Raw genomic sequence first — 60,948 nt, forward strand, 5'->3', positions numbered from 1 at the left:
TGGACAGAGGTTTATATTTGTTGAAATTTTTGTTATAGAATTTTAGTTGAAGTAGAGTTTTCAAACTCTTGAAATATATATCTAATAGAGTTTTACTTAAACTAAACTATTGTAACACTTGATAAGATACTTACACGTCAAATATAAATAATAAATATATAAGATATAAAACCTAAAATAAAAAAGAATCTAAAATAAAATGAAAATAATGGTGACGTAGAAAATTGTGGAAGATTCAAAGATTTTGATTTTATATATATATATATATATATATATATATATATATATATATATTATTCTATACGGTCAACTATGAGTGATAGAGAAAAAATAATAGATTAATGTGATAGTGAAATTTAGGCTAATCACAATTTGCCCATAGTTATAGCAAAATATATGCGAAAATGTGTGGTATTAATATTTTTGTAGAGTGAATATTGGTGGTTGCTTTCGGCTTGCAAAACGTCTAATTTGGACTTAATGGTTGATGCTCTAATTGTTGGGTGCACTGCACCATGGGTCCAGCCCACTTGTAATAGACTTTAATGAGCTTGTCTTTCTTGTCTTTCAATAATCTTAGTTTTCCTTCATCATGAGTCAGAAAGTTTAAGTGAACTTGCTGGAGAAGCTTGCCAAAAAGAGGAGTTGAAGTCAACTTTGTTATGTGCAAAAGTCAAGGTAAGTAGGTTGCATTTATTGTGAATTGATATCAAGAGTGTGAAAGGAAGAAAAGAAGAAAAAGATGAAGAAATAAAAGGCCATTCGGCCATTTGGAGCAGAAGAGAAGAGTGAAGAGAAGTCCTGAGTGAGACTGAGGATAATGCAGCTGTGAAAAGAACTGCATCAGTGAGAGCAAGCAAAAGAGAAGAGGAAAAAGTGAGAGCAAGCAAAAGAGAAAGAGAAAAACGTAGAGAGCAAGAGAAAATTGTGAGAGATACACAGTGAGGAAGAGAGCAGTGTTGTAATCTCTATTTAATATAGTGAAATTATTCGGAGTTTGTTCCGTGATTTTTTCCTTCAAAGAAAAAGGGTTTTCATATAAATTTTTATGTGGTTGTGCTTCTCCTATGTTTGCTGAAATTTATTACTACTTATATAAAATTTTCCCAACACAGAGCATCCACATCAGTGGATGCAAAATTTTTATAAAATACAAATATTTCTTCATTTTACATATTTTGATAATTAAAAAAAAAACACCCACATCAGTGGGTGTAAAATTATGCATAAATGCACAATTGTTACAATTATGATGCATGTATGCATGGTTACTGTAGTACTTGTATTTAATATTTTAATAATTTTTTCTCTCTCCTTCTCTCAGTCTCTCTAGTTGCTCTCACTCTCACCTCACTCTTACTGCCACCGATCACATCAACAGAAAACACCACATCAAAAAATTTCTTCCAAAATCAAGTAAAAAAAGAAATTAGTATTACATAAGATTTGTTTGGTTGCTGAGAAAAACACAGAGAAAAAAAAGAATAAATAAATAAATAAATTTGCGATAAACCTCACTCAAATTTTAGTGGAGCCAATCGTCTTTCCTTCCATTTCTACTCTTTTCCACCACTTTCTCACCAACCAAACAAAAAATAAAGAAAATTAACAACAAAAAAGGCGCACCTTGAAGGACTTGGATCTTCAGTGCTAAGAGGAGCATAAGAAGACTGATCCAAGAAGCGAAGCCATTTCAATCACCAAACTGTCGGAATCGGATGCCGACGAAAACAACGGAGCTTGCACGCCGACGAAAACAACTGCTACTTTACTTTTTGTGTTGGGTTTGTGAGAGAGAAGGGCAATGAGAGAGAGTATAATAAAAAATTGTAAAAACAATGAATATTTTATTGAATAAATGTGTAAAATAGATAAACTGATGTGGGTGTTTTATAAAAATGAGTGTGTAAAATAGAAAAAGTAACTTTTTTATGTAAAATAGAAAAAGTAACTTTTTTATGTAAAATAGAAAAAGTAACTTTTTTATGCAAAATAGATGAAAATTTTGCATACACTAATGTGGATGCTCTAATGGGGTTTAGAGATGGGTGAAATTGGTTTTTGGGATGTGAGGGCAATATCCATGTGATAGGATTTGTAAACCAGAATATGACGCTATGGGCAGAAAAACCCGGTTGAGATAAAAGGGGGTGAGTCGTGAGTGATGCTTCATTCTTGTTGGTAGGTGTTTTTCAAAAAAAAATTTAGTACTAATTGGCGAATAAATTATGTGGGATTCATTAAAGAAAAAAAACTGTTTGGTTCATTGTTTTCGCAAAATCATCTTAAAATTTATTTTCCACAAATACTATCTAGATGAACTCTTGAGTATCTTTTTGGTGCTTTTGATATCAATTTTCTATTCTCTCAGTGAGATGGTGGAAACTTGTGATAAGAAAAACTCAAACATAGAATTACATTGCAAAAACTTTTTTTCAGAAAGAAAACATTAGAAAAAGTTTTGAGAATAAAAATTCTCAAAAGTCAAAACACAGTTTTCAATATTTTATAGAACATTTTTTTGTTGTTGAAATTTGGTACCAAACATATATTTATGATATTACCTAATAAGAAGGGAAGATTTTAGTTTTTAGAATGAAAATATGGTTTCATTATAGACAAAATTTTCCATCATTTTTTGGGGAAGTTTATAAGACAATTTTAGTGTATTAAATGACCTTATAAACTTTCCTTTAAATGTTGTTGTTTGTTATACATGATTCCATTTGGATGGTAAGAAGCATGGTTTTTAAGGGCATGCTTGGTAAACTGTAATAGGCATTGTAATGTAATAGTTTTTTTTTTTTCAACAAATAAAAAAGGGACTTACGTGTGTAGTCATTATCCCACGCCCCAAGGTACAGTTGTGTAAGCCCAAGGGTATCACCAGCCCGAAAGTGGAGCTCAGAGACTCCGACCCTACACAAGCCCCATTGGTTTTTAATCCACACATTGAAATTGTGTAACCCACACAACACAGGCATGGGGTGTCGAACCTAGGCACCTGATGGGGACATAGCAGCCATTTACCATTTTGGCACACGAACTGGTGGTGTAATGTAATAGTTATTCTTATGGTTTGGTTATTCTTTAGTTTGGTTATATTTTTATTACAAGGGATAGCCATTCCTTATGAATAGCTGTTTTTCAAAATAAGAAATAACTATTCCTCTTTAAAATGAGAAATTATTATTTATACCCGGAGGACTACTGATGTGGTCCTCCCTGACCAATGAAATGATGTTATCTATGCAAATGTATGTGTGAGCTTCCTAATCAGCATAAAGAATAAAAAATAAAAAATATTAGATGATGTCACATTTGCATAAATAATAGCATTTTATTGATTGGGAGGTCGGGGAGGAGGGAGGACCATGTCAGTAGTCCTCCTGGTGGACCTAATAATTTCTCCTTTAAAATGATTGTATTAGCTATTCCTTAAAGTGCAATAATTTCAAAACTTAATATATTTCCAAATAAACAAATTTTCCATATGCATTTAACAATTATAAAAATAAAAAATCATAAAAAATAACACATATCTCTCTTAAATTTAAAAATAACAATTTTTAAAGAAATATAATTGTATGAGCAAAATATTTCCTAAAATAATTTTAAGTTTTATTCTAATGTTATTACTCGCAACCAAACTTATGAATAGGTTTAGTTATTATATTACAATACATTTTATTCCTAGTAACAAAAATTATAATCTTTATTGTAGTCCTCAGTTAGTGTACCAAACGTACCCTTATAGTCCCTTTAGATTGAAGGGGAGGGAGGAGGAATAGAGTAGAGTAGAGTAGAGTAGAGTAGAGTAGAGTAGATTTGCCCCAAAATTAACTTATTTTTAACTAACTCTACTTTACTTCCCTCCACTCCCCTTCCTTCCTCCCTTTATCTAAACGGACCCTAAGTTTAAACAATAAGAGGTATTGTACCTATGCAAATAGCCAACTAGGTAAATAACACCTTTTCAATCAATTAAACTCTTGGGAGATTGTGGAACGGAAAGCAAAATTAGGGAACCTAGATACCATCAACTCCTCCATTTGATGAGGTGAACTTTGATGTAGCTATGAGGGAAGGAAAAGCGTGTATCACAACAGTGATCAAAGATCATAAAGCCAAGTGCCTAGTTGCTTGGACTATATTCACAGAGGTAATTGATCCTCTAACTGTAGTGCCAAAAGATGCATTATTGTTGCTAACAAAAGTCAAAGAATTGAGATACCAATTTGCCATATGCAAAGGGGATGCTCTCAATGTTATCCTTTCTCAGGCAAGCTCCACTAACTAGCTGCATTGAACAATTGAGCCTGTCCTTAGTGAATGATTCCCTTAGTCCATTTGGATTGAGGGGGAGGGAGGAGGAGTAAAATTGGCCTAAAATTAGCTTATATTCAGCTAACTCTACTCTGCTCCCCTCCACTCCCCCTCCCTTCCTCTCAATCCAAACGAGCCCTAAAGTCTTTCTTTAATGCGTATTCATAGACTACGGTTATAGAGATTTGAATTTTTTTGGTCGGCAATGTGGCTAGATAGGCACATTGTGTAATAAGGAGGAATGATTCCCATCTCTACTATTCCCGATGGTTGTTTTTGTTGTTGAGATAGAGATGAACATTAAATCACGTTATAACTAGATTAGTTAAACAAGTCACATAATTATGAAGTAAACCATGTTATATAAAAAATATATATATAATAATCTTTTAAGTTATCACATATTGGGTAAACAAGAAACTACTAATTACCCAAATTTTAAATGGTTTTTTTAATGTAGTTGGGTATGTAAATTGGTACTAGGTCATATTGTGAGGTTTTATTTATTTATTTTTAAATCCTATTCTACTATGGAACTATTACTATTTAGTACTTACTACTATGAGGATCATTAATTTCAAAAGTATATAGTGGCAAATAAGGTCTAGCCCATGCATAGGGGAAGTTCAATATTGATGAACCACATTAATCATAAGAAACTGACCCCTCGATTCCATTACATCAGTCCTAGCACACAACACAATAAGTTATTCAAACACATCACACTCGAACACATACCTATAGTGACATCTGTGAGGTCACTTCCCCAATTAATCGGTATTGTCCGCTTTGGGGAGCCAGTCCCTCAAGGTTTTGTTCTCAAGCAACATGGGTTGTAGTGGTACACTCATGGTCGCTCCAGAAGCTTATAAACCATGAGTGGGAGGGATTTCTTGCCGATGTGGGACTGCGGTGTAAAGCCCCCAAAGGGTGAAGATCCATACCTCCCATGTCGCTTGAGAACAAAACCGTGAGGGACTGGCTCCCCGAAGCAGACAATACCGATTAATTGGGGAAGTGACCTCACAACATCCTAAAGAAATTTTTTTAAAAAAAATTCTTAAGCAATTAATTTTTTTAATTATAAATTAATCACTAAATTTGACGTGTTTTCATTCTTGTCCCTTTAGTTTCAATTTTTTCAATCGAGTTCTTTAACTCCCATCCACTTCCAACGTAACCCATTTAACTCCCATCCACTTCCAACGTAACCCATTCGTCCACCTCCATCCAATTTACGATGTTAAATCCACCAAAACAACATTATTTTGGTATTTTCCTATAGCATTATATTTGCGTCCCACATAATTAACAAACTAATGGTTAAAGAACCTTTATGTAATACTTATACTAGTCAACCCAAAAAGAAGGGAAAGTTCATGGGCATAAAAAATAAATAAAAATAAAAACTACAATATTTTATTTTGATTTTGAGTTGTGAGGGGTCAAAGTGTAATATTTTAAAATTTCCAAAAACAAAAAAGAATAAGAACTGTAATACATTCTTTTTTTGAATTGGTGACTTTGGATAAGTTTCCACCTCAAATAAATATACTGTTCTCAGACCCACTAACAATTTTGAACATATGACTCAATCTTCATTATTTTTGTAAGGAATTAATAGATTTTGGGTTCAATTGACGAGAAATGCTTACCATTATTGAATTTCAATTTCACATTCCTGATTTAGCATGAAAAGAACTCTCTTCTCTCTAGACTTTTATTCCTTCTTTCTTTCACTATGAAAATTAATTAATGTAACATTACAAGTTAAACGTTTAAAAGGGCATAAAGCCCCAAGCTTCACTAATCAATATATGTTCTTTTCTTTTTTGTGAGAAATTATCAATATATGTTCCTTAGTCCATCTTATACTCTACCACATGAAATCCCTGTTTTCCTTTCCAACATAATCAAAAAATTAAGAAAAAAATATACACATAACAAATTGCATTAGATAGAGCATAATAAACTAGAATACTCTTAGTGGCATATGTGAATTTTGTTCATCATGTGATATCAAAAAATTAAGAAAAAATAGATACATAACAAATTGCATTGCATTTGATAGAGCATAAGCTAGAATTCTCTTATAAGTGGCATATGTGAATCTTGTTCATAATATAATATATCAAAGAGCTTATACTTTTATCTCAAAAAAAAAAAAAAAAAAAAAAAAAAAAAAGAGTTTATACTTTATACATTGAGATTATTGAAGATTAGAAATTCAATTGAGAGAAAATACGAAGGGAATGGCCAAATTTATTTTTACTAATCAAGAGCGGCTAGTTCATGGAAATTTATAGGCCCAACCGATGATGGTGGATCACTAAAAAGTGAAAAGCAACCCAGCTGCGAACTTAGAAGCAATTTGTGTGGGATGGAACTGGTCCCAGAACAAATATTTAGTTCGATTTGGACATAAGTTGGAATCTTGTCGACATTTATCCTCAGCATTGAGCTTTCCTTTTCCACAGCAGGCTTGTTGGAGCTCAAACTCTACAAATTTTGGATAAATAGAAAAACCTTAGATTTACATATTTATATACACTAATTCATAGTGTACATATATTTATTTTTACCAATAATTTTCCATGTAATCATTTTAGAAGTTCTTCGGCAAACAGAATAGATTGTTTTGTCCAACAATATCATTGAAACAAAGATCAATGTTTCACAAGTTAATAATTTATAAAAAGCTAGCTTCACATAAAATTATTTGAAACCAAATACCTTAAAAAAAATGATTTTGTTTCTCTATATCTTTAAGTACGAAAAAATTTCATGAAATATGTAAGGAAACCATTTACCTCACAATTAAAAATGCTTAGAGCACTTGCAGCAGTGGAGCTAAATAGCTATATAGCTATTTTAGTTTTACCAAAACACCAAAAAGAAGCATGCAGCAGTGGAGCTAAATCTATATTTTTTTAACTCATTGCTACAGTGCACATCTATAGATAGATGTGCATTGTTCATGAGAGCTAAAAAAAATTAATTTTTTATTTTGTGTTCACATTACCTTTTTATTGTGTTGTTTTTATTGTAGTAAGATGTATTATTTTATTGTGATGTTTATATTATTTTATTGTGTTGAAAGCTAAAATAGATCCACTGCTGCAGCATGTGTGTAGGTAAAATAGATAAAGTAACTTTTGGTGGAGCTAAATTGCTAAATTTTTAGCTCCACTGCTGTGGATGCTCTTAGGCCTGATTTTGTCCAAAAAAAAAAAAAAACATGTGAATTAAAAGTCACTGCAAGTATTGTAAGCTATCACCAATCATGTAATAAAATTTGTAGTAATTGTAAAATCGCTCATTATTATTGCTGTTGTTTTTTGATAGGAATTAAAGCTTACGAGATAGATGCAGAGAGCCGTTCAATAAAGATTTTGTCAAATCAAATGTGTTTCCCAGTGAGTAATTCATCCCTGGGAACTCTGAGCTTAAATCATTCAACCCCTCCATACACCCACCACCAACAGTGTCATTGAAAGTACGTAGAAGTGGGCAGCACCCAATTGGTGACAAACCAATAATGCCAATTTCTTTTGCTCCAAGGTTTGAAAGATTCTGTCGTTGGGGCAAAAAAAATGAGATAAAAATTAATTAAGAAGAAGAAGAAGAATATATAATGCTTCCAAAAGATGCCTTTCACTCAGGCTTTGAGTTCATCTTGGGTGTAAAATCTATTTTAACAACTTAAACTATAAAAACCATGCTATATCAAAAGTCTTATATCTATCATTTTTTCACTTTTAGCTACAGTTAACGCTTATAAATTCATTCTCAAAAAAAAAAAAAAAAAAAAAACGCTTATAAATTAATAATTTTTAATTCTCTCAGCCTCTCTCTATCATCGTACTCTTACTTTCACTCTCACTGTAGCAACTCTTATATTATTTTATTGTATTGTTTATATTATTTTAATGTGTTGAATGCTAATGTTTGGTGTTTTGTAAAGCGATGTGGTAAAATAGATAAAGTAAATTTTTGAGGTATTAAAAACTAAAATTTTTAGCTCATTTGATGTGAATGCTCATGTATATATCTACTGTCTTGTTAAAAAATAAGAAACAGAAAGGATTAATGCCCATAGTCTAATCCTTAGAATACAATAAATAAATAATAATAATAATATATAGTTAAAATATTTTTTTTTTTGAAAAAGAAACTTTTAGCAAGTCATGATTGATAAGTAATTATTCAGTATTATAGAGAAACAATTTGGTAAAATTCATAATTCATGTGAGAGGAGGACAAATTTGGATTATGAATTGCACACAAATAATGTTGGTCATAATATTCAAAATAATTTCTTTTTAGATTAAAGTATACTTTTGTCCCTTCAATTTTAGATTACGTTTGAAAATTTTCATCTCAATTCTTTTTTCTTTTTCTTATTTGTTGAGAAACTTCATACCAATTATTCATGTTCCATTCTATTTTCATATTAGCCTTGTTGTCCATCTCCATTAGTAATCATTTAATGCCACTTTAACAGTCAAATTACTAACGGAAAAGAACAACAAGATGAATATGAAGAGTGAAAACAAAATCAAACATTAAGTGTCAAAATGATTTTTTTTTTTTGAAATGTAAAAGGCTAAAATGAAAATAATTCAAAATTTAAGGGTAAAAATGTGATTTAATATATTTTTTTTTAATTGTATTTTTATGGAGAGTTTGAGAAGGTGAATTTTTAATTGATTGAAAAATTACGGTTTGGAAAGGAGAAAAAAAAAAACCCCCAATATTATAGAGGTGGAGAAAAAGAAGGTAGGCAAACATAGACCTTTAAATAAATTAGTCTGTAATCCATGCAATATAAAAGAAATTTCAACATATATAATAGACTCTTTTAAATAAAATTTAATAATTATGATAATTATTAATAATTATTTATTATGATTTTATTCATTCTATCATTAAAAGAAAATATTATTGGGAAATTAAAAAAAAAAAAAAAAAAAAAAAGAGAGAAAGTAAGCAGGAACAAACCTTTAGATGAATTTGGTAATTATACATTAGAAAGGTCATATAGTCTTCAAGCTCCTGCTGTGTGTGAGATACGTTAGGGGGAGAGAAAAAGTCAAAGATGTCATTGCTTCCCGCGCTGAAGATAAATAAGGACTTCTGAATCAAGGTCTCGGCAGCAGCATCCCCACCCAATATTTGTGAGATATTGCTGCGAACGGTTGCGAAATTGTTCGACCTGTTCTCTTATAGGAATCACCCTTGTCTGTGGTGGAACAATTTTCAAAGTTAATTTATTTCGTTAGGATTAGTGTGTGATCTGAGTTTGTGTAATATGATTGGGATCTAAAAGAACAAAGATAATGTATGAGGTAAATCTTATGCTCCCACACACTCAACGTTGGGAGTAGCTTTCATATATATAATCAAATTAGTTACATAGGATAAGAATACATTTGAAATACAAATTGCAGATGAGATAGACATTTAGATGAGATATTAAACTGTGCTGGCTTATCTTGAGCTGTTCTTATCTCTTGCAGTATTTGAATTTGAATTAATCTGATTTGCTGTAGTGTTTGAATCCTTATCAGATTGTTGTGCTTCAATATCCCCCCGCAAGCTCAACGGGGAAGGACACACGTGGAGCTTGGAAACAAGCCAGTGGAAACGGGACGAAACAAGCGGTTTGGCGAAAACATCTGCTAATTGATCCTTACCAGAAATGAACCGGACATCCAAGGCCTTAGTAGCAACCTTATCTCGAACAAAATGGAAATCAATTTCCACATGCTTGGTTCTTGCATGAAAGATTGGATTAGCAGCGAGATATGTTGCACCAATATTGTCACACCACAGCTGAGGAGGATGGGATTGATGGAGACCAAGATCACGCAATAGAAACTGCAGCCAGAGCAATTCAGCAGTGGTATTAGCAATAGCCTTATATTCAGCCTCTGTGCTAGAGCGAGCCACAGTAGGCTGCTTCTTAGAGCTCCAAGAAATCAAGTTGTCACCAAGATAAACACAAAAGCCACTAGTGGACCGCCTATCATCTAGACATCCAGCCCAATCGGCATCAGAAAAGGCACCAAGGCGAGTGGATGAAGAGCGTTTTAGTAAGAGACCATGAGAGATAGTATGCTTAAGATATCTCAAAATTCTCTTTACGGCTTGCCAGTGAGTGGTAGTCGGTCTGTGCATAAATTGACATACACGATTAACGGCAAATGACAAATCGGGTCGAGTGATTGAAAGATATTGTAGAGAGCCAATAGTGTTGCGAAACAGAGTAAGATTAGGAAAGATAGCACCATCAAACGTAGAAAGTGGCTTAGCATTTGACATCGGAGAGGAAATTGGCTTGGCATGCAACATATTTGTGCGGTTAAGAAGATTAATGATATAACGGCGTTGAGATAACAAAACACCATCGGGATGCTTAAGAACTTCAATGCCGAGAAAAAAATTTAACTCACCAAGATCTTTAACAGCAAAATCTCGCCGAAGTAGATTGAGAAGATCATCAACTGCCAAAGGATTTGAGCTGGTGATAATGATATCATCCACGTATATGAGCACGTACATAGTGAGGGTATTGGAGAGGAAAGTGAAGAGAGATGAGTCAGCTCTAGAGGCAGTAAAGCCAAGCTCCAACAATTTGCCACTCAAGCGCGAAAACCATGCACGAGGCGCTTGTTTGAAACCGTAGATGGCCTTGTTCAATTTGCATATGTGGTTAGGCAGGGATGGATGATGAAAACCCGGAGGTTGGAGCATGTATACATCTTCAGATAAGTTGCCATGAAGAAAGGCATTTTGTATGTCAATTTGGCGCATAGACCAACCAGCTGAGATAGCAAGTGAGAGAACAACCCGAATAGTTGTGGGTTTGACAACGGGACTAAAAGTTTCACTAAAATCAATTCCGACTTGTTGGTGAAATCCTTTGGCTACAAGGCGAGCTTTATAACGCTTAATTGTGCCATCAGCTTTCCTTTTGATTCGGAAAACCCATTTACAACCCACTATATTACGAGCTCTTGAAGGAGGAACAAGACTCCAAGTGTTATTTTTTAACAAGGCATTAAACTCAGCTTCCATAGCAGTGCGCCACTCAGGAAATTTTGCTCCTGTAGAGTAACAGGTTGGCTCAGATTGAGACATCAAAGACATCAGAGCTCGAGGAACCGGGTACTGGATACTCCCATCATGAAATTGTTTCGGTTTGGTGATCAAATTCTGTGACCGAGTTACCATTGGATAAGTACGAAGTGGAGCTGAAACTGAGGACTGAACTGATGGAGGTGCAGTGTGATTTGATGAGCTGTTGGTTGGAGAAGCATCACTGATTCGGGCATGATCAGAACATGACGGACTGGTATTGTTGGTTTGAGAGTTGAGATGTGAAGTAGAAGATGTAGTAGTAACCTGCAACGATGTTAGTGGGACAGTAATAGAAAGTGGAACAATATTAGAAGTGTTGGTCTGTAAAGAAGTAGGTGAAAGTGTTTTATAGGCAAAGGGAAAAGTAAATTCATCAAAGAGCACATCACGTGATATATAAATGTGACCAGTGGGTATATGTAGACATTTATAACCTTTATGATGTGAACTATAGCCAAGAAAAATGCATTGAAGAGAGTGAAATTGAAGCTTGTTATTGTTGTAGGGACGAAGATGAGGGTAACATGCACACCCAAAAACCTTTAAAAATTTGTAGTCAGGTTCTTGATGAAACAATTTGTGAAAAGGTGATTGATGGTTCAGATTAGGAGTGGGCATGCGATTAATGAGATAACAGGCTGTAAGACAAGCATCATCCCAAAAGGAGGTAGGAAGAGAACTATGTGCAAGTAAAGCAAGGGCAGTTTCAATAATATGACGATGTTTTCTTTTAACACAACCATTTTGTTGATGAGTATGTGGGCATGAAACATGGTGAGTGATGCCAATTTGTTTAAACAAAGTGTTTAAAGATCTAAATTCACCTCCCCAATCAGTTTGAACACTAAGAATTTTAGCATTAAAGCAACGTTCAACTTGACTTTGAAATTGCTTAAAAACAAGAAAGACATCAGATTTTGCTTGAATGGGATACAACCAAGTGAATCGACTATAGGCATCAACAAAAGAGACATAATATTTATTGCCTGAAAAGGAAACAGTTGGGGATGGACCCCATACATCTGAAAATAGCAATTCTAAAGGCCTAGATGCAACAAAGGTAGAAGAATTAAAAGGTAACTGATGACTTTTGGCTTGAGAGCATGCTGGACACATTGCCAAAGTTTTATTTGTAGAAACTGGAAGTTGAAACTTGGATAACACTTGACAAACAATACGAAAGTTGGGATGTCCTAAACGAAGATGCCAATTTGCAGCAGAAGTTCTTTCTCCAAGCAGAGCATGTGGTGGAGTGGTTGGAGATGAACGTGAAAAGAGAGGATATAGTCCTTGCCTAAGAGGTCCGCAGTGGAGGATTCTCCCGGTTGTGAGATCCTTAATAAAAAAGAAGTTAGCATAGAACTCAAAAAATACAGAATTTTCTTTAGCAAATTGACTAACAGAGAGAAGATTTTTGCAAGCATTGGGAACATATAACACATGTTTTAAAGAAAATGAGTGATTAGGTGTAGAGAGAGATGCATTTCCAATATGTGAAATAGGCAAACCTTGACCATTGCCGATCGTGATCTGATCAGTGCCAGAATATGCTTCAGAGCTCACATTGAGATTAGAGAAGTCTGGGGTAAGATGGTGTGAGGCACCAGTATCAGGATACCAGTTGTCATCCTGAATGGCAGATGGTGAGGAGTAAAAAGCTTGAGCAGTTGCAGGTGGATCAGCTTGATAAGAATGATCAAATCTGTGGTAGCAACTTACAGCAGCATGACCAGGTTTGTTGCAAACTTGGCAAACAACACGTGGAGTCCCAGAGGAAAAGGGATTGCTGGATGACTTGGAGGAACCACGACCACGTCCTCTTATGCCTCGACCATTTTGATTTGAAGAGGATCCACGTCCATAGGAACCACGACCACCTCGACCACGATTTGTGTTATTTCGAGTTGCCATATTGGCAGTTGAGAATGCTAACTCAGCAGCTGATTGCTGTTGTTCCAAGCGCTGCTCATGAGCAAGGAGATGCCCATATAATTCATCAAGAGAAAGAGGGTCCACCCGAGTGGTGACAGAAGTGACAAATGGGTCATATTCAATTCCTAAGCCAGCAAGAATATAGGAGCTCATTTCAGTATCTGATAGAGCTTGTCCAACTGCAGCGAGTGTGTCTCCAAGACTACGCATTCTCTGAAAATAATCAGTCACATTTGAGTTACCTTTCTTTGAGGTAGCTAATTGGTATTGGATTTGCATCACACGAGCCCGAGATTGGGAGATAAACATACGTTCAAGAGCCACCCATAGAGTGCGAGAAGTATTGCAGCCAAGAACCTGAGATAAAATGGACTCTGAGAGGGATGCAATCAATGTGCTGAGAATAAGTTGATCTTGTTGTTGCCAAGCAACATATTCAGGATTTGGAATAAGAATAGGCTGATTTGATCCGGTGACAGGATTAGAAATAGTAGAAGAAGGCGCTGTTTTGGATCCATCAATATAGCCAAATAAGTTTTGAGCATTGAGATGAGTAACAACTTGATATTTCCAAAGAAGATAGTTGTCTTTGGTGAGGGTAAGTCGAATTGGATGATTTGATAGTGTTTGAACAAGGAGAGAGAGAGTGGTGACAGTGGAGGAGTTAGTTTGATTTGCGGAGGAGCTGGAATTAGAGGAACTCATGACATTAGTCGTAAATGCTCTGATACCATAAAAGAACAAAGATAATGTATGAGGTAAATCTTATGCTCCCACACACTCAACGTTGGGAGTAGCTTTCATATATATGATCAAATTAGTTACATAGGATAAGAATACATTTGAAATACAAATTGCAGATGAGATAAACATTTAGATGAGATATGAAACTGTGCTGGCTTATCTTGAGCTGTTCTTATCTCTTGCAGTATTTGAATTTGAATTAATCTGATTAGCTGTAGTGTTTGAATCCTTTTCAGATTGTTGTGCTTCAATAGGATCTAAGAGCTTGTAAAAATCTTGATAATTTTAAATGCTTTGAGAGTTTGTCATTTATGGAAATAGAGAAATGATTTTTTTTTTTTTTTTGAGAAAGAGAAATGAATTTAATTAGATATTTGAAGTTGCAAACAAATTGTTAGGATATCTCATGTAAATTAAACTTTTAATATTTATGATTGAGAATTAGGATTAAAAACTTCAAATCCTTCGTTTCCATTTTTGTCAAACATCCTGGTATTTTAGTAAAGATATCTAGAGTTTAAACTTTAAGCATCTTTCTAGAAGTATCAAATTATCAAAAAGCAAAGTTTAAAAGAAACTTGTTTGTTTGTTTTTTTTTTTTTAATTTTTAAAATTGTTTTATTAATCTATCATAATTATAACAATTATAGGGACACGATTTTCAGACCAAGCCCAAAATGTAAGGGATCTTGGCCCAATGAACCTAGTACAATAAATTTGTAGAGAGTAGATCAAAAAGCTAGGTTTTAGTGCATAGATAACAGTTAATATGGTTTTGGATAATGAGCTAACAAGAATTGAACCCGGTTTGTGTGAGAAAGTTTGTCCTCGGCACAGTTTGAGAAGCTCTGTTCTAGTATATATTGAATAACAATAGTTACAGGAGTTGCTGAGATTGCTACAGTGCTTTCTCTTCTCATTTTTCCATCCCTTTTCATGAAAGGTCTCTTCCATTATATAGTTCCTTTTGGATGATCTTAATCCTACACTTGTTGATCTTTTGAGCCACCACTTGAGTGCTTGTCCCATCAGACACCCTTTCTAGCCTTCTGTGAGTTGTGGTTGCCGAGGTAGCACTGTTTAAAGGTCTTTTCAACATAAATGCAATCAGAAAGTTAGCTGTAGGGCATTCAATGCGATGTAGCAGCTTTCTCTTAGATATTTTTGAGTCCTTATCTCTCTTGTATGTTCATGATGCCCGTCCCTATCATTAGAACTTCCTAGAAGGTTACTTTGATTATTAGGATCTATACCCAATCTGCGTTTAGCTTATCCGATGAGATATTCCTCCTCGGACTCGGGCTACTCACAATCTCGACCAAAGCCCCATGCTCTCGGCCGAAGCCCAAGACCCCACAATAACCCCTCAAAACTTTGGTTTTTTCCGCTCATCCAAGGAAAAAAGTTGGGTTTTGAATTCTTAAGAGTTAACTCTGCGTTGATCCTTTGATTTACACCCGAGGGAGTGCCGTTTCACGCGCTCCATATTTGTACTGTAAATTGCTCCTTTCAGAGCTACCAATCTGAGGATTTAGTTATAATCTTGGGCCTGTCTTGACACTTAGTGAGAAATAAATAGATATTATGGAATGTTAATTCCCCAAAGTATGTAGTCCGAGGAGCCATGCATAACTAAGGTTCCGGTTGAACACTTTGAAAGTTGTCATGGAGTGTTAACTTTCCCACATTATCTATTCCGAGGACCGAGGCATGATTGAGTTATAGTTTAAACACTTTGAGAGTTGTCATGGAGTGTTAACTTTCCCACATCATCTGGTCCGAGAACTGAGGCATGATTGAGTTATAGTTTAAACACTTGAAGAGAGATGTCATGGAGTGTTAACTTTCCCACATCATCTGGTCCGAGGACCAAGGCATGGTTGAGTTATAGTTTAAACACTTGAAGAGAGATGTCATGGAGTGTTAACTTTCTCACATCATCTGGTCCGAGGACCGAGGCATGATCGAGTTATAGTTTAAACACTTCCAAAGTTGCCAGTGTGTGTTAATTTTCCCAAAGCAGGAAGTCCGAGGACCCGGCATAGCTAAGGTTCTGCTTAACCACTTCTAAAGATGTCAGTATGTGTTAATTTCCCCAAAGTAGGAGGTCCGAGGACCCGACATAGCTAAGGTTCTGTTCAACCACTTTAATAGATTAGAAGATATCAATATATACTTTCAAGAACTAGCCCCGCTGCAGAGCCCCTTTGAATTGCTCATGTGTTGCTGCCACTTCCTCTAATGGAGGTTCAGCGAACTCGGCCACCAAATTCGTGAGGACCTAGCCCTTGACAGAGGTAAGAGGCATGTACTTGATGTCAGAAGCCCCTAGAACTGTGCCCCATTCAGCAATCCTCCCCGTATAATCTGCACTTCGTAGTATAGACCCGAGCGGAAGCTAAATTAGGACAACAACTATGTGTGCCTCATGTAGTGACTTGTTCACATAGTAAACTGGCCACCATAATGGCTTTCCCTAAGGACTCTTGTTGATGGGGGTCTGATCCTACCATATTTAACCGTTGCACTCACTATTACACAAGCTCTCCCTACAGACGGCACCAATTGTAGAGACACGATTTTCAGACCAAGCCCAAAATGTAAGGGATCTTGGCCCAATGAACCCAGTACAATAAATTTGTAGAAAGTGGGTCAAAGAGCTAGGCTTTAGTGCATGGATAACAGTTAATATGATTTTGGATGATGAGCCAACAAGAATTGAACCCGGTTTGTGCAAGAAAGTTTGTCATCGGCACAGTCCGAGAAGCTCTGTTCTAGTATATATTGGATGACAATAGTTACAGGAATTGCTGAGATTGCTACAGTGCTTTCTCTTCTCATTTTTCCATCCCTTTTCATGAAGGGCCTCTTCCATTATATAGTTCCTTTTGGATGATCTTAATCCTACACTTGTTGATCTTTTAAGCCACCACTTGAGTGCTTGTCCCATCAGACACCCTTTCTGGCCTTCTGTGAGTTGTGGTTGTCGAGGTAGCACTATTCAAGGGTCTTTCGACATAAATGCGGTCAGAAAGTTAGCTGTAGGGCATTCAATGCGATGTAGCAGCTTTCCCTTAGATATTTTTGAGTCTTTATCCCTCTTGTATGTTCATGATGTTCGTCCCTATCATTATAACTTCCTAAAAGGTCACTTTGATCAGTAGGATCTATACCCGATCTGCGTTTAGCTTATTCGAAGAGATATTCCTCCTCGGACTCGGGCTACTCACAATCTCGGCCAAAGCCCCATGCTCTTGGCCGAAGCCCAAGACCCCACAACAATGATATAAAATTGAGTCCTACACAATATATTTAAGTCTTATAAATCAAGGGATATTTTAGAATTTTTTATTATCTAGTTAATTGCTTAATTTTGATAATACTAATGAAAAAAAAATATCTATCTTTAATATACATATGATTTCTATTTAACTCATTTATCAAAAAATGATTTCTATTTAGCTCATGTACTTGATTTTCTAGAAAAATTTGTTAGTATGGAGGATATAAGAAAAAAAAATGAAATCTAACAGTGAATTTGTCAAAATTCACATTCAATAAAAACATATTGAGTGGAGTTGTAACCCTTGTTGTAGCCAAACTTTATCCATGCTTTAAATAAATATTCCTTTTATATTTTGTATCATATCATTTTCACTCCTAAAAATTTAATATCTTATGCATTTGATCATTTCGTTAACTTTTATGAAATTTTTTTATCAACTATCTAACATGAAATATATTTTATGTACAATGATAAAACCTTAAGTATATATTAAGAAAGTGTTAGAGTCATATTTTCTATGTAATTGGTCAATCATTTGATAAAGTGTACTTTACTTATAATTAGGTAGATCTAAGTTGGGTTTAATGTATCAAGAAGTATGTTGTTCAAGTGGTGTAATTAAAGACATGAAGTTTGATCCAAAAAACAAGTAAAGAAAAGTTGTTTTATTAAAACTCGACACTAGTTGCTATTGAGGATTAATGAAGAAACTCGACACAAGCTCGGTCTATCAAGAATTACGATTTTAGATTTCTCAGATATGAAATTCGGTCTATGATGACTTGAATGATTAGGGTTTCTCTCTCTACAACCCTAGTCATATATAAGGCTTATTTTAAAAGTCATCAAGTACGAAAACGGAGACCTAAAACTCATATACTCTGAATGAAGTTATTATGTTTGTACACCTTAGGGTTTTGTAACCAAGTGCTTCCTGATCTTCATTGTCTATGAAGTGAAGAACTTTACAACCAACAACAATCAATCAAGTTGCTGGAGTTAATCACATATTGAGATCTGTGCAAAGAAGTTAGTCACATATTGGAGCTTTGTGCAAAGTGAAGAAGTCTACCACAAGATTAAGTTCAATTGGGTATTGAAGCGAAGGTTCAACTGCAGATTGATATTTTGGGATAGACCAGGGTAGTGGTCAGATTGTTGATACTTGTAACCGCTTGATTATTGATTAGTAGATTTTTTGGAGTGGTGTCCTGAAATTCACTCAGTGCGGTTTTTGACATGCGAGAGATTTTCTTCATTTGTTAACAAATCACTGTGTTATTTATTTTCCGCTGCATATTAGTTATTTAGTGATTTGTTGGTGCCTCCACTATTTGTATGTAATTTGACTTAATTAATCAACTTCGGTAATTTTTTTTTTTTTAAAAGAACTTGGGTAATTGAATTAATTAACCGGGGTCAATCTATTTTTCTTCCAGTATTGTCTAGAAGTCCGGATCCTTCTGAGGCGAAGTTAGTACCATTGAGGATGCTCTCGTTCAGATTCTGTAGCTGCTGCTCGTGAACAAATGAAAGAAAAGGTGGCGGGCTCTCATTGTAACCCAATTGTTGGACTAACCCAGCAAATTAAGTAACAATAATAACATCAAAATATCAAAATCTTACACACAAAAATGAAAAGAACAAAGCTATAAATATATATAACTAATGGTATCAATAAATTATTGATTATCCCAAAAATTTAAAACAGTAAAAGTCAAAAGTGAATGTATTTATTTATCCAATATTCTTACATGTATGCATAAAATGAGTTGCTTATAAGGTGGTTCACTTAAGATAATGATCAAATTAGCCCATAGGGTCTTTTGGGTGCATGCATGATCTGATAGAACTAAAATAGCACTCAAAACCACCTATTCTGATATTATAAAAATTTCAGTTGCACTAAAAAGTTTAAACTGGCTAAGAGATAATGAACTTAATCACTTAATTATTGTTTTAACTCTTACCAATAAAATCGATAGTGTTATAACCATTGCTAAACCTTCCTGTTGGCTTAGCATCAGGGTAATCAATCCCATTGAAAAGCATATCGGCCTTAGCTCCACACTCTGGTATGTAATTATTTGTCCCTACACCTGCAGTAGAGTCCCCAAATACAAAAATAGCCGGCACCACAGGTTGTGACACAGTTTGGAACACATGCAAACCAACCATGGTCAGAGTCATGGAAAAAGAAAAGGAGAATGAATTTAATGTTTTGGCCATCTGATCAATATGGCAGAGGTGATTCTTAAAAACCAATTTCAGTCTAAGCTTAATTATCTACTTTTATGCTTGATAGAGCAAATTTAAAAGTAGTGAGTGTCAAGAAAAGACAGCGTTAAGAATTGTATAAGGGGTCATTGTCCAAAGTTCCAGTCTGTATAGAGGCATATTTTTCTGAGAAAGTTTGGAACCGTATAGTGGCATATAAGAACAAAAAGGTTGATCAGGCGGATTGTCCAAGTGATACAATCACAGACCAAAACAATGACAAACCATTTTGAAAAGCACAATTAATCTAAATATTCAACTACCTTTTCTTGCCCCTGCCTTGTCAAATATATGCGACCAAACTGAGTCTTATATGTTGCCATTGATGTTAAGCACTCTGCATTTTCAATTTGATATGCATACATTTATCTGATGGCAATAGGCTTCATAAGTGTTAGAGATATATTAGCCCATTAACATAAGCCCAAGCCTAATTCTACTTTGTGTGCAAGCCAAGTTTCCTACTTGTACTAGAAGTCTATTAGTTTAGGGTTTAGTCTACTATATATACACATGTTATGGTTCATTGTAACACAGGATTTGTACTCCACTCTAATATATTATTGATGTAGCCCTTTAGGGTTTCCTCCGTGGATGTAGGCCGTTAGGCTGAACCACGTAATCCTCTTGTGTTATTGTGTTCTATATTTTATGCTTTCGCTTCCGCATCCATAATACAATACTATTCAATTCTAATATTTAACATGGTATCAGAGCTGCCTTCCTATGGCCATGGTTTTCTGTCCTTACAGTGTATTAAGAGCAATCTTTGTCTTCCTCGGTGTTTCTTCGCTGCGTTCATCTTCTTTGGTTTTCCACTACTGCCGTCAAAATTCTCCGGTATAGTCATGTCACCGTTAGAAGTTGCATCAACACTGCAAGACCATTGCCTTTCTGAAGCCACCGTCACAGAGCCAAACTTCATTCAAGGGATCTTTTCAACCTAATCAAATCTCAAGATTTCATCAAGTTTCCATCTTGAGTTTGAGAGGGGGTGTTAGAGATATATTAGCCCATTAACATAAGCCCAAGCCTAATTCTACTTTGTGTGCAAGCCAAGTTTCCTACTTGTACTAGAAGTCTATTAGTTTAGGGTTTAGTCTACTATATATACACATGTTATGGTTCATTGTAACACAGGATTTGTACTCCACTCTAATATATTATTGATGTAGCCCTTTAGGGTTTCCTCCGTGGATGTAGGCCGTTAGGCTGAACCACGTAATCCTCTTGTATTATTGTGTTCTATATTTTATGCTTTCGCTTCCGCATCCATAATACAATACTATTCAATTCTAATATTTAACAATAAGCATATACACCTCTCCCCTCAACCCAAAGCAGACGAAGCTAGGCCTAATGATAAAATTCATCAGCATCAAATTACTCTCATTACAAAAACGTGGATATTTATTTATATAATTTTTAGATATATAATAAATAAATGAGGATCCTCATAGCAATTATCTTCTTTTGAATACAATGGAATGTCTCAAGCCGAGTGACATGATGTGTAGTACTGTCTCTTCTAGTGTATGAGACGCTATAATTGAGATATATATATATATATATATATATATATATATATTATATTTTACCTGCCCAGAAGAACAAATAGTGATCATAGGCTCATATCATCAAACGATTTCTTTAATGATAGACAGTGATTTTTCCCAAGCTTGGATGAATTCAACTCTGAATAAACGTTTGGAATTATATAAATAACCAAATCTTTATTGCATCTTTATAAAAGAATCATAATTATTAATTTGCACAAACAAGTATCAAACATGTATACCGTAACTCCCTAAATGATATATTGACTGTGTCACGCATGACTGTGTATAAGGGGTAATTCTTGGAGCGTGACTGTGTCACGCATGTATAGGATGAGTTTCAGCAGCTTTAGTTCTTGGCTAGCTGTGTGACTTCTTCTGCAGAGCTTGTTTGTTTGTTTGTTTGTTTGTTGTCTGTTGGTTTTAGGCTGTCTCCTATCTGCCTGCTGTGTTTTCCATTGTTTTGTTGGAACTTGGTTTTGGCAGCTTATGCATTAGTATTCCTTTGTAATTTGTACCATTCGTTGTTTTGGACAAAAAGATTGCAGATGGAGCCACACTTGGGAGTAAACCTGATGGGGCTCTATTAGCTAGCCTAGGCCCAAAGTGATTGGGAGAGCCCCCAACCCAAAACTCTATTTCAAGGGTGGCCTTGAAAGCTGTTGATGGGGCAGTAGGCGTGATGTGTGGTTCGGTTGCTAACCGTTTGGTAGAATGGCAGTAATGTTTAAGTATTGTTGATCAGTTTTCATCGTTATAGAAATACGTGTTTGGATATTATAGAAATACGGGGCAGAAGTGTTATTATTGTTTAAATACTGAAAATTGTTGTTTAATTAACAATGCCAAACAATCCCTAAGTTGTTCTTTTACTAATTCACTTTAGTGGACTTGATGCTTCTAGCCTTTTTGGTAGCGGTGTTTAAATAACGAAAATTGTTATTTAAACACCACAACACGTATTTTCACAAAATTTACAATACTAAAAATCTCTTACCAAACATACTTTTCCCTCTTTTTACAGAGCCGCTCTTCTTTATCTTCAGATTTGGTTTTTTATTCCTGGAGCCCTTCTTCCTAGCTCAAATCAGCTCACAATATTGACCAGTTTCCAAACAACCCACATGACATGAGCTTTCTTTTTCCTCTTTAATATTCTGGACCTTAACCAAGCCTTTGCTGAGAAAGAATGGACTCTGGCCCAAACCACCCTCAGCCCGCTAAAACGGTCTCCAACAACCACCAAACTAAGCAATTTATTACAGTTTGACATTTTTTTTTCTTCGGCTTAGACTAGGAGTTGGGAGGTTAGTTAGAAATATGGATTTGTGGGATTAAGAATTTGACTACAGAGAAATTATGACCATTGGAGTTCGAAAAATGGATGGTAGGATGAGTAAATGACCCGTCGCTGTGTTACAAAAATATATTTTGGTGGTCCGTGGATCATAATAGATGCATGAGACTGATCTAAGACCATTAAAATCCAAATAATTATAAGACCATAAATTTTGGATTCAGATCCTCTAGAGTTTCTAGGGTACTCTACCAAGTAGAGTTTATTAAATCCTAACCACTTTTTAATTATTTAATGGTCTAGATTTTTCCATGTCAGCATTTCATTAACAATTATCTTAATTGTTTTGTTTACAACATTATTTTATTATTTCAAGAATATTATTAATGAAGTGCTGACATGGCAGAATCTAAACCATTAAATCATTAAAGAGTGGTTAGGATTTAATGAACTCTACTGGTAGAGTACCCTAGAAACTCTAGAGGATCTGAATCCATAAATTTTCTATAATTTTTTTACCATAATCCTAATGTGACAGATTATGACACTTACTTACTATTTTTACTTATTAATCACTCTTCGTCACATTATGTATAATTATGAAAAATTACTTGATCGTAGACTTTTTCCTAAAATCTTGTTCAGAATTTAACCAATAGAACTTGGGAAATGGGACAGAGATGCGTACTCGACCACGCAAATAACTTATTTTATAGATATAGTTGACCTAATAGTCTCGATGCTCCAGCAACTTCTGGATCTTTTTGCAATATTCACGTGGCTGTCCTACCAGTCTTATCTCTCCAATGAGGAATTTTAATACCAGAGAGTGTGTTATGTAAGTGAATAAGACTAATAAGGCTGAGAAAGGTTTAAGGAAAATAATTATTTTTGCAACATTTTTTCACATTGCATTAAGTTGTGATTAGAGATTTGGCGTAAAATTATCTTATTTATATAAATCCACCACTAATATTATTTTTATTATACATTAATCACAGTAAATTTCATCCACAAATGTCATAAATGTGAGAAAGTTTTTTTTTTTTTTTTGGGTTTTCAATAATAAAAGTCTACACAATAAAAAAATTCAATTTAGACTATTCCTTGGTGACTGCTAGACAAATTGATTTATTCACTCCGGAAGCCCTATGGAAAGGAAAATCAAAATTAGAGTTTGATTCAATGAAAACTTTATTACAGTGTAATTCTCATAATGTAGTCTTTAGTTATCTTATAAAGCAAGTTATGGTCAAGAAAAAAAATTATACAATTACAAATGAACTTTAAAAGTGAGAAAGAAATCCTAATATCTTATGTTTGATTCGCTGTTGTGTGAAGCTTTCACCTATAATTAAGGTTTATAGCATCTATAGTCCAGATAAATAAATATTTTTCAGGTTCATATATGTATGTTAGCAAGAATTTTAGCATACATATTCAATTTTGAAGAAAAATTACTTCTTGAATTTTTATTCATCTAAAAATTTTGATAGATAATTGTATATAATAGATGTTAGTATGGCCAAGTTTGTAAGTTTTTAAAAAAAAAATTTTTTTTATAGAGTTTTAACTTTGGCGTCCGCTTTTGATAATTGTGCTTTTTTTCATCAGATCAAGTCACCCGTCGATTTTTTGTGTAAGCGGAAATATAATCCTAAATCTCTTATTCAACTATTAGAGACTTTACTAGTTGATTATATTATCTAGTTCAAATCCCTCCACTCTCATTTATTATAAGAAAAAAAGAGAGACTATTTGTGCGTTTGGGTTAGGATTAAAAATTAAAATTATTTCACTATTCAGCTTCTTTTTGTTATTATTCATGAGCTCTACTGCACTTTTTGGGACTATTCATGAACTCCACTGCACTTTTTGGGACTATTCATATGCTGCATTATATTATTTCAACTAACTTTTATCTTTATATACAGTACTTTCAGCAATAATTTTTTAATTTCAGCAAAGTATCCCAAGACACCCTATAATATGAACTCATGGCAACATATAAAATATTTGCACTTACAAACTTTTCACTAAAGAAAACGTACATTTTCTTATGGATATGATGATAACAGCTTTAAAAAATTTATCCTAAGTGTGCGTTTGGATGCAGATGAAAAATTAAAATTATTTTACTATTTAGCTTTTTTTTGCTACTATTCATGGGTCCTATTACATTTTTTGGCACTATTCATGACCCCTACTGTATTATTTCAACTAATTTTTACCTTTATCTACAGTACTTTCAGCAATAATTTTTTAATTTTAGCAAAATAAATGGTATTCAAACACACCTTAAATACTTTTTTTTTTTTTTATCACGACAAGACTACGGTGCACCAGCACAATCTCGAAGAGTGTGCGGTTGTTTTCCCACAAAGCCCACAAGAAGTAATGCATATTACCTCTTGATAATAATGGACTCAAAAAGGCCGAGAAAGATTAAAGAAAAATTTGGTGTAGTCGTTAAAAAATGAAAACATATGACATATGATGAAAATGACTTGATAGTTAGATGCATTGTTATTATCAATGGGTGGTAGCTTGATGGTAAGAATTCCTTGAATGCAAGTCTGAGGGCTGTGGCTTGAGTCGTGACGCTTCAATTTAAAATATTGTGTCCACATAGATAGCTCCAAGCAGCTTTAGTGGTCTCATGCTATAGAATTCAGATTTAAGTGAGTCAGGACAATGATACTGCGCCGTATATGTTTTTTTTTTTTTCTCATAAAAAAAAAGTTATATGCACTATTGGTGTAAATTAGCAAAAAAAAAAGTACTATTTGTGTAATATGAAAGTATACCACAACCGAGGGAGAGATCTTTTACCCTGTAAGCATGTTGACTTTTAGGAGATTATTATCCTATTGAATCTAATCTCATGCCTCTTGCCATCACATGCTCCAATTGTATTCCATAAAAGTTTAAGAAATTACCATTGTGCATGCTTGCTTGCGCCAAAACCCAAATTTATGTTTAGGGAATCAACTCATAACTATGATTTTATTTTTACCAAAAAAAAAAACTATGATTTTTTCTCCCTCTTTATTTTTATTTTTTACATAGTAGTATAAATATAATATACACCTATATTGTTTTTTTTACGGAGTTTAAAAATAGTTAAAAAGTCTAAAACCATCCCCTAGCAAAATTTAATTAAAAATTTTCAACTGATTTCCTTTCAAATAATAAAAAAAATTATGATACATTTGTTTTTGATAGAAAATCTTATGTTTGTTTTCGATGGAATCAAAAGATGTAATACTTTCTAAAGTGTCACCATCTTTTCTATCAAAGAAAGTATCAATATTTCTTAATTTAGACATGCCTAAATTTTAAAGTTATATTTAGAAAAACCAATATTGTAATAATAATATTTAAAAAGAATTTTACTATCAATGAAAAATATTATACAAGTTTGACCACATTTTATATCCAAAGGCACACTTGAAAATAGAAAACATTTTAGCCCAAAACAAACTAAGCATAATTGACCATATTAAAAATTCAAACCCAAATATAAAATATAGCATATTTTCCAATTATATAATTAAAGAAGCAATTTGCACATCATCATTTAAGAAATTGCCAGGGAAGCCGAATTGAATAAAAGTAAAACGCTTACTCGGTGGTGGTAAATGTTGATGATCTAGTTATGGTAATTGTAAATGTAATTGCCGTCACTTTCCTCCGGCAAGTGTGTCTAGTTTAGTTTATCTCTCCAAACAAACTTTCTTTCTCCACGCAGAACAAACCAGTTCGATTACTGCTATATTTATTCATTCTCAGTACTCTATTACATAAATATATGTATGTACAAATTGTTGTGATGTATATATAGTAGTACACGTTATATTTGATGACGATCGTGAGTATATGCCGCTTCGTTAGAGATATATGGGATAGAGCTATGGACCGATGTTACCACCTCTTTCCTTGTCTCTCCGATCCCGGTACCTTCTCTTCTTTCAATCTATTCATTTTGTGATTTTTTTTTTTTGTGCAGGTTAAGTGTTTGTATAAAGTTCCAGCTGAGGAAAGTTTTTTTATTTGGTTAAAAAAATTTATGGGTTTTACTTTGGTTATTGTAATCATGACATTTATGGCGCAAAAAGGTTAATTTGTTTCCATTTTCAGGTACAAAATGAATGGACATGTGTGTGGTTGTGTGTTTTAATTATGTTAATTTTTGAAATTTTGGGTTGGGTTTTGATGTTTGGGAAGTGGGTTTCAGCTCGGAGATCTTCGCTGGGTCTGAAATTGGCGTTGGTGACGCTGCATCTGATATACGCTGGCATTCTCTTTCTGTTTGACGGAGATTTGATAGAAAAGACAAAACAAGAGCCATGGTATGTTAGACTGTTAAGTGTCTTTTTTCTTAAAAATACAAATTTGGAATTGGGTTCTTGAGATCTTATTTTATGCTTGAGCTAAAAAGTTAGGTCTTAGTTTTAGTACATAATAATGATAATGTATAATCTCGCTAAAGTGAAGTTAGCTTATAAAGAGTGAAATTTGAGATCACATGCGCCCAAAAAAAAGAACTTAATTGGGGCTTTTGGAATGTGCTCTTTGTGATTAATGTTTATGAAAACTAAAGGGGAAAGAGATTTAGATGTAGATTTGGCAATTTGAAACTTTGGAGGCTCACAATTGAGTCATAATGCTCATGCAACGATATATTAAATTGGAAAATTTTTGCTAAATTGAAAACTTCAAATGTAGTCATTACATTGAGTAGTTTTTCAAGACGGATTTTTTATTGATATTTATTCCAAAAAGAAGAAGAAGAAGAAGAAGGGATTACATTTTGATTATTTAATGAGAGAGGAGCTGAAATTTGATTCTACCAAAAACCAAAAAAGGAGATTAAAGTTTTGTAAGTTGTGTAGTCTGTAGTCGACATTATGGTCTAATCTAAGTGCCATTCTTGGTGCAATGGGAAAACCTGGAGAGGCTGTTGGGCTGTTGTCGGGACTTTGTAACATTGGTTGAATTTTCTATCACCTCCTGGGGTTCTCTGGCCTTCTAAATAATAAAATTGTTTCTTTACATTCTATAAGCATCAATGTGAATGCATTTAGGCAAGGATTTATTATTGTTACTGTTCATTCATATTGCATCTTGTTCACAGTGTCTGCTTCAACTTCTCAGCATTTAAAAAAGAAACGTTTAAGATCTCAGTTACATATAGGAAATCTATGGCGTTGGATTTTTGTACATGGAAATTACTTTAAAAGATTTTAAACTACCTCATAGGAGATGCTATTTCGTATTTTTTTTTTCCTTAGGCATGTAATTGTATGATAGCCTAAAAGTATTGGCAGAAAGAACATGGGCCACAATGTGTAATGGATGTAAATGAGACAATACTTGCAGGCACTTTCCTTATAGAATGGGAGCAATTATGTAATTTTAGAATTGCTTGCTTGGAATAATATACTTCTCAAGATGAGCTTATGCAGATGTACAAGTGATTAGTTCATCTGGTTTGCAATGGTTTTATAATGATTTCTATCATTTCCCTAGCCTTCCTAATATTCTTTTGATTTCAGGTACACTTCTTTATATTTGTTTCTGTTTTTTGCTACACTGGTTCAATACTTCATTACCTCCAGTTCTTCTCCTGGGTAAACATTAATACTATTATATTGCCTCAATACCGAAATTCTGGGTGATACATGATATGTGCATTTTATTTGCAGTCTAACACAATTCTTTTTCTTTTCCCCCCTGTTTTAATTTATTTAGCTATGTAATTGATGCAATGAGAGCTTTCAATGAGGCAAATTCAAGAATGCAAAAGGCATCAATGGCCTCAAAGTAAGCAATAACTTGCATTCTACTTAAAGGTTTACCAGTGAAAAAAACAGAGGTCTTAAAATAATTAAAGTAAATTTACAATTCAACATCATCTTATTATTTATTTCGTTTTTATAATGTTTAAGCAAAGACAACCTGCTTCAAGCAACAATGGAAGCTTGGCTATTACTATGGATGGAAGTCAGTTAGGAAGAAATCTTCTAGCAAGTAACTCCATGTCATGGTCGAAGCTGGTTATGGACATGTATCCCCAAGGAACAACTGCTAGGTAGGCAACTATTTTATAAGTGTCCTAAGAATTTTTGATTGGTGGTACTTTTTGAGCAATTATCTGGTGCCTGTATATTTATAAATCGTAGATTGCATTATTAGGGTATTAAAGGGACAGAAGCTTGTACCAACTTTTTTGTGAACTTTTAGATCTTAGCCTCAAATCTTATTTGTGACAGACATAATATTTGCCTGGTGCTTTGCATTAATTTGATAAATTACTTCTCTTTCAATGGTCATTAGTTTCATTTCAACATGGCATTTTATGAACAAATATAGAAAGAGAATGCTGACATATTTGACAATTTTCAAGATTAAAAATTAAAAATATTGCTACTAACTGCTTCCTCTGGGTTCTTGCAGAACTTGGACTTGCTCCTACTGCAATGTTGAGCAGGTATTTCCATCTCATTTGTACATCTTCATTTTGTATCATAAAATTTAGCTTAAATTAAGATCTGGTGCAACCTCTAGCATGTTTGTTTGTTTAACAGTGCTGCATCTTTATCCTTAAGTGAGTTGTCTTTTTATTTCTATGGTTTCATTTTCTTTTTGATAATTTGATAGTTACAACACAACAATGTGACAAGAGGGATTTGAACCTAAGATGTCTCCATTGTAAACAACAAGAGTTGCTAGTTGAGATATAAGGCTCCTGACATTTATATAGCATCATTAGAGTGCCTGACTAAGTACTTATTAGTACGCAATTGAACATGGGAACCTATCTTGTTGCAAACCATTATTGTAAATAGACTAGGTCGAACCTCGACAGTGTGAATATTATAACACAGTGAACAACAGAAAAAGATTATATGGAATCATCTAAAAGACGACAACAACAACAACAATAAACCTTAATACCAAATTTTTGGGTCGGCTATGGATCTGCATCAGATTAGTTAGGGTCAGACATAGGTATTCTCTTCCTCCATTTTATTCGATCTTAAGTCATATTCTTTGTTACTAAATCCTTTTTTATTACTACTATCAATGTTGTTTTGGGTCTTCCTTTACCTTTTTTAATTCTTTCAACTTGGATCAACTCACTTTTTCTTACTGGTGCATTAATTGATATCCTATGAACATGACCAAGCCATTTCAAGTTACTCTCTATCATCTTTTCATTAATAGGAGCTACCCCTATTTTTAAGTAGATTTCCTTATTTCAGATCCTATCTTTCCGTGTGTTTCCACTTATCCATCTTAACATTCTCATTTTAGCTACACTAATGGAATTTCGTTCCCCACCACCCCTTTTTTATTCACTCCATTCTCTTTCCTCTTTATTTATTTTTAAAAAAGAGATTAATAAAAAAAAAGAGAGCATGGTATAGTTATCACAATGTTCAAGAATATCATTAACTAATTCACTGATTGGCATATAAGGTTTGAAAACTTTAGCTATTTGCATGTAATGCGAGGAATGAACTATATTCTACCAGCCAGAAGTGTTGGACCAGTCAAAGACAGGGAAATTTACTTTTCTAACATCCTACTTTTTCCATATTTTGGGCTTTTGTGTCAGAATAGTAGGCATTTACTCTTGCCATGTACTGAAACAGATATGTAATTTGTTGCTAACCAGCAAACATTTTTCTGTTTATTACTCTGATCTCTGTTAACCTTCAATCTAGTTTTTAGTGATTAATGTTTTGTTTGTGGCATATATGCAGCCTCCTCGAGCTAAGCATTGTCATGACTGTGACAAATGCGTTCTCCAATTTGATCATCATTGTGTTTGGCTGGGGACATGCATTGGCCAGGGTAATCATTGTCGATTTTGGTGAGTTTATTACTTTGTTGTATGTCATCCACAATAAATTGTGCCCTTGCATAAATTGCGATTTTTGATATTTCAATGACTGGTAATCACGCCCTTGCTGAATTTTTTTCCCTTTCACTAATTGATGTCTGCCCTTTGCAGGCATTAATTCCATATTATTGTATATTTTGATATTCTAAGATACGTGCTTTTTGTTGACTTTATAAATGCATGTATTTAGATGTTCATCTTTTTGTCTTTAGTACATTAAAGTTCCGATTTACTGGGTTTGTAACTTGCAATCAAGAAAAGAAATTACGTATTTCTATTGTTATCGTATGATAATTGGACTAAAATACGTAAATGAGTGTGTGAATTTTTTTTTTTTAAATTAAAATTGATTTACTATGAAGTTCATTTTTACTGCATTATGATCTGATTTTGGTCAAACAACCACCTTGTGTGTGGTTGTAGAATTGATTAATGAGAATATAGAGCCTTTTTCCAAGTTGTCAAACTGATGTTCATATCCCACATAGAGCTCTATAGTTTAACCTTTAAATGGAAGAATATAAATTATATAGATGCATTTCTCATTTATGTTTATATACAAAACAAATATTTTCCGAGCTAAGAATCTCTCTGTTTTTTGTCACAAAACATTAGGTGGTACATTTGTGAAGAGACAGCATTATGCCTTTGGACTGGCATTTTGTACATTTCTTACCTGAAGGCTAATATATCAAGGGCTTGGTATGTTTCTTTTTGAGCTTCTTGTTTAATGAGAAAGTTTCAGTTTCTTATGTCATGGTTGGTATCATATTGTTGATGGAATTAATGTCTTAGACTACTCCTCTGTCAAGATCACTACCTTGAGAGATAGGAAGTACCAATATTATAAGGATATGGTGATATGTTAATTTTAAAAATTTAGGATATGATACGGCATTTCTTAAATTTTTCAAGGACTAAGGTTTTATTGTCGTTGTATATGGCATAGTAATTTAATTAATTAATATATACTTAAAAATTATTTTTAAGTGCTCATTATGCTATTTTCTAGGTTAAAAGATAAACAATAAAATATTGAAAAACACGGAATATGTCTAACTAATAAAAATAATTAAAAAGCTATTAGTTGCATAAAGAGAAAGTGAGTGAGAGAGGGAGAGAAATATAAAAGAGTAAAAGCATCCCACAGTAACAGGGAGTATCCATATCAGATATATGTCCAATACAAATATGGCTGCTAGTTTGAAGTATCCGCGCTTCTTAGCTTGAGAAGAGAGAGGTGGAAAAATAGTCAAAATTTTGTAACGGTGGTGGTAACATTAATCTTCAATGTGAAAATTGTGTTTTTGTGTTGAATTGAATCTGAACTTGGATCCTGGAATGATGTCATTGTCAGGTGGAAGGACGCAGTCATGATAGTGCTTTTGATTACTTTGTCAATCTCCCTAATCTTTTTGCTTCTCCTACTGATATTTCATAGGTAAGTGTTGTGTTTCTATACTTGCATAGGTCTTTCCTGCATCAGTTTTCTTATGTTCATGACTTCGCTTCCCCTGTTTGCCTGTGGTCCTAATTTAAACTTGGGAGTTTTTTTTTCCCTTTTTAATCTAGCTTTTTGCATCTAGATGGTTTCGTAAATTTACTTTTACACGTAGTCTGGTGTCAGGGTTCATAATGTAATGTTGGCTACAAAATGACCATATCCTACTTTTTTTGGAAGACTACTGGTTATGCAAACTTTCAAAAGTTGTCATGCTATCTAATAAGAATGAAGAAGAGAAGATATGGGCTGAAAGTAATCCTGGCTTAGGATTGGAAACATCAAGGATTACCTAGACTGAAAAGCTTCACCAATTCTTTGTTTATGAGAACATTACACAGGCTAGGCAATCTGTGACATAATGATTAGATGTGAAAGAGAGGCTTCTTTTCCCCAGCCCGCTTCTGGCTTTCAAAGACTGATTCCTGCGAACTATTAGTGACCAAGCATGGTTAAGTCCTGAATCTAAAATAGTTGGCTTATTGTGTTACTTATATGAATAATGAAAAATTGATTTCCAGTGTTGTTTGTTGAGACAGACTTTGTTGTGTTGTTTAGGGAAACTTACCAAAACCCTGTAAAAGAGTACATGGCTGACTATATTTCTCTGAAGTTTTAGTAGTAATATATGTTTGATAAAAAACCTAATGAACCTTTTTTTAAATAAAGGATAAAGGCCCAGCAGAAATTACTAGTTTTTTGAGACCCTGCTGTGCGTTCTATCCATACATGTACTGATTGCCAATTACAATGATAGATTAGCTATATGTATTAATGATATTAAATATATGTTATAACTGGGAGCTTAATTCTTCTGGTTTGGAATTCATTTTGCTGTAGCTATCTTATCTTAACAAATCAGACTACCTACGAACTTGTGAGACGTAGACGCATCCCATATCTAAGGTTGGTTGATTCCTTTTACACTTCTATTTTATATTATTCATTTAAAAATGTTTGTTTCTTCTGAGTGTCTAGGGTTTAGCATTCAAGACATTAATGAGTTACCTACTGAATCAAGTTGGTATATACCAAGTACATGGTTACTGCTTGGAGACATCATAATTGGAGGCAAATAAGAAGACAATTTATCATTACACATCTTCAAGTTCTTAGCTAGTTCATTTGATACTTTGTGTTAAACTGCAGGAATATTCCCGAAAGAGTGTATCCTTTTAGTAAAGGAGTTTGCACAAATTTGTACAGCTTCTGCTGTGCTCAAGGCAGCATATACAAAATGGAATCACTGCCCACAGCCCCGGAAATTGATGAAAAGTCAAGGCCCTACTCCTGCCGGGATGTCGTGACCTGTCGCTGCTGCTGACCTTGCCAAGAATTACAGTGCATTACACGTTCGTTTCTACAAATTCATTGTGAGCTCCCTGAAGTATGCCTGCGTTCCATTTGTTTGATTATCTAAAGGTCATTTTAAAGTTGGTTTATTGGTTTGTAGGTTTCTCTTTATTTTTGGCTAAGTTCATAGGTAAGTCATAGTGATATTTCGTGGTCATATGGTCTTTACAAATGAAGGAGGAGATATTTTTGTACTGATTATCATATTGGCTCTTAGCAACTAAACAACCCAACAAGATTGCCGCACACAATTTAGCAGTGTGGCCTTCTAGTTCTTGCTTTCTTCAATGTGAATTCATCAGTTATGCTTGTGACAAACTCTTGCATTTTGAACATCTTCTAGAGTGATTGTATACATGGAAGGATGTTTGTCAAAGCCCAAATGTCTTCTTTGACATTTTGACAATGGACTATTAAAAGATAAGCTTTGGAAATCCTTAATGTATATTTTTTGCTTAATATATGCCGGTGTTGAAGTGGTCAAAAGTCAAAAATAGACAATATATAAAGTAAGAACTTTCGAAAAGTGAAAAAAAAAAAGTAAAAGTTGAGAGACAAAGAGAGATACAAGATTTTACGATCTTCTAGTTGGGACTTGGGACTTTATGTTAAGATGAGCTAATGTTGAAACAAGTAGAACTGTAGGGGTTTGGTATCACCAAATTTTCCACGGTCAGAAGCTATCCACAATTCGAAACGTGATTTATTCAAACGAATCTAACTTAGTGCGTCAAGGGTGGCACCGCTGTCCAAGTCGAACTATCCAACTACGCCTAGCAGGAAATGTACAAAATATAGGCAAGACTTTTGTTATTCTTGTGTTGTGGTCCAGACAACAAGAATCAAGTTTTAATCTTATTATTAATGTTATTTTTGGCCTTTGGTTTTTTTTTTTTCTTAGTGGGTAATAAGCATATATTTTAAGAGTTGAGTTCTTACAGAACGACTCAATAGAGTGTCAGAGTTATCAAACTCAATAAAAACTAATTCATTAGGAGGAGGATTCTCATACAAAATAAAGTTTTTTAAGTCCTTTGAGAACTACCTCTATTGGCAAAAGCATCATCACGTCTTATTCCCTCAACTTGAGTTAATCCATTATTTCTCATTGATGTATTAATTGCACGTCTTATTCCCTCAACCCTCAACCCTCAACTTGAGTTAATCCTAATCCATTATTTCTCATTGATGTATTAATTGTATGTCTTATTCCCTCAACCCTCAACTTTAGTTAATCCATTATTTCTAATCGCACGTCTTATTCCCTCAACTTGAATTAATTCACTATTTCGTATTAATGTATTAATTGCTAGTTGAATATGTCCGAACCCATTTAAAGTCACTCTCACTAGTGTTAGATTTTTATCGTTGTGGTTCATTGAACAAAGAACACTTCCTAAAGCCTAGGATTGATGAAATCTAAGGCTGTGGAAGCCCGAAGCTTATAGAAATGGGAGCTAAGGCTGTGAACCAAGCTTAAGTTGTTAAAAATATCTATAGAAAGTGGTCGAAACCGTGATTTATGATTATATCTTTCATTAAAATATAAATGAGAGAGACACAGATATTTTAAGTTATATAATAATTATAGACTTTTAGGTACAAGAATTCTATATTACAACCATTACATTGCCACTCAAAAAAGAATAAAAGGGGGAAAATTGTGTCAGCTTGCCCTCAATTTGAGGATGCAATGCAGCACAACATCAAACTACCAACTACATATAGAACTTTCCTTCAACAAAAAGGAATGAGAAGATAACAAATAGATTTTGATTTGGCTGAACGTAATTGTCTAATTGGCTTGGTAAGCTAATTAGTGAGGCTTGAAGAAACTCACTTCAACACCAGTATCAATCACAACATAAAGCCCGGCTGCAATCAATATACCGCTTAGACTCATGCCCAAAACCCCTAGGAACCAGTTGAGCCACCACATTGATCCATACATCTTAGGCTTTCTAATCTTGAGCCACATGAAACATGGGTATGCCAATGTGACAGGTAGTGCTATCCCTCCTATCAAACCAGCAAGGCTTCCCAAGAATGGAATTGCCACCGCCACAAAGAAGCACCCGAACCCAAACATGGCCCTGAAAATTGCTCGAAGCCACCATGGACACGGCTGCTTCTTTCTCACCGTGTACTTGGACTCCATGTCATCAAACATTGGCATGCCATAGATTTGGAACGAGCTCAATGCATTAACTATGACAAACAAGCTAGTTAGGCCTAGAACACCTTGTGACACATCGCGTGAATGGAATTGGTATAGAGCTGTGAGCATTCCTCCATTTGCTGGTATCTGTCAATTAAAAGAAACAAATTCTCTTCTTTAGATATAAAACAAGTAACATTTTTAGGTTCATAGCGTTTTAACATTAGTTATTGTGGTTTTTGAGAGTGCTTAAATTGATAAATACCTTTTGGCCATAAGCCCAATAGCCTCCAATTGCAAGAGGGAATAAGCATGCTGATATGACTGTATAGGAAACCCTGACTCCTTGCCACATGGGCACACGCGAAGGGTGCTTTTCATCTGAAGGCATTGTGGCCTGCACCATAGGAATATTGAAAATTTTAACATGAACCATTGAATGATACAGGGTAATATGACTTTTTTTTCAAAGAAAATTTTCCTCCAATCTCGAACGAGTGTAAAATGGGGGAAAAATGAAGCACACTGGCCCACTCTTTTAGTTTAGAGCCTACATATCTTTAACTCCAATGTGATCAAAGACTAGTCCCATGCCAAAAGTCTTCCCTCTGATTTTGACAGTACCAACTACCAACATGTTCATATCAAGAGGACTGACTTTTTGTTAGGTATGATCTAAACATAGTCCTTTCATTAGTTTACATCCAAAGACCTTGTAACTTAAAAATGCAGTTTATTAGGCACAATGCTAGTAGTGTTGATGCATCTTGGCACTAAAATTTGTGGTTGAGGGTATCTAATTATCCTTAGGTATATGACATATGAGAATTCGACTAATAAACTAACACTAATTCTAAAAGCCTAAATATGTAGAAATAGTGAATTTAAACTAGGAATAGGCCTTTTGAGAATGGACTTGGTGGTTACCAAGTACTTGGTAAGCAAAAAATAATAATAGCATTCATTTAGGAGGGAACTACTATATACCTGGATCTCAAGAATAAGATTGTGGCCCCTAAAAGCAAAAGCAATGATCCCAAGTGCATTAAGCACATCAAAAATCCTTACAACCGGGGTGCTTCCTCTCACAGGATTATAGGACACTCCTGGGAGCCTGCCTTTTGCCACAGACACAACCCATATCATTGTGCAATACCCTACAGCAGTGACGGCCCCGACCAACGATAGACCTGCTATGGAATTCAAGTTGGGCAGCTGAGATAGCACAACGGCTGCACACGTAAAGACCAAGTACCATTCCACGGTGGTTAGCGGCTTTGCGCTGCATGTAGCCCCGCATACAATCTGGAAGAACAATTTACTGGTTGATCCACCAATAATGATCAATGCCACACATGTACCTCCCGAGAGATACATGATTGGGAACAAAGCTAGCCACTTTCCTAGCCTCTCACCTGTAACATTGGATTAGAACACCAGCAGTTAATAATATATACAAAAAGGAAAAATATAATATAGAGCTAAGTTAGAACGTTGATTAAACGTTTAAATTCACAATTTACTATTTTTTTTAACTTTTGGAATAAATGATAATTTATTGTGGTATCAAAACAGGTAGTCAGGAGTTTCAACTCATTTTACCTCGCACTGAAAATAAAAAAGGTTAAAAATCTCACGTATTGAACCCACTATTTATGGAGGAGTTTGAGTTCACACTTGAGAAGAAGTTTTTTTTTTTTTTTTTTACAAGATAGAATTCTACTTTGGCCTAATCTAAGTGTATATGTGTATAAAGCTTTCTTTTGAAGACTTGAACCCCGGTCCTTGCTCCCCACACTCCACAAACACTTGTATTTGTGGAGTGACCATCGCACCAAGAGTGTGCGGTGGTTGAGAAGAAGCGTTAGAAGTTAGACTATTGGTTAAATGATTAAACTCATCATTTACTTTGAGCTTTTAGGACAAGGGATGGTTTATTATTATGCATACTAAACTTTTGGAATAAATGATAATTTATTGTTGTATCAAAACAGGTAATCAAAAGTTTGAACTCACACTAGCTATCTCTCACTAAAAATTAAAAAGGTTGAAAAAACCCCATATATGGAGGAGTTTGAGTTCACACTTGAGAAGAAGTGTTAGAAGTTAGAATATTCGTTAAGTGAGTAAACTCATCTATTACCTTCAGCTTTTAGGACTAGGGATGATTTATTACTATGCATACTAACCAATGATTACAAAAAGATTAGATGTCAGACCACTAAAACTTTTGGGATAAATGATAATTTATCCAATAGATGATAATTTATTTAAATTCACAATTTACTATCTTCTAAAACTTTTGGAATAAATGATAATTTATTGTGGTATCAAAACAGGTACTTAAGAGTTTGAACTCACTCTACCTACCACTAAAAATTAAAAAGGTTAAAAATCTCTTGTATTGGACTCAGTATTTACGGAGGAGTTTGAATTCACACTTGAAAAGAAGTGTTAGAAGTTAGAATATTTGTTAAGGGATTAAACTCATCCTTTAGTTTAAGCTTTTAGGACAAGGGATGAGTTATTACTATCCATACTAACCAATGATTGCAAAAAGATTAGATGTCATACCAAAGGTAGCACAGCAAAGTTGGAGGTAGCGGCTGTAGCGCATCCCATTTTCAGTTGATTCGTGGAGCTGAACAAGTAACCATAAGGTGTAAAGCTGCCATATGAATGCTAGAGTCAAGCCAATAATTCCCCATGTCCTGCAAGCAATCACAAAATATTTTAGAAACCGCAAAAATAATGGTTATGTGAATATCATTTCTCATTAGCCTAAACTTTTAGTATAAACGGTTCTATATTGAACTCAGCTTAAGCTAATGACAAGTCAAATACAATTTAACTCGAGCTATTTAATGATAGTTTAGCATTATGAGTTTTGGTGGCTTACCAGCCAAGGATTGTGAAGGCCACAGGAAGCACAAGAGCCTGAACTCCAATCCCAGAACAGAGAGTATGAAAAGCAGCATAGTACTTGTTACCATTTCTTGACTCAGTGATTGGAAGCCAAGCATCCTGAGGGTCAAGCTTAGTCATCCTAAGAGCCTTTCTCACAGGGCTTCCAAGAGGAGTAATAAACCTTGGAGTCAAAGAGAGTCTTGGGGTTCTTGGGGTTTTGGGAGTCTTGCTTGGAGGTGGTGCCTGGTCTGCATGCTCTCCATTGAGAAGTGGTGACCTTGACAATGATGGTGAGTGGTACTGAGAGGGTGGACATGACACTGGTGGTGATGACACAACAGGAGGCGTTGGTGCAGCTGATCTTGGCCTCGGCGTTAGTGGTGCCGATCTAATCTCATTCTTCTCGCTCATTTTTGTCACTTATTTTTTATAGATCAGTTATGAATTCTCAACAGATTAGTCTCACTTTTTCTCTCTCAGTCTTGCACAAATTTCTTAGGCACTAGTATGTTATATATATACTAGTGGTATTGGGTGTTATACATGCCGACAACGGTGGCTTCAATGGAAGTCAAGGAGGTTTAATTGTTAATTGTGATAGATAGGTGTGTAAGGAGACTAATTTCGTTTTTAGACAGCTTTTGGTGACTCATTATTTGTTGAAATAGTTAATGCAATTGTTGACGGACAATTTTGGCTGCTACGTGTTTGAATTAATAAAAAAAATATGAAGAGAAAGTTAAAGCTCTATGTAGGGATGAATTTTTTTGAAAGCTATATGTAACATATATAAGTTGATAGTTCATACGATATGCTGAACTAGGACATAGTCAACGTAATACTCCGGGTGCGAAAGGGAGCAAAAAGGGGGTCCCTATATAATTCTAAAGACTCAGTTTCGACGACCATGTGATAATTTGAAAGTATAAGAAAATTGAGAAAGATAACAAAAGAGTGTGCAGCCTTTTTTAGAAGGAAGGTGCACATTTGTCAAAAGAGGTGTTCTTATTATGGCTTTAAACTTTAAAGCGAGTCTGTGGTCAGCCCCCATGGGAACGTAAGGAGAGCATTAGAGCAAGAAAATCAAAGTTTGATCCAAAAGCAATGAAATTGGTAGATTGACTTGGATTAAAATATATAAATCGCGGATGGACTGGCATGACCCATGATGAAACATAATTGTGGAAATAAACCTCCATTCTTTTTTAATTATTGGTTTTATTAATAAAATCCAATTTTTAAAGGACATTTTTTTGAGAAACAGGTAAGTCCATATTATTAAGGCAAATCAGATTGGAATATACCCTTCAAATCATTAGGTAGTTCTTCTACCCATACATCAAATTAAAATTAATGATTCCTGCTTCCATCATTTCTTCCAAATGGATGATTAAGCTTTACTTCAAATTTAAAATAAAGTTAATGAAATATAGATATCAACTTCTCATGGTTAACTAGAAAATTATTAAGGGTCATATTAACGGGTGCCTTTAAGGCAATTGATAATAAATCATATCAACAAGTTTTTAACACCACTTTCATGAAAAATATAAAAAACTGTTAGAAAAATTAAGCGCTTTATCATTTTTCCATAAAATATTTTTAAAAATAGTTTATAAACCAATACCTCTTAAAGCATTCGTTAACATTTCTCCATTATTAAAATAGTATACATTAACTCTCTTTTTTGGTCAAAAAATAGAATATTAGTTTTGCATGATTTTTTGGAGAAATTTTCCAAAATGAGCTTTTGACATTAGCATTACTCTAGAATATGATGGTGCTGACTTTTAAGTTTTTAACTTTGAAGTGAAGAATTTGGAGAAAAATACAGCATGCCTCACAGTACGTAATCCTAGGGTCCACGTGCTATGAGAGACATGGTAACAACAATGATTTCTATGCGTCACATATAGTGCGGCTATCAACCATTAACGTAACTAGTTTATTACATATTTCTCTATATGTTTCTTTTTTTAAGTAAACAACTTCCCCTTATATTTACTCAACAATCTGTATTTTTTTTAACAGCTTTACACTTCCCCTTTAAATTTTAATTTTTGAATTTAATTTCAGTGCGGGGTATAATCATTTATATAACATTAAATATAGGGTGTCAAAATTAAAAAAAGTCCAACTGAGCGTACAGAACAAGGTGAAGTTGAGTCCAACATTGTGGGCTTGTAGTTGGCTTCCTGTCTGGATTATTGAAGTCTTTCTTTGTTAAAGAATTACATAAGTTGCATTTCTAGACATTAAACTTGACAAAATGACATATTCATTTACCCCAAAGGACAATACAAAACAAAAAGTGATCTCACATTTTTAGTATTTGGTATCTATATGATAGAATAACATGCATAAAGCATCTATGTATAAATTATATGAAGGCCAAGAAAACTCATATATCCCCCCAAGCATGCTAGAAGTTTGTCATTTTCGATACTTCAGTGCTTCAAAGCGAGCAGAGAGTGCATCATAATCTGGCAATTTGGGGTGAACATGAAAATTTGAGTCTTGTTTATCATGAAATGAAGGTGCTGGTGGTGGAGGCCGCTTGGGTGGAGGATTAATGCCCCTAGGAGGAGGTTCTTCCATATCAATTTCTTCATCACAGTCTGATTCATCAAACTTTATATCTGAATGTCTAGAGGGTGCATTGTAGCTGTGTCTCCTATAACCCTTTCCACCATTCACATTGGTAGTTGGTGTCTCCTCACTGCTTGCAAAATGGGACGCTCCAAAACTTTGCGATGCATAAGTCCTCCCATGAGCTTCTTGTTGATGATCAGTGGTATGTGAGTTAGCTGGGGAATGGTGATTTGGGATGAAGCCAGTAGAATTTCCATAAAGATTTCCAAATCCATGGTTGGTACTTGAATCATTCAACTTGTTATCAAGACTAGGTGCTTGAGTGGCTTGATTAAAGTTTTTGTTGGCCAGATAGGCAGCAGCTTGTGCAGCAGCAATTGCTTTCTTGGCAGATTCTGCAGCTGCTGCAGCAGCTGAGACAGTGTCCTCAAAAAACATATTGCCATTTTCTCCGCTGATCGTTGATCTGGGTAAATAACCGGAAGAGACTATTAAGCAATGGATACAAAACTACTTAAGTTACCTATTATCTATAATGAATCAAAGTACGGGGAATAGATTGGATAACATACCTAGTAGTTGCCTTATTTGGCTCAGCAGATTGAGTTGGCTGAGGCTGCATGGGTAGGCTGGTAGCACTAACAAAAGTGCGAGGTCCTTCCTGATCAGTGAGAGAACTAAGATTCTTAGAAAAACATCAAATTGTGTGTCTGAGTGTGTGTGCGCGTGAGAGAGAGAGAGAGAGAGAGAGAGAGAGAGAGAGAGAAGAACCCACTATACGCTCTTCTGGAGGCTTGAGAAGCTCCATCTCGGATTCTGTTGTATCCCATTGAATCTGGAACTCCTTCGCTATTTCCTTCATGACTTTCAATTTTACTTCACCAGTAGGGGTTCTTACAGAGAGTTTGTCGATCAACTAAAAGAATTTTGGAGGGAAAACAATAACATTACCAGCTTTACAGAGAATTTGTCAATTAACCAAAAGAATTTGGATGAAAAAACAATAATGTCACCAACGAACATAATAACATTTAGAGTTCATAAGAAAAGATAACTGGTTCACAGGTGATATGATATGATTACATATGATATGATAAATGAAAGGAAGGTGGTAGTTACCATGCGGTTTACACCACAGTTAGGTCGCAGATCTGTAGCTGCTGATACAAAATCTTTCCCATATTTTTTCTCAAAAACTTTCTGAAGTGATAAAAGTTCTGGAATTTCTGAGCACCTTGGGGATGCAAATATTAAGCTAGCAATACCTTCTTTCAGATCTGCTGGGCAATCCCTGGAATAATTCAACCCAGATCAGAGTTATATGTATCTAATAAACCATACAAAATAATAAAGATGTTTCATTTCTTTAACCTTTGCTTTGCAATGATTGAAAGTCTGGCCACAACTAATTCACAGAAGAGTTCAATGAACTCATTTGCAGCCAAAACATTCTGTTCCCTGATAACATGTTCAACCTACAAAATGAACAAAACAAATTACTTGTTATGAAAACTCATAATCACATATTGTATGGAAAATATAACTACACCTGACAGTCAAATTAATTTATTTCATTATCAACATTCCATCCCCTGCTGCCAATCCTTGATTGTAAGCTCCATATTTGGTCACAAAAATAAGTTAATGCCACTGGTAAAGAGGGTTCCGAGCCTTCAATAACATGAAACTTTAGACACAAAACCATCCGAATAGTTCATTCTATTGTGTCCTTATCTACATTATCACATTGAGGGCTACTCCATCTCCTTCTAACCACCTTTGTGATAATGTGATTTCTGATCATAAAATTGCATCAAAATGACTGCAAACCTATTTAAATCTCACATATTTCTGTTTGGAAAGAAATCCAACTGCTTCCATTCCCTTTATGTATGTTATTCCTCGAACTATGTACAGTTAAGTTCAGCCAGCAAAGGCAATGGGCTTATTTCATATCCAATTTAAAACACCACAAAGTCACCAACTAGTAATTCAAACCGAACGCCCAAACAATGTAGAACACTGATCAAACAACCCAAAATAGGACCATAGAAGAAATCCAACTGCTTCCATTCTTTTTATGTATGTTGTTATTCCTCTCAATAACAAAATGTCAATACCACAATAAATGACAAACAGATTCTACACCCAAAACTTTTCTGTACGATAAACTACCGTTTCTCCCAAAATTTAAGCTGATAGGAAATGGTGAATTTAATCACAAACCATTATTCTAACATATCCCAACTCCAATGAGAAAACCCCAAAACACAGTTGTCCACAAATGTTAATCTACAACCCTCAAAATAGAAATTTAGACGGAAAATTACCCGGATGCGAGCAGTGGCATCTTGACCTGACTGTAGAAGCAGGGCAATGTCTCGCCTCATCTGCTTCACCACCACCTCTCTCTTGTTCCTCAGCAGCTTTATCCTCGCCACTGCCATCTTCGCCGCTGTCTTGCTGTTACATATACCCCGCATTCACAGAAAAAGAAATATAATCAGTAATTTTACCACTTACTAGCCCTAGCTCTGTTTGGTAAACACTAATTTTTTTTTTGGGCAACATTTAGGCCTTGAAGAACAAGAAACCACAACACCCAGAATCTTAAAAACTTCATTCATTTTCCAATTTGTTTCAAGGAAATTGAATACAAACAATAATCAGACAGCTAAGGAATTTGTTTTTTTACTAAAAAATTTGGTTCTTTTTGCATCATTTAGGCCTCCCATAATAAGAAACAACAAGACCCAGAATCTAAAAAACTTCAACCATCTGCCAATTTATTCAAAAGAAATACTAATCAATAATCAGACAGACAGCTAAAGAACTGATTTTTACTACTCATTATCCCCCTTCTCTGTTTGTTTACCAAGAAAAATAAAATCTTTGGGTTGTTATTTCATCATTCAGGCCATGTAGAACAAGACCCAGAATTTTTTAAAAAAAAAAATTCCATTTTGGTACACATTATCCTAGGCCACCAAAAATGTTCAAAGGGTGTGTGAATGTGACAAGGGAAAAGAGAAAGAAACAATAGAAAGAGAGAGAGAGGAAACAATGTACCATTTGGAGGAGTTGAAGCCACGGCGGAAGAGAGAGAGGCCGATCCTCATGATGGTCTTGGCGTGGCTGGTGGCTATACTTGCGGCAGTCATTGGCTGCGTCGTGAGTTTGTGAGTGTTTAAGTGTTGCAGTGTTTTTAGTGTAAGCGAAGAAGCTGTGAGAGACAAAGAGAGAGAGTAACGGTCTCCTGAGATGGAAAAGTGACAACTTTTATTGGATCCTTTAATCCTTTCCTTTTGGTTTGGTGCTTCATTGATGGAGGATCCAAGTGGGGTCCACTCAACGCACCGACTCGCTTTTGATTTTCTTGTACCGTGTCGTTGGTTCATGTCAACACTGTGTGTGAGGGAAAATATAGCCGTTAAGAAGATTTGACACGTGGAAAAATGTTAGAGGATTTGATGATGGAGCGGAAGCATCCAATGTAATGTGTGCTACAAGCCTACAAGCCTCTACAACTTGTGATACTTTTGTTTTGTTGTTGTTTATTTATTGATTTTTATAAATAACTAAGGTACACTGCCTACACAGCTTTTTAAGCGTTACAATTTACCAAAAAAATTAAATAAAAAAAAGGCTTTCTAGGTGTTGTAATTAAATTCATAGTTGTTTTAGGACCACCAAATTTGTTAAAATGCATTATTGTGATTTAAATAAATCATTGCTTTTACATGGATTTAATACTCTCCTTTTTATATTAAAAAAATACTCTCCTTTTTTTCATTATTTTTTATGGCAAATATTAGGAATGTGGCAAAAGTTGCAGTAAAGAAATTGTGTCTACTAACTTCCTCCTAAATTCATCCATATATAAGGAAAAAGTATAGTCATTAGGAGGTTTGACACAAGGAAAAAAAATTGTAGGACTTGATGATGGAATGAAAATCCCTTTATTTGTATATAATTTTTTTTGAGGTAAATATTTGTATATAATTTTGTATCAAGTGATACGTAAAAAAATTTATTACATGAGGTTTATAAATTGATGGGTTACGAATCACAAAAAAAAAAAAAAATTCAAACATTCGTTTATTAGGTTATTCAAGTTCACTAATCATATTCATTATAACATCAATTTGTGAATTTTTTGATTTTATAGTAAATTTTGTAGCAATTTTAACATTTTCAATAAGTCTAATTACATAAATAAATAAATGGTCCGATTAATGAATGTCCTTAAGTATCAAATGCCTTAATAGCTATCAAAATAAAAGCCAATATTACATATTAATAGCTATCAAATACTCATTAATCGGATAATTTTAAGAAATTTTTAATACTACTTTTATAGGAAATATAAAAAATTGTATAAAAAAAATAATTTTTACTTCTCTATAAAAAGTTTCTAAAAATATTCATAAACCAATGCTAGGCCCTTAGGTATCCGTTAACATTTTCCATAAATAAATAATATAAAAAATAATCCCAACCAACTATTTGAAATGAAATATTGCTATTTATATATATATATATATATATATATATAGAGAGAGAGAGAGAGAGAGAGAGAGAGAGAGAGAGAGAGAGAGAGAGAGAGCAACGTATCAATTCTATCTTGAATGGAGGGTTATGAGCTATGAGCTGTGTGGGGAGTAAAATGACCCAAGTGGGCATATGGACCTTTGGGCTGTAGCAAGGAGGGCCGACCTGCTTTTAAGCTAAGAATCTGTTAGTACTGCGAATCGGTCCATACGCCGAGGGTCCGAGGACACATCCGAGGGTAAGTTTCTCCTCGGATAGACTCAGGAGAACTCGAAACTTCACTATGAAGGTCAAGACAATATTCCGGAAAGACTGTTGGTTAAAGGGGGGAAACCCTGAACCTTCGAGGTACACCGGTGTTAGAAAAATACCAAAAGCAAAGGCTGCCACCTCCACATTAAAGACTCTGCACCTACCTCCCTGGCCGCATTAATGGGGAAGTGACCTCTGAACAGTAGAATTGAAACTTCTGGTCACTATTCAAAGGCACTAAGAAAAGAAATATCTAGGAGGGAAGGGGTTGGAGCAACACGTGGATAAAGTATCAGGAAAGAAGTATTTAAGGGGGATGAACGCCAAAGAAAGGGGGGGTCCAAGAAACAAAAGAAAGAAAGAAGAATTGTAACCTTTAAGAAAGAAAGAGAAATAATACAGAAGTAGTCCTCGGCTCACGTTCGAGGAGGTCTATTTGCAATTATCGTTTATTATTTACAAGTGTTTGTAACTTTTAGCCTGTTATCAAGTTCTCAGTACTTCTAACCTAGGTTTCAAGCCCACACTCTACAAATTTCATTGTTTAAGGCTCATTAGGCCTAAGCCCGTGATTATCTTTGGGTCCAGGTGCAATTGTGCACTTACAAAAATAAAAGCCAATATTACATATTAATAGCTATCAAATACTCATTAATCGGATAATTATAAGAAATTTTTAATACCACTTTTATAGGAAATATAAAAAATTGTATAAAAAAACAATTAATTTTTACTTCCCTATAAAAAGTTTCTAAAAATATTCATAAACCAATGCTAGCCCTTAGGGTATCCGTTAACATTTTCCATAAATAAATAATATTAAAAATAATCCCAACCAACTATTTGAAATGAAATATTGCTATATATATATATATATAGAGAGAGAGAGAGAGAGAGAGAGAGAGAGCAACGAATCAATTCTATCTTGAATGGAGGGTTATGAGCTATGAGCTGCTCTCCAGATTCACATACACAGAGAATCAAAATATGAACAATGATTTAATGTTGACTTTTAATTTCTATTCACAAAGAAATGATACAAATTTAAAACACTTGAAAATATATGGTTATGGTCATAGTAGAAAATATATCCTCTAAAGCACATTTTCCTTATTTTAATGCAACTCATAGGATCAAACTCCAAACTAATTCATTTTAATAAAAACGCACAACTACGGTGTTAGGGCTGGAAAGGCTCCTCAGTCCTCACCTACACTAGTGCACTGAACTACAATTTTTTAGACCGGAAAGAAGAAAGTCTCAGGTAAAAAATGTTAAGAGTGATCGATTATAGACATCAACCTTGAAGCATGGTGACTTACTAGGCAAAGTCCCAAGTCCTATTTATATTCCTCAAGGATCAGCACAGAAAACTTAGACCATTAATCTATATCTATATAATTAATATTATTTATTATTATTACACTCATATTAATTCACATCAACCTAACAATTCAGTATAATTCGGTCAATTTCAGTTCACTTTGGTCCATTTTGACTCATTTCGGTTTATTCAGTCCATTATAGTCCACTTGGTCCATTTCAATTCACTTCGGTCTAGTTGGTCCTATTCAGCCAAATTTAGTCAATTTCAATTCACTTCGGTCCATTTTGGTACACTTCGGTCCATTTGATCCATTTAGATCTACTTCAGTCCACTTCCGTCCATTAGATCCACTTTGGTAAAATTCGGTCCATTTCGGTCTATTTGGATTACCTTGGTCCATTTCGGTCCTTTCAGTCTATTTCATTTCATTTCGGTCCATTTCGGTCTACTTCGGTTTATTTTAGTCTATTTTAGTGATGCTTTGGGAAAAGAAGTTTATGTAAAAAGAGTTGTTTCATTGACAATTATGTCATATTTTCACCGTAATGTTGATATGTTCTTGATGAAATTACATTTGTCTTATATTATTACAGTCTTGTATTTTTTTTAATATAAGTGATGAACTAGGTTTAAGAGTTCTAATATTAGTTAATACAATATATTAAGTTTATATATTAGGTTTAGGAGCTAGAATAAGCATCAACAACTCTATCAACTCTATGTATACTATTTGTATTTGTAATTCCTCTGTACCGTTTCAATTTTACTGGATCTCCTAGAATGGACTATTTGTAATTCCTAGTAATTTTAACTCTGTAAGTCTGTATCAAAAAACACTATAAGTCATTTTTACTTTTTCTTTTAATTAAAAAAAAAAAGGAGAGAGAGAGAGAGAGAGCAAGAAAATAAAGAGGGCAATGTTGGAGATAGAATTGTACTGGTTGCGGCCTTGCCGACGCCATTAATCTAGCTATCACACTAGCACTTACTCATGACTCATGAGTACCTAGAAAAATGATTATGCTGGAAAAAGGAGGAATATATGCAGTTTCTATTCAAAATGTCACATAATTGAGAGACAAAAGGGAAGGGTGTGGGAGTTTGTCCATACTTTTTCAAAACCTGCCGAATCAATTTTTTTTTTGATGCAAAGCTTGAATTATATTCAATCAAGCAAATAATAGGACTTACAACAGAACAGAGCATAGCATCACAGCACAAGAAAACAAGAAGAAAACAGAGGCACTATTTTATATAGTCAGATTGAACAATTTCCTGCACTACCATAGGAAGAGCTCCTATCCACACCTGCGGGCCTTCATTTCTTCTTGCAAGTTGAGCAATCTCATGAGCAGCTCTGTTGTAATTCCGATTCACGTGATTGACTTTCCAGCTAGTGAAGAAGCACAGTAAGGCAAGGATACCTTGAACCAAATGGCCTAGGCTGCCATCAACGAACTTTTCTTTAATGCTGTTAACTATTGATAGAGCATCAAATTCAACAATAATCTGAGTAAGCTTCAAGTCTCGGGCAAGTAGAACAACGGCTTCCACGGCAAGAGCTTCAACCTCTGCAGCAAAGAACCAGCCCTGAAGGTAATTTCCAGAAGCAGCAATAACAGCTCCACAAGAGTCACGTATAACAACTCCAACACTAGAATTTCGTCCATCCTCCGACGTCGCTCCATCAACATTGATCTTAAAAACTCCAGGCGGTGGAGGAATTCAACCATTACACTTCCTTGCTGGATTTGTGTTCAGAGTTACCAAAGCTCCCCTATAATTTTGTAAAAAACTTTTTGCAAAACTCCAAATCTGACTCGGTAAATGGCACTTAGATTCAAAGATAGCTTGGTTTCTGTTGTACCAAACTGACCAAGCAACTCCAAAGAAAACCTCCAGGTCACAATCAGCTCCGCATTGCAAAATAGTTAAAGCTACATCAGCTATGTCAGCAAGCCCTTGCCATCTTTCCACAAAACTGACTTCCCAATTTTCCCAAACTCTTCTAGCCAATTCACACTTAATAAGTGAATGGATAAGAGTCTCAGACTCATAGCCACAACAAGGACAATAAATACTTACCTCAATACCCCTTTTTTGCAGATTCACCTTAGTTGGAAGGGCATCCATACAAGCCCTCCAAGCAAAGACTTTTATCTTTGATGGGATATTCAAGTGCCATATCTTCCTCCATAAAAATTCTCTCGGGTCAGTATAAGAACACTCTCCCTCCTCGGATGATTCAACCATACTAAGTGCAACATAATACGCACTCTTAACAGTGAAATCGCCCCTCTTGTTACCAACCCAAATAATTTTATCTTCCTGAAGACTATAGCTAATTGGGATATTAAGGATTATCCTTGCTTCAAAAGGTAAAAATATAGATTTCACAAGATCTACTTTCCATCTTCTAGTATCACAATCAATAAGAGTTGAGACCATAGGAAAATCATCAAAATTTTGAGGAGAAGGAGAAACAACCTTATACGTTGTGGGGGAAGGCAGCCATTTATCATCCCAAATATGAATTAATCTTCCATTACCCACTCTCCATCTAGATCCATTCCTCACAACTTCAAGCCCTTGCATTATGCTTCTCCAAGTATAGGATGGACTAGACCCCAATTTAGCTTTAAGAACATCACCATGGGGATAATATTTAGCTTTGTATATTCGTGCCACTAATGAGTTTGGATTCATGAGGAGCCTCCAACCTTGCTTTGCAAGCATGGCAAGATTGAACGCCTGAAGATTCCTGAATCCCATACCACCCTTAAGCTTGGATTTGCATAACTTCCTCCAACTCACCCAAGCAATCTTGGATTCTTGACCACGTTGACCCCACCAAAACCTTCTCATCATGCTTTCAATCTCATCACATAAACCCTTAGGGAGCTGAAAACAGCTCATAGTATACTTGGGAACAGCTTGGGCCACTGCTTTTATCAAAATCTCCCTACCACCCATAGAAAGAATTGTTTCCTTCCATCCAGCCAATTTCCTGCCCACTCGTTCTTTAATTTCAGCAAATACATCATTCTTTGATTTGCCAATGATTGAGGGAAGACCAAGATACTTAGCATGACGAGAATCCTGCATCAGTCCAAGAATTTCCAAGGTCTCAACCTTCTTTTCCTCAGGAGTATTGGCACTAAAGAAAATTGAGGATTTATCTTTGTTAAATTTTTGGCCCGAAGCAGCCTCATACAATCGGAGAATATCAATTAAATGCTGGCATTCTTGGCTGCTAACTTTACAGAAAAGTAAACTGTCATCCACGAAAAAGAGATGAGATATCATAGGGCAGCCTCTACATATCATAAGTCCACTCATAGCTTGACATCTTATAGCCTTATTAATGAGGGAAGAAAACCCATCTGCACATAATTGAAATAAATAAGATGAAAGAGGATCTCCTTGACGGAGTCCCCTTGAGGGAACTATATTACCATGAGCTACCCCATTAATAAGCACAGAATAGGAGACAGTTGTTATACATCTCATTATCAAGCCAATCCACCTTTCATGGAAGCCTAATTTTCTCATTGCTTGTTCAACAAAGCCCCATTCTACCCTATCATAAGCTTTACTCATGTCCAATTTTATTGACATATAACAATCTTTACCCTCTTTCTTATGTTCAAGGTAATGCATCATCTCAAAAGCAATAAGAACATTATCTGTTATTAACCTCCCAGCAATAAAAGCACTCTGGTTTTCTGATATTATTTGGTGAAATCACCATCCAGGCCGGCTGTTCTATTGTATACCTCTATTGTTAATATATGGTACAAAGTAGATAGAATGACTTTATATTTATTTAAATACATGCATGGAACTTTAGTGATACACATGTAACACATTAATTGACAGATTTGAGAGTCCATTGAAATTGAGATTTAAAACAAAGATGGCTAAAGAAAAGGAAATAAAAGAAGAGACAACGCAAATCAGCAATTGCAAAGTGTATCTATACATTTTGATTCAAGTACATAAATATACATTAGAAAATATGTAATTTGGCAATCCATGAGATTCGAGACAAAAAGTGGAGATCACCTACTGAGAAATTATATTTAGGCCAAATACTCTTGTTTGGATCAAGTGCCTAAACAAGCACTCCAAGCCATTCTCGAGGCCTTTCATGCTAACATCTAAAGCATCCAACATAATCTGTGCAGACTGTATCTTTTGTGCCTCAATATCTTTGCTTGAATTGTGCATCAGGAGACTGTTAAGTGCTAAATCCACGCCTTCCAATTCATTCATGTTCTCATGTTGGTCCTTGCTTGCTAATACATGTAACCCTTTTTGCACTAGTTTTGAAACCAATGACCATCTGCTAGGCTTTGGTTTCAACATAGGCACAGAAAGGAATAACAAGAATGAGTGAAAGATTGAACTAGTAATCAAGCTTATTTCATTGAGTACTCTGACCACTGCTGAAAGGTGATGATCCAAATTTAACATGGGAAAGGCCTCGATTTCATTGCCCAATGGCTTCAATGATGCTAGAGACCTTGCAATCTCCTTCCTCATCTTTCTTCTTGAGCAATTGTAAGTAATGACAATGCTTTCAATGCTCAAGTCTCCAACTTTTATTCTTCTAAGACCAGATTGAAGTTCTTGAATAGTTTCTTGCATCAACAAAATAGCATCCCTGGTGTTGCCACATATATCTAAGTACATCAAGGAGCTTTCAAGCAGTAAATCATTAAACCATTTCTGATGTTGGTGTTGAGCAAGAGCCTGTTGGGTCAATGGCAAATTAAGAAGTTCTTCGATGCACCTGTACAGCTCACTTAGACCTGATAGACCAACGCATATTGTTTCTACCTTTGTTGAAGATGATGATGCCTCCCAAGATTTAATCTTGTTTAGCTCCTCTTCAACTCTAAGTGTGGTTGGATGAGATCTAGCAGGCAAACTAATGGATCTAATAGAGGCTTTTGAGGAGAAAGCTGCCATAGTTGGTTTCTTCATCATGGTTCAATTAGTACTATGATTTATCATAACATATTTATACCAGGCACTTAGAGAAGATGGGAGGTGATCGAGGAAGCTATAGGTCATTGGGTCAATGTGATCCACATGTGAAAGCGGTGAGGGTATGTTCTATGGTGTGGGCTATGTTGTCTTGTCTTCAAGCAACAGGAGCTCCTCTTCTTTTTTTTTTAAATAAGGATTTTAAATAAGGGCACACAATAATATAGAAAAAGTTTTATTAGAAATTGAAAAAGTTTTGACAGCTTTTTCAATTTCTGATAAAAAATTTTTAAAAACGGATTTGTTAATATATGCTCTAAGGGTATACATTACCGAACTCTTTTTTTAATAGAAACCTTATGATGTTACACGCTGCCTACACAGCTTTTTAGGTGTTACAATTTACCATAATAATAAAATTTAAAAAAAGGCTTTACTAGGTGTTGCAATTAAATTCACAGTTGTTTTAGGACCACCGAATTTGTTAAAATGCATTATTGTGATTAAAAAATCATGGCTTTTACATGGATATAATACTCTCCTATTTGTACCCCCAAAAAAAAAATTATTCTCCTTTTTTTTTTCATTGTTTTTTATTGCAAATATTAGGAATGTGGCAAAAGTTGCAGTAAAGAAATTGTGTCTACTAACTTCCTCCTAAATTCATCCATATATAAGGAAAAAAAAAAAAAAAAAGTCATTAGGAGATTTGACACAAGGGAAATTTTTGGAGGATTTGATGACGAAATGATAATCCCCCTATTCATATATAATTTTGTATTGAGTGATACGCAAAAAACATTTATGACATGAGGTTTATAAATTGATGGGTTACAAATAAAAAAAATTTATATTTCAAATATTCGTCTATTACTCTATTGAAGTCCACTGATCATATTCATTATAACATCAATTTGTGAACATTTTGATTTTATAGTAAATTTCGTAGCAGTTTAACATTTTCAATAAGTCTAATAACATAAATAAATAAAGGGTGATTAACGAACGCCCTTAAGTATCAAACACCTTAATAGCTATCAAAATAAAAGTCAATATTACGTATTAATAGCTATCAAATGCTCATTAATCAGACAATTTTAAGAAAGTTTTAATACCACTTTTATAAGAAATATAAAAAACTGTATAAGAAAACAATTAATTTTTTATTTCTCCATAAAAAGTTTCTAAAAATATTCATAACTAATGCTAGCCCCTTAGGGTATCCGTTAATGTTTTGAGAAATACTATATCTACAACAGTTTCACAATATTTTTATAACAAATCTTATGTGATAGCTTGTTATGGGTTGTTATTGGTGGGATAGAAAAGTAGTTTTAGTTGTAAGTTCAAATTAGAACTAATAACAACTAACCACATATAATTTATTGTAAAAATATTGTGGAGGTAGCAATCTTCTAACATTTTTCATAGATAAATAATATAAAAAATAATCCCAACCAACTATTTGAAAGGAAATGTTGCTATTAATATATAATAAAATAGTGTAAGCAATGAACCTGTGAGTTCAATTAATCACAATTTGTCATTTTAGAAAGTCATGGGAAAAGATGTAACCAAATTTGTTGAAAAGTTTTTGTCTCTATTGCTCACTAGTTATATATAGCAACGTATCAATCCTCACCCACTAGTGCACTATACGACATTTTTTTAGACTAGAAAGAAGAAAGTCAAGGTAAAAATATGTGAGAGTGATCGATTTACGATTATAGACAATTAGACATCAACCTCGAAGCATAGTGACTTACTAGGCAAAGTCCCAAGTCCTATTTAAATTCCTCAAGGAGCAATACAGAAAACTAAGACCACTAATCTATTTTTATATAATTAATAATGTTTATTATTGCAACACTTCTATTAAATGACATCAACGTAATAATCTAGTCTAATTTGGTCTATTTCGGTTCACTTCAATCTATTTCAGCGTAATGTTGATATGTTCTTAATGAAATTACATTTGTCTTATATTATTCAAGTCTTGTATTGCGTCTATCGCGTATTTTGAAGCAAAAAATCCTCCTCAAGTATGATCATTTTTGAAGCAACTCTCCGGTTGGAAAAGGTCTTAAGGAGAAAAAGACGCCGTTTCCTAGCTAGATGCGGATGGCAGGCAGGTCTATATTTCTTGGTTTCAAATTTCAATAGGACTCCTTACGAGCGTTGTTTCTATCTACTATTATCTAAAGATAATCAAGTTATTAATGACTGGAAGAAACTAAGAAATAACCCCTCACGTGCGAAATTATAGAAGATCCCCTTTAAGATCAAACAATTCCATCGAATTGAGTATGATTATATTTTTTAATATAAGTGATGAATTAGGTTTAGGAGTTCTAATATTAGTTAATACAATATATTAGGTTCATATATTAGGTTTAGGAGCTAGAATAAGCATCAACAACTCTATCAACTCTGTATACTATTTGCATTTGTAATTCCCCTGTACCATTTCAATTTTACTGGATCTCCTCGAAGGGACTATTTGTAATTCCTAGTTTTTATACACTATAAGTCATTTTTACCTTTTCTTTTAATTTTTTTTTAAAAAAAAAGGAGAGAGAGAAAGAAAGCAAAAAAAGAAAGACGGCAATATTGGAGATAGAATTGTACTGGTTGCGGCATTGTGTGCGCCATTAATCTAGCTATCACACTAGCACTTACTCACGATTCATGAGTACCTAGAAAAATGATTATGCTGGAAAAAGAAGAAGGAATATATGCAGTTTCTATTCAAAATGTCACATAATTAAGAGGCAAAAGGGAAGGTTTAGGAGTTTGTACGTACTTTTCCAAAACCTGCCGACGAATCAATTTTATATTCACAATGAGAAATTGGTGAAATCACCATCCAGGCTGTTCTATTGTATACCTCTTTTGTTAATATATGGTACAAAGTAGATGGAATGACTTTATTTTTATTTTAATACATGCATAGAACTTTAGTGATACACATGTAACACATTAATTGACAGATTTAAAACAAAGATGGCTAAAGAAAAGGAAATAAAAGAAGAGACAACGCAAATCAGCAATTGCCAAGTGTATCTATACATAATGATTCAAGTAGATAAATATACACTAGAAAGTATGTAATTTGGCAATCCATGAGATTCGAGACAAAAATTGGAGATCACCTACTGAGAAATTATATTTAGGCCAAATACTCTTGTTTGGATCAAGTGCCTAAACAAGCACTCCAAGCCTTTCTCGAGGCCTTTCATGCTAACATCTAAAGCATCCAACATAATCTGTGCAGACTGTATCTTTTGTGCCTCAATATCTTTGCTTGAATTGTGCATCAGCAGGCTGTTAAGTGCTAAATCCACGCCTTCCAATTCATTCATGTTCTCATTTTGGTCTTTGCTAGCTAATACATGTACCCCTTTTTGCACTAGTTTTGAAACCAATGACCATCTGCTAGGCTTTGGTTTCAACATAGGCAAAGAAAGGAATAACAAGAATGAGTGAAAGATTGAACTAGTAATCAAGCTTGTTTCATTAAGTACTCTGACCACTGCTGAGACGTGAGGATCCAAATTTAACATGGGAAAGGCCTCGATTTCGTTGCCCAATGGTTTCAATGATGCTAGAGACCTTGCTACCTTCTTTCTCATCTTCCTTCTTGAGCAATTGTAAGTAGTGACAATGCTTTCAATGCTCAAGTCTCCAACTTTTATTCTTCGAAGTCCGGATTGAAGTTCTTGAATAGTTTCTTGCATTAACAGAATAGCATCCCTGGTGTTGCCACATATATCTAAGTACATCAAGGAACTTTCAAGTAGTAAATCATTAAACCATTTCTGACGTTGGTGTTGAGCAAGAGCCTGTTGGGTCAATGGCAAATTAAGAAGCTCTTCGATGCACCTGTACAAATCACTCAGACCTGATAGACCAACGCATATTGTTTCTACCTTTGATGAAAATGATGCCTCCCAAGATTTAATCTTGTTTAGCTCCTCTTCAACTCTAAGCGTGGTTGGATGAGATCTAGCAGGCAAACTAATGGATCTAATAGAGGCTTTTGAGGAGAAAGCTGCCATAGTTGCTTTCTTAATCATGGTTCAATTAGTACTATGATTTAGCATTAACATATTTATACCAGGCACTTAGAGAAGATGGGAGTTGATAGAGGAAGCTATAAGTCATTGTGTCAACGTGATCAACATGTGAAAGCGGTGTAGGTATATTCTATGGTGTGGGTTATGTTGTCTTGTCTTCAACCAACAAGAGCTCTTTTTTTTTTAATAGAAACCTTATGGTGTTATTTTGGTACGGGTGTATTTCATAATTGTGGTATTAATTTCTCTTAGACGAGACTAGATTCATTTGGCATTTCTCCCTCTCTTTCTACAACACACCGCCTCATACATTCTCACATAAACGTTGGTTGCATATGTAAACTCATAGATAGGGTATATTTATGTGAATGGAAGATATAATATAGTTATCAAATGCTTGTAAATCGAACAATTTTAAGAAAATTTTGATATCACTTTTATGAAAAATATAAAAAACTGTATAAAAAAACAATTAATTATTATTTCTCCATAAAAAATTTCTAAAAATAGTCATAACTAATACTAGCCCCTTAGGGTATCTGTTAACATAGCAATAATTGAGTAAGAATGCAAATAGATCATATATATAAAAAAAAAAATAATAATAATAAAGGGTGAGGTATTAAATTCAAGCTAAAGATGAGCTACTAATAACATATTACATTTCATAATTTATATAAAAATTAAAATCTATAAAGATGTAATTCATGCCTCTTAGCCGACCTTTCTTTACATACCAACAATAAAAAATAAAATAAAACAAAATTATTAAATCAAAGTTTACAATTGTTTTATGTGTTTGTTTTTTATTTATTATAATTTGTTCTAGTTTCTTGATTACACCTAGCATCATTGTATATGAACGCTAAAATACAAATATATTTGTAAAGATTAATGGTGAAGTATGTCTGGTATTCAATAGCAAAAGTGATTCTCAACATGATTTGAAATCATGAAAAAGAAATAAACTAACAAAAAAAAAATATCCAAAAGATTTTCTTTCCTTTTCAAATTAGTGGGGAGGGGGAAAAAAACTACAGATGCAATAAACTTCAATATGCCAGAGTTGGTAAAATCGATTAAAAAAAAAATTCTGCCCAAACTCCTTTCATAATTCATACCCAACAAAAGCTAACACATATAAAAAAACAAAAAGGTAGAAAATTTTTATAACCTTTAGCCTGGGAGTAAGGTTGCTCTCTAAAAGCTTGGCTCGCTCCATAATGGTTTGCAACCACCTACAAATAAAAAAATCTCAAATTAAATTGTTGAAATTTTTTGAGATTTTCCGGTTTAGGGTTTTGTTTTTCTCTCTCTAAATATAGGATTATAAGTTAAATAGAAAGAGGATGCATTAGGTTTGGGGTTAGTGCCGTGGAGAATTTCAGGGTAGAAATAGTTTTTTTTTTTTTTTTAAATGATGTTGATGTGTAAAAACGTGGGAGCTCTAAAATGTGGGTTGAGTTTGTGTTTGCATTTGAGTGAGAGACAAAAAACTGAGAAACAGTTTGAAACAGTTTGGGTTTGTGTTTATGTATCAAGTTTTACAAATATAAAATCACAAAATTATATTTTGTTTTTTTTATTATTATTATTGGGTTTTAGAAATATAAAATCAGAATTTTTTGCCGACGTGGAAAATTGTAGTGCCAGCAAAGGCTATATATAGATTAATAGTATTTATTATTACTACACTTCTATTTAGTCATATCAACGTAATAATTCAGTCTAATTTAGTCCATTTCGGTTTACTTTAGTCCATTTCAATTCACTTCGGTCTATTTGGTCAATTTCGGTTCACTTCGGTCCATATCGGTGCACTTTTATCCATTTGATCTATTTAGGTCCACTTTAGTCCGCTTCGATCTATTAGGTCCACTTTGGTCAACTTAGTGATTTCAGTCTATTTGGCCCACTTCAGTCCATGTTGGTCCTTTTAGTCTATTTCAATTCATTTTGGTCCACTGTGATCCATTTCGGTCTACTTTGGTTTATTTTTATCCCACCTCAGTGATGCTTTTGGAGAAGAAGTTTATGTAAAAAGAGGAGTTGCTTCATTGACAATTATATCGTGTTTTCAGCATAATGTTGATATGTTCTTGATGAAATTACATTTGTCTTATATTATTAAAGTCTTGTATTTTTTTTAAATATAAGTCTTATATTATTTAAAGTCTTGTATTTTTTTTAATATAAATGATGAATTAGGTCTAGGAGTTCTAATATTAGTTAATACAATATATTAGGTTTAGGAGCTAGAATAAGCATCAACAACTCCATCGACTCTACGTATACTATTTGTATTTGTAATTCCTCTGTACCGTTTCAATTTTACTGGATCTTCTCGAATGGACTATTTGTAATTCCTAGTTTTTATACACTATAAGTCATTTTTACCTTTTTCTTTTAATTTTTTTTAAAAAAAAGGAGAGAGAGAGAGAGAGAGAGAGAGAGAGAGAGAGAGAGAGAGAGCAAGAAAAGAAAGAGGGCAACGTTGGAGATAGAATTGTACTAGTTGCGGCCTTGCGGGCGCCATTAATCTAGCTATCACACTAGCACTTACTCATGACTCATGAGTACATAGAAAAATGATTCTGCTGGAAAAAGAAGAAGGAATATATGCAGTTTCTATTCAAAATGTCACATAATTGAGAGACAAAAGGGAAGGGTGTGGGAGTTTGTACATACTTTTCCAAAACCCGCCGAATCAATTTTATATTCACAATGAGAAATTGGTGAAATCGCCATCCAGGCTGTTCTATTGTATACCTCTTTATATGGTACAAAGTAGATAGAATGACTTTATTTTTATTTTAATACATGCATAGAACTTTAGTGATACACATGTAACACATTAATTGACAGATTTAAAACAAAGATGGCGAAAGAAAGGGAAATAAAAGAAGAGACAACGCAAATCAGCAATTGCAAAGTGTATCTATACATTTTGATTCAAGTACATAAATATACATTACAAAATATGTAATTTGGCAATCCATGAGATTCGAGACAAAAATTGGAGATCACCTACTGAGAAATTATATTTAGGCCAAATACTCTTGTTTGGATCAAGTGCCTAAACAAGCACTCCAAGCCTTTCTCGAGGCCTTTCATGCTAACATCTAAAGCATCCAACTTAATCTGTGCAGTCTGTATCCTTTGTGCCTCAATATCTTTGCTTGAATTGTGCATCAGCAGGCTGTTAAGTGCTAAATCCACGCCTTCCCATTCATTCATGTTCTCATGTTGGTCTTTGCTAGCTAATACATGTACCCCTTTTTGCACTAGTTTTGAAACCAATGACCATCTGCTAGGCTTTGGTTTCAACATAGGCAAAGAAAGGAATAACAAGAATGAGTGAAAGATTGAACTAGTAATCAAGCTTGTTTCATTAAGTACTCTGACCACTGCTGAGACGTGAGGATCCAAATTTAACATGGGAAAGGCCTCGATTTCGTTGCCCAATGGCTTCAATGATGCTAGAGACCTTGCTACCTCCTTTCTCATCTTCCTTCTTGAGCAATTGTAAGTAGTGACAATGCTTTCAATGCTCAAGTCTCCAACTTTTATTCTTCGAAGTCCGGATTGAAGTTCTTGAATAGTTTCTTGCATTAACAGAATAGCATCCCTGGTGTTGCCACATATATCTAAATACATCAAGGAACTTTCAAGTAGTAAATCATTAAACCATTTCTGATGTTGGTGTTGAGCAAGAGCCTGTTGGGTCAATGGCAAATTAAGAAGCTCTTCGATGCACCTGTACAAATCACTCAGACCTGATAGACCAACGCATATTGTTTCTACCTTTGATGAAGATGATGCCTCCCAAGATTTAATCTTGTTTAGCTCCTCTTCAACTCTAATCGTGGTTGGATGAGATCTAGCAGGCAAACTAATGGATCTAATAGAGGCTTTTGAGGAGAAAGCTGCCATAGTTGGTTTCTTCATCATGGTTCAATTAGTACTATGATTTATCATAACATATTTATACCAGGCACTTAGAGAGGATGAGAGGTGATAGAGGAAGCTATAGGTCATTGGGTCAATGTGATCAACATGTGAAAGCGGTGTAGGTATATTCTATGGTGTGGGTTATGTTGTCTTGTCTTCAACCAACAAGAGCTCCTTTTTTTTTTTTAATAGAAACTTATGGTGTTATTTGGGTACGGGTGTATTTCATAATTGTGGTTTTAATTTCTCTTAGACAAGACTAGATTCATTTGGCATTTCTCCCTCTCTTTCTACAACACACCGCCTCGTACATTCTCACGTAAATGTGGGTTGTATATCTAAACTCATAGATGGGGCCTATATTTATGTGATGGAAGATATAATATAGTTGTTGGTTCGAGTTAGCTTAATCGTAGAATAGACACTATCAGTTGAAATTCTATAATAATAAAAAATAAAAAAGTAAAATCTCATTTTTGAGTTAGGGACTTAGGATCAAATATTGTCTATATCAAAAAACAATTAATATTTTTAGCCTTAAATAATCATCGTAGAGCGTACAATATAGGGTTATATTTTATCATATCTATATATATAAAAAAAAAAAGACTATCGGTGCTTTGAACAATCTCACCCATCTATGCCTTATCCATGGTTCAAATTCATGGAAATTTGTAACCAGTAAAGAAGTGTTGCCGTCCAAATTTGTCTGGATATCCAAAAGCTTTGGTTCTCTAGGAATCAAGATTCGGGGAGATCCTGAACCATATTAATTAATTAATTTCAATTTTTCGATAGAGGATGGTTGTTAAAAT

The 60,948-nt window shown here is 34.4% G+C and overlaps 8 protein-coding genes and 1 non-coding gene across 9 annotated transcripts; 1 reads left to right on the forward strand and 8 right to left on the reverse strand.

The window, feature by feature from the left end:
* Positions 1 to 13,433: 13,433 nt before the first annotated feature.
* LOC142626530 (small nucleolar RNA Z247) lies at positions 13,434 to 13,572 on the reverse strand. Its single transcript, XR_012842526.1, has one exon. It is a non-coding gene; the product is annotated as a small nucleolar RNA Z247 (small nucleolar RNA).
* A 5,278-nt stretch (positions 13,573 to 18,850) lies between these two features.
* On the reverse strand, positions 18,851 to 19,609 carry LOC142625528 (GDSL esterase/lipase At5g55050-like). The gene is made up of 2 exons (XM_075799165.1): positions 19,402 to 19,609; positions 18,851 to 19,005 (listed from the first exon to the last, which is right to left on the reverse strand). The coding sequence occupies exons 1-2, from the start codon at positions 19,607 to 19,609 to the stop codon at positions 18,851 to 18,853; spliced, it is 363 nt and encodes a 120-aa protein (XP_075655280.1).
* Positions 19,610 to 26,289: 6,680 nt separating this feature from the next.
* LOC142626385 (protein S-acyltransferase 10) lies at positions 26,290 to 33,645 on the forward strand. Its single transcript, XM_075800209.1, has 12 exons — positions 26,290 to 26,517; positions 26,799 to 26,913; positions 28,120 to 28,194; positions 28,316 to 28,387; positions 28,518 to 28,655; positions 29,021 to 29,054; positions 30,334 to 30,443; positions 31,089 to 31,175; positions 31,831 to 31,914; positions 32,815 to 32,880; positions 33,124 to 33,347; positions 33,428 to 33,645. The coding sequence occupies exons 1-11, from the start codon at positions 26,424 to 26,426 to the stop codon at positions 33,296 to 33,298; spliced, it is 1,050 nt and encodes a 349-aa protein (XP_075656324.1). The 5' UTR covers positions 26,290 to 26,423; the 3' UTR covers positions 33,299 to 33,347; positions 33,428 to 33,645.
* A 1,247-nt stretch (positions 33,646 to 34,892) lies between these two features.
* On the reverse strand, positions 34,893 to 38,888 carry LOC142626386 (lysine histidine transporter-like 8). The gene is made up of 5 exons (XM_075800211.1): positions 38,385 to 38,888; positions 38,060 to 38,196; positions 36,473 to 36,900; positions 35,751 to 35,882; positions 34,893 to 35,632 (listed from the first exon to the last, which is right to left on the reverse strand). Exons 1-5 carry the CDS (start codon positions 38,801 to 38,803, stop codon positions 35,144 to 35,146), a joined length of 1,605 nt encoding a protein of 534 aa, XP_075656326.1. The 5' UTR covers positions 38,804 to 38,888; the 3' UTR covers positions 34,893 to 35,143.
* A 1,656-nt stretch (positions 38,889 to 40,544) lies between these two features.
* Positions 40,545 to 44,247, reverse strand: LOC142626387 (uncharacterized). The gene is made up of 7 exons (XM_075800212.1): positions 44,054 to 44,247; positions 43,315 to 43,447; positions 42,356 to 42,459; positions 42,104 to 42,275; positions 41,760 to 41,900; positions 41,557 to 41,645; positions 40,545 to 41,450 (listed from the first exon to the last, which is right to left on the reverse strand). Exons 1-7 carry the CDS (start codon positions 44,143 to 44,145, stop codon positions 40,826 to 40,828), a joined length of 1,356 nt encoding a protein of 451 aa, XP_075656327.1. The 5' UTR covers positions 44,146 to 44,247; the 3' UTR covers positions 40,545 to 40,825.
* A 4,112-nt stretch (positions 44,248 to 48,359) lies between these two features.
* On the reverse strand, positions 48,360 to 50,714 carry LOC142625529 (uncharacterized). Its single transcript, XM_075799166.1, has 2 exons — positions 48,882 to 50,714; positions 48,360 to 48,812 (listed from the first exon to the last, which is right to left on the reverse strand). Exons 1-2 carry the CDS (start codon positions 50,712 to 50,714, stop codon positions 48,360 to 48,362), a joined length of 2,286 nt encoding a protein of 761 aa, XP_075655281.1.
* A 343-nt stretch (positions 50,715 to 51,057) lies between these two features.
* On the reverse strand, positions 51,058 to 52,216 carry LOC142623179 (uncharacterized). Its single transcript, XM_075796578.1, has one exon. It carries the CDS (start codon positions 52,104 to 52,106, stop codon positions 51,180 to 51,182), a length of 927 nt encoding a protein of 308 aa, XP_075652693.1. The 5' UTR covers positions 52,107 to 52,216; the 3' UTR covers positions 51,058 to 51,179.
* Positions 52,217 to 55,258: 3,042 nt separating this feature from the next.
* On the reverse strand, positions 55,259 to 56,164 carry LOC142625530 (uncharacterized). The gene has a single exon (XM_075799167.1). It carries the CDS (start codon positions 56,162 to 56,164, stop codon positions 55,259 to 55,261), a length of 906 nt encoding a protein of 301 aa, XP_075655282.1.
* Positions 56,165 to 59,209: 3,045 nt separating this feature from the next.
* On the reverse strand, positions 59,210 to 60,115 carry LOC142625532 (uncharacterized). Its single transcript, XM_075799168.1, has one exon. It carries the CDS (start codon positions 60,113 to 60,115, stop codon positions 59,210 to 59,212), a length of 906 nt encoding a protein of 301 aa, XP_075655283.1.
* Between the last annotated feature and the right edge of the window lie 833 nt (positions 60,116 to 60,948).

Source organism: Castanea sativa, chromosome 2, assembly GCF_040712315.1.
Source record: "Castanea sativa cultivar Marrone di Chiusa Pesio chromosome 2, ASM4071231v1".
In the NCBI taxonomy this organism is placed as follows: domain Eukaryota; kingdom Viridiplantae; phylum Streptophyta; class Magnoliopsida; order Fagales; family Fagaceae; genus Castanea; species Castanea sativa.

Coding starts and splice junctions, on each gene's coding strand:
- LOC142625530 (XM_075799167.1), bottom strand. CDS start 56,164: ATGGCAGCTTTCTCCTCAAAAGCCTCTATTAGATCCATTAGTTTGCCT.
- LOC142623179 (XM_075796578.1), bottom strand. CDS start 52,106: ATGATGAAGAAACCAACTATGGCAGCTTTCTCCTCAAAAGCCTCTATT.
- LOC142625529 (XM_075799166.1), bottom strand. CDS start 50,714: ATGAGTAAAGCTTATGATAGGGTAGAATGGGGCTTTGTTGAACAAGCA. Junction 48,813..48,881: donor AAAATTATAGGGGAGCTTTG/GTAACTCTGAAC, acceptor GGAGTTTTTAAG/ATCAATGTTGATGGAGCGAC.
- LOC142626387 (XM_075800212.1), bottom strand. CDS start 44,145: ATGACTGCCGCAAGTATAGCCACCAGCCACGCCAAGACCATCATGAGG. Junction 42,460..43,314: donor ATGCCACTGCTCGCATCCGG/GTAATTTTCCGT, acceptor TTCATTTTGTAG/GTTGAACATGTTATCAGGGA. Junction 42,276..42,355: donor TCAATCATTGCAAAGCAAAG/GTTAAAGAAATG, acceptor GAATTATTCCAG/GGATTGCCCAGCAGATCTGA.
- LOC142625528 (XM_075799165.1), bottom strand. CDS start 19,609: ATGGTTGGTTTGCATGTGTTCCAAACTGTGTCACAACCTGTGGTGCCG. Junction 19,006..19,401: donor TAACACTATCGATTTTATTG/GTAAGAGTTAAA, acceptor TTGCTGGGTTAG/TCCAACAATTGGGTTACAAT.
- LOC142626386 (XM_075800211.1), bottom strand. CDS start 38,803: ATGAGCGAGAAGAATGAGATTAGATCGGCACCACTAACGCCGAGGCCA. Junction 36,901..38,059: donor ACTTTGCTGTGCTACCTTTG/GTATGACATCTA, acceptor CCAATGTTACAG/GTGAGAGGCTAGGAAAGTGG. Junction 35,633..35,750: donor ATTGGGCTTATGGCCAAAAG/GTATTTATCAAT, acceptor TTTAATTGACAG/ATACCAGCAAATGGAGGAAT.
- LOC142625532 (XM_075799168.1), bottom strand. CDS start 60,115: ATGGCAGCTTTCTCCTCAAAAGCCTCTATTAGATCCATTAGTTTGCCT.
- LOC142626385 (XM_075800209.1), top strand. CDS start 26,424: ATGACGATCGTGAGTATATGCCGCTTCGTTAGAGATATATGGGATAGA. Junction 26,914..28,119: donor AAGACAAAACAAGAGCCATG/GTATGTTAGACT, acceptor TTTTGATTTCAG/GTACACTTCTTTATATTTGT. Junction 30,444..31,088: donor GGTAATCATTGTCGATTTTG/GTGAGTTTATTA, acceptor ACAAAACATTAG/GTGGTACATTTGTGAAGAGA.